A 52,500-nucleotide genomic window follows, 5' to 3' on the forward strand; every position below is an offset into this window, starting at 1 on the left:
ACACACGCACACACACACACACACACGCACGAACACACACGCACACACACACACATGCACGAACACACACACACACACACGCACGAACACACACACACACACACACACACACGCACGCACACATGCACGAACACACACACACACGCACACACACACACGCACGAACACACACACACACACACACACGCACACACACACACACACACACGCACGAACACACACGCACACACACACACATGCACGAACACACACACACACACACGCACGAACACACACACACACACACACACGCACGCACACACGCACGAACACACACACACACACTCTCTCTGGCCACACTGACTTATTTCCTGTTTGTTTTCACAGCTAGAGGCAACAAAAAGCAACCACAGAAAACTCAGAGGTGTTGCGTGAGTTTGTGGTAAATAGATGGTACACTTACACTTGGTTTTAAAAGCATCTCACTGGGACTAACATAATCTCACACCATCTCTTTTTGATGCAAAGTCACTCACTGAAAACTGTCTCTGCAACATTTCATCCTCCCTGCTGAAGGGAAACTTTAGCCTGATCTATAAATGTGGACCACAAACTGGATCTCTGATTGATCTGCACGTTGTTCCTCAGGGTTTTAAACAGGGCTACATTACCTGTCGTCAGTCAGCTGGTTAACTCGAGCTGAACAGAACTGATTTGATCTGAGATTTAATTTGAATGTTCTGGTTTCATAGCTGTCCCTCCTGTCACTATCAGCCACTACAGCGCTGCACTGCATGCTGGGAGTTTGTGGAATTCATCGATCAGTGAAAATCTCTGACACGACGGCCTTTAAATGCTTCAAAACTGGAACGAATCCAATCACTCCTCACACGCACACACACACACACACACACACACACACACACACACACTCCTCATGCCTATGGTACGACAACTCTTCTCCGTGCCCCTGGTACACTGCGCAGAAACACCTTGCCACACACACACAGTGGCCACACTTCCACTCTGACCTATTTCCTGTTTGTTTTCACAGTCTCAGCACAGACTCAGACGTGCCACAGACATACAAACATCTTTATATACAACTAAGACAAAAGACACAGCGCACACAGAGCAGTGTGCAAACAGAGGGTTTAATATGTACAGTGCTGCTGTGTGAACACAAAGTGAATGACGAAGAAGCAGCTCAGGTTTACTGGAGGGAGGATTCGATGTACACGTGACCTTATAAACTTTAAATGTTTTCTAAAAGCAAAAACAAAATGAAATAAAACTATAAACTACCATTTAGAAAACCTGCAGGTATTATATGATAAAAAGCAAAAGCAATAAGGACATAATCTCCTTTCATTTATCCTTCAAACATCCTCTTGGTTCTTTTAAAAGTTTGAATCAGTCTTTCAGACACTGGTCGCTGGCACCACGTCGAGTGTTTGAGGTTAAAAACAAAGAGCAAATCTGAGTGTGTTATAAAAGGCTGAATGTTTCTTCACAGGTCACTGTTAGGCTTGTTGCTGCTGCTCAGCTGCCTCCTCGCTGCTCTCGCTTTCCTTGTTCATTTGTCGGATGTCAGGCCGTTTCCTTCTGGACAGCGTCCTCCGCCTCACCTGGGCCCGGAAAGCCTTAGAAAGGAAAAAGTAAACGAGCGGATCCAGACAGATGTTGAGAACTGACACTATTGTCGTCGCTTCCTTCAGGTTGTATAGCACCTGCTCCACAGAGCAGTTCCACTGAAAAGTATAGAGGAGCCGAACCAGGTGATACGGGACGAAGCAAACACAGAAGATGCTGACCAGCACTAAAATGTTCCTGCGAGACTTCACTAACTTTCTGGAGCCCGAGGAGGCCAGCTGCCTCTGCTGTGCCAGCAACACCCTGCGGGAGGTGCTGTGGTAGAAGAAGACCAGGGATACGAGGACCAACATAAAGATGATGATTGCACTGACGTGGACTATTTTATCCAGCAGGCTGACCTGGAAATCGCAGTGGGTGGAGTTAGAGGTCAGATTCTGGGCGATGATAAAGAGGATGATGTAAACGATCGCAGGGATCAGGAGGAATACCCAGGTGACCCCGGAGATGATGTGGGCGGCTCGTACCGTCTGTAGGACGTGAGTTCCTGAAGGATGAACAATTTTCAGATACCTGAAGAAATGCAATAAAGAATTTCAATAAGCGGTCACAGTGATGCTTGTTGTAAGATGCAGAAGACGTGCATTGGTGTTTACGGCCATTAATCTGGTGACAGAACCGCCGAGACCGACAGTCTGATGTCACTAAAGGTTTACTACCTGTTGGCAGCGATGTACCCCATGAAGAGGATGCTGGCGTACATATTGAGGAAGAGTGCAGAAGCCCCGATGCTGCAGTAGAGCACATGGATGGTGACGGACGCGCTGGCGTAGTTGGTGATGCGGATGGGTAGGCTGAGACAGAGCAGGAAGTCAGCGGCCGTCAGGTTCTTCAGGTAGACCGTCAGGCTGCTGGATACCCGATGATGAGCATGAAGTAAAACTTCATGGTGAAGCTGTTGAGAAGTAAACCCACCTGAGGAGGAGAGAGACCAGGCTCAGGACGAGAGTTTGGTACCCTTACACCATTCATCCACAGAAAAATGAAGATCTCTGACTGAGTTTGATCTGCTGGTCAACGTGCCATCTCTGACTAGGCCGGAGGACATGAAGCACACTGCCCACTCGTGTGGGACTTAGCTCTGCCCTCAACCCCCTCTGCTTGACTCTGATGGGATCTTAAATGACCAAATTAATTATTGCTTATTAAATAAGAAATCAATGAAGTGGCTGAGACTACAAAATCACCATAACAGATAAAGTGAACAGCATGTTACGTAGCGGTAACATGGACACATCATGAGCCGTGATGCCCTGCTCCAATCACAAAAAGACAAGGCCATCAACGACGAACAGCTGAGGATGCTAAGCAGCGCTTTATTGGCTCAAACCGTCTGCATTCGTACCTAATGGAAAACAGCCAACATACACACGCACATATATTGTGAAGGGCGGAGCCAAACATAAAAAGGACATGGATACGTCCCCTGAGCGTTCACCTTACCCCCCTACATCTGGCCTCTCTCCACCTCATCCCCTGACAACACTAAGGCTACGTCCACACGTACACGGGTATGTTTGAAAACTGAGATTTTCCGTTTTCGTTTTAAAAAATAATCCTGTCCACACGTAAACGCAGAAATGAAGGAAAACGCTGCTAGGAACATGCCAAAGCAACAGGTGGCGATATATTCCTAACCGTGTGGAAATGTTGGCCAATCAGAAGTCTAGAAGCCTCGGTGGGAAATAGTAAACAAGGATGGGGCATAGAAGCAGAACTGAGTCGTATGTGTAGAGGGACAATAACTGTGTATATGTAAGCATTTAAACACTGCAGAGAGTAACAGTAACAGCATTGTAGAAATTAATTTCACCGAAACAATAACGTGGCGCACAGTGTGACGTCAAAAAAGGCGCACACCTTTGACGCTGCGTTTTCTCCGTTTTCTCCGTTTTTCTCGTCCACACGTAAACGCAAAAACGGAGTTTTCAAAAATCTCCACCCTGGCAGGAGTTTTTAAAAATCTCCATTTTCAGTGACCGAAAACGCCGTTTACGTGTGGACGAAAGGTGCAAACGCATAGAAAAATCTGCGTTTTCAAAAATACCCGGGTACGTGTGGACGTAGCCTGAGTCTGATTCCCCTTCCACAGTTTGGAGTAAAATCCTTTTTCAAGATGGCGCCGGTGCGTGTGGCTTGCCGTCTGTCACTTCCTGTGTTATGTTTGTTTGTTTTGATTTTATTGACTATTGTAATAAATGCCAACTCTCTCTTGGTGTATGATCGCCTAACCCTACTGGATCTCCGACCTTCTGCCAAAGGCTGGGCAAAGTGGAACCAAGCTGGACATAAAACTTTGCCCCCGCTGATATCCGAGATCCCGGCTCACCTGTGCCGTGTTCCAGATCCAGGCATAAGTGCCGTCGCCGGGGTCTCCTAGTGCAGCGGTCCCCAACCTTTTTTGCGCCACGGACCGGTTTATGCCCGACAATATTTTCACAGACCGGCCTTCAAGGTGTCGCGGATAAACACAACAAAATAAAACTAGTACCGGTACCGAAAAAAGAAGATTTATTCATAACACACGTGAAAAGACCCAGGAAAACCGAGTTAACGATAAAAACGATAACAAAATAACGCTCAAAACCGAAAAAAACCCTGAAAACCATACATTTCACACCTGAGCCTCAACTCTCGCGGCCCGGTACCAAACGACTCACGGACCGGTACCGGTCCGAGGCCCGGGGGTTGGGGACCGCTGTCCTAGTGGGTGTGTGTTGTTAGCGGCAGCCATTCCATGCTGCCCATGTTCTTTTCCCTCAAAAGAAACCTTACTGTTGTGACAAGCTGGCGCCGGCGATACCAATCTCCGTGCATGTATGCACGGACGAGTACAGCTGTGGAGACCTGGCTTATAAGGTGTAATGTTGCTGACAGCGAATAAAGGTCTGTTATTGCATTTAACCGACTGGCTTCGGGTTATTCGGCTAACCCCCACACCACACGCTCGCTGGACCCGCTAGCCGCTCCTTCCTCGCCAGACAGCTGTTACAAGCTGAAAGCTTCTTTAAGGTATTGTCTTAAGCCCTTATCCAGAAAACAAGGAGCGGTGCCAAACTTCTGTTTCTCTCGGCGATCGTTGGAACCTGTCTGTGCCTGGCTGGTACCTGTCATCGGCCTGGATGGGATGTTCCGGTCCCGAAAACCCTGCTCTCCTCGCCCCCGCCGGCGTGGTGTGAACCTGCGGCCTCTGTGTCGGGCTTGTAGGACGGCTAGCGACGGGGATCCGCCGCTTACCGCCAGGATTGGCCTGGTAAATGCTAGGTCCCTAGCAAACAAAACGTTTATCCTGAAGGATTTTTTCACATCCCGAGGACTGGATTTTCTCTGTGTGTGCGAGACGTGGCTGAGCGCCGGTGAGAGCAGCATCTTCTCGGATCTTCTACCTGATGATTGCTGCTATTTTAATTCCCCACGTATGTTGGGCCGAGGAGGAGGAATAGCTACGATCTTTAAAAGTCGTTTTAAATGTTAGCAGCTATCAACCCCGTCGTTCACCAGCTTTGAACTGTCTGTGTTTGAGCTGGGCTGCTCTCACACAGTGTTGTGTGCGGTGGTTTATCGGCCTCCAAAATACAACAAGGACTTTGTGAGTGACTTTGCTGACTTCTTGGCTGAATTCATGCCAAAATATGCCCGTGTTCTTATTGTTGGGGATTTTAATATTCACGTGTGTTGTCCTGATATGCCGATGGCGAAGGGCTTTTTAAACCTTATTGATTTGTTTAATCTGGTGCAATGTGTGACAGGCCCCACACATGAACGTGGACGCACACTTGATCTTGTTTTATCTCATGGCTTTTCTGTTTTTAACATAGAGATTTGTGATGCTGTGTTTTCTGACCACAGTCCTGTGATGTTTGACGTTCCTCTTGCCTGTGCCTCAGTTAAACCTCGCGCTGCTGCTCAGCGCTGTCGTGTTTTTAACTCCTCCACTGCTGAACACTTTTCAACAGTCTTTGACCAGATCTGTAAGATCCCGGATTCTTTATGCAGCCAGACTGAGGAACTGAGCTCGTGGTTTTATTCTACCTGTCGGACTGCTTTGGACACTGTGGCTCCATTAAAAACCAGACTGCCTAAAACTAAATCTGAGCCCCGGCTGAACGACATGACCCGAGCTGTCAGACGCGACTGCCGTCGAGCTGAGCGCAAGTGGAAAAAGGACAAACTGCAAGTGTCATTGCTGAAGGACTGTTGGCGTCAATATCAAAGAACTGTAAAAGATGCCAAAAGAAAACACTTATCTGACATTATTTTGTCAAACTGCCACAACCCGCGTGTTTTATTTAAAACTATTAACTCTGTTCTTAATGCACCACATACTGACTGTATCGAGCCCTCGTCAGAAGTCTGTGAAAATTTTTTACACTTTTTTATTGAGAAGGTCTCCTCCACAAGGGCTCAGATCTCTCCTCGTGCTCACGACCTCTCAGTCTCCGTTTCCTGCTCTGCTGTCTTTGACAGGTTTGAGCCTGTGACTCTGTCCTTTTTAAAGGACACTGTTGGTCATCTTAAGCCTGCAGGGTCTCCAAATGATGCCGTCCCTCCTCGACTTTTAAAAGAGGTGTTACCTACAGTTGGTCCTTTGGTTCTTGAGCTGGTAAACCATAGTCTGATGTCAGGTGTCGTCCCTAAAGATTTTAAACATGCAGTAGTCAAACCCCTGATTAAAAAACCTGCTCTTGATCCTACGGTTCTTGCAAATTACAGGCCTATCTCCAAACTACCTTTACAGCCAAATAATGGCCTTCCTGGAAAAGCAAAATGTGTTAGAGGTTTTCCAATCTGGTTTTAAACCCTTTCATAGCACTGAATCAGCCCTTTTAAAAGTTTTCAATGACATATTTTTAGCGACTGATGCTGGGGACTGTGTTGTTCTGGTGCTTTTAGATTTGACAGCTGCGTTTGATACCGTGGATTATGCCATTTTATTCTCTCGTTTGGAGCACTGGGTGGGCATTAGGGGCACAGCACTGGAGTGGTTCAGGTCCTACTTGTGTCAGCCTCGGTGACTATGTGTCGTCCTCCGCTCCCCTCTTGTGTGGTGTCCCACAGGGCTCAGTTCTAGGCCCCCTCCTCTTCTCTTTATATCTGCTTCCTCTTGGTCCTGTACTGAGAAAGCACGGCATTGCTTTCCACTTTTATGCTGATGACTGTCAAATCTATGTCCCTCTAAAGAAAAAAGGCAGATACCTCACACAGCCATTACTTCAGTGTCTCGATGACATTAAGGCTTGGATGTCTGTTAACTTTTTAAAATTCAATGATAAAAAGACGAGGTGATGGTTTTTGGTAGCCCCACTGAGGCCCCCAATGTGTATGTAGATTCCCTGGCCCAGTATGTTAAGCCAACTGTCACAAACCTGGGGGTCAAAGTGGACTGTGAACTGAAGCTTGATAATCAGATTAAGGCAGCTGCAAAAATAAAGCCAATTCTTTCACGGCAGCACTTTGAGACAGTGATCTTTGTTAGCACTCGGCTGCATTACTGTAATGCACTTTATATTGGGGTCAGCGCATCATATATTAGTCATCTACAGAGGAGGCAAAATGCCGCAGCTCGTCTTTTAACTGGCACTCGAAAGTTTGAGCACATTTCCCCTGTTTTAGCTTCACTGCACTGGCTGCCCATTTCTTTTAGGATTCATTTTAAAATTCTTTTATTTACTTTTAAAGCTCTCCATGGCCTGGCCCCATCGTATCTCTCTGAGCTGCTACAGCCTCATACACCCACCCGCTCTCTCAGGTCAGCTGATCAGTGCTCCTGCATGTACCCAGGACTGGGCGTAAACTTCGCGATCGTGCTTTTGCTGTAGCAGCTCCCAAACTGTGGAACGAGCTTCCTTTAGAGATTAGACAGGCCAGTTCTTTATCTGTTTTTAAGTCTTGAAAACCCGCCTCTTTACCCTGACCTTTGACACCACATGAGATGTTGGTTTTTATTTTTATTTTAGTTGTTTTTGGGTGATTCGATGCTGTTTTATCTTGTTTTTGTTTTAATATAGGGCTGTTTTAATTTTATTTTTTATGTGTTATTGTTATTCTGTTATTCTATTGTTTTAACTTCTTTTCTGTACAGCACTTTGTTCCTGTGCCGGGTATTTTAAAGTGCTTTATAAATAAAATTGGATTATGCCTCATCCTGAAGTATTGACATCAGTTTTAATACTAAGGCCGCTGTCCACTACAAAGAACCCTGAAAAGTTCTGGGAGTGGTACAATTACTATGCACTTCTGAAACCCCAAGCTTTCTATCCCATACCATCCTGCCCCAAACCCCCAAAACACAGTTGCTGGCATTAAGCAAACCAGTTTCTTGCACTGAGAAAAATCTAAATCTTTAAATTGACTTAAGAAGATCTGCAGGTAAAAACAAAAAACAAAAATGTCTTGATGCATGTTCAGTCATCCAGGTGAGTAAATCCCAAAAAGTTGATTCTGCTCATGTGGACGTAGCATTTTCATTTTCAGGTGGAGAAACATTTCGTCACTCATCCAGGTGACGTCTTCAGTCTCAGCTGACTACAGGTTTCAATCTTATAAACAGGACATTTGCATAATGACTGAAACCAGCCCACTGAAAGCGGTAAACCAGGAGGATTGACAGGATTTATACATCGGGGAAACCAAATAACCTCTGGCGAAGCGGATGGACCAACACAGAAGAGCCACCTCGTCAGGCCAGGACTCTGCAGTCTGTTCACACCTACAGGCCAGTGGACACTCTTTCAATGATGAGGATGTAACATCCTGGACAGGGAGGAACGCTGGTTTGAGGGCGGAGTCAAGGAGGCCATTTACGTGAAAAGGGAAAGACCATCTCTGAATGGAGGAGGGGCCTAAGGGCATTTAGTGTCTGTGTATGTTCCTGTTGCGTTGCGTCATCCCTCATACTTGCCTGTGTGTTCAGTCAACACTGGATATTAAGAGACCAGGGTCTGACTTCATTTCCCTTTCTATCTGTGCATTCACGCTATTTCGGTTATTGTTGGTTGTAACACAGTTGTGTCTGCACTGTGCCCGCCCATGCTCGCTGCTCCTGCTGCTCCTGAAGTCTTTTATGTTACACTTGGATCTAAGACTAAGGACTGTGACACCTTTTTGCTGAAATTTGAAGAAATTTCTAAAATGTAAATGACCTTAAGTTGTTGTTGAGAGCAATACGCTGATCTGAGCCACTGAAACTCACCAGAAACACCAAACTAAGGATGGGTATGAAGAAGAGATGGGACACGGTGGTGACTGGATTACAGCTTTCTGTCTCATTGGAAAATGAAGAGCTGTTGTTGAATGAGGTCACTCCACTCATCTTTCTCTGGGTTTGGACAGAGATCATCCACATTAATATTCTTTATTATAATTATATAATAATTAAAAAATCATTTTGACAAAGAGGAGAGTGATTACTATTAATATTAGCTGCATATTTAAAGGAGCTGCTGACTTTCAAGTATCGTATTGAAGAAAACGATGTTAAAAGCTTGATCGTTAGCACAGTGCACTGACACTAACCCAGCTGAACAGCTGCCATCTCTATGCTGAACATTCAAATATGGAAAAGCATGTTTTTCTGCAACAAACACACACAGAGCACACTCACCCTCAACTCTCCTCGATGTCTAACGTGTACCACACTACTTCCCCTCTGCTCTTACACAGAAAGAAGAACTGCTGATAACCACGGATGTGGTTGGCGTGACGATAAAGAGCCGCGTTATTAGTCAGATAAACCACAACACACTCAAAGGACGCTTTAGGCCACGGGCCGAACACGATAAACATTTACTGAACCGACCAAAACTAAACGTCCTTCTAACATAACTATAAATCGAAGCAGTCGGGATGTAGCCGTCTTTTTTGTCTGGACTCACGTTCGTCATGCAGCTCGTGGCTCCTCTGCCACAATAAAACTGTCACGGCTGTGGTGACGCCAGATTCCTCTTCAACCCTCGAGTTTATGATCTGCATTCAAGTTTTTGAACTTGTCCTGATGTTTTGTGTCGTAGTGCCATCTTAGATTATATTCCTAAATTAGAGTCACATTAGCTCCACGTGTAGGACACACAGGTTTCAGTCAGCATGTAATAAACCTCCCGCTGGGTCCGAAAGGCTCTGTTTTCAGAATCAACTTGTCTCGTGGCCACCGCTAACGGCTCGTTCTGACTTGAAATTAAGGTTGAATACATGAATAGACGCGTGACTAATCTGACGTCATTGACGTGGGAATGATGACGGGTGGCCTGTCGTTTGGTAGGGCAGCTAAGGATCTCAGGGGTCAGTTATAACACTGCGCCGGGCCGGATGTGGCCCGCAGGCCTTGAGTTTGACACCTACCTAACAATCTTCTACATTTTCTGCACCACTAATTGAATGCATGTAAACTGAGCTCATTCATGGGATCTTGCCCGAGACATGCTGGAGGAGGACCAGGGATCAAACTACCAACCTTCCCATTAGTAGATGACCTGCTCTGCAGTCACCCTGATGCGCAGTCCTTTTCTTTCCGCTCTTTCATGTGGGATGTTGTTAATTCTGCTAGTTAGAGTAACTAGTCTGATCCAATAAGCCCTCAGCTGCTCAGCTGAAACATTAAATGTTTTATTACTTATTTGGCAGCTGCTGCTGAGCTGATTTGGCACTTATGGACACAAACGTCACAGAAAGAGTTAATTAAACATACAGACAGAAGCTCAAAACGAGAGACGGCGACTAAACAAGGTTTTAGTTTTATTCGTTTCTTCAGTTATTTTGAGACACATCACTTTCAATTGTCTAAAGGTAACTTTGTCAGGAGCTCACTCTGAGAAAACCCTGATGAGGATGCGTCACAGTGCTGGAGGTACGGTGGGGCCTCCTGGATTCTGCACACCTGGAAGTAACAAACTCACCTGCTGGCTGTTACCTGAAGCCTTTCAGTCACCGTCTCATCAAGTTTATTGTAAATAAACTTTCTGAACTTTTTCTCCAAGTCTTCATATTGAACTTGATCTGTACCCAATGTTACGACAGGAGGTGAGGACACACAGCAAAGAAATGACTAAACGCGTGTTAGTTTCTCTGATCTTTAAAAACACCTGCACTGTTTTTGTTACTGTGGTTATTTTTGTATTAAGGGAAACAAAAAAAGTGTCAAAACCTTTTATGAAGAAACAATAATAATATGAAGACACCTTGAATGTCACGAGAGAGGAAGCCGTGCTCTCTTCGAAGCTGTTTTTCTGGCCTTTCTTTTCCTGCCACAGCTTTAATCAGATTTCTTCTTCTTTTTTATTGCTCGCTGTTCTCGTGTGTAAACACTGTAAGAGGAACTAAAGGAGATGAGCTGATGTGCCCCATCTAAGGGTGTGACTTCTGATTCAGACTCCATTTACAGATGTGCATATGTAACTGGATTTACTGATGTCATGGTTTTTGTGGTTACAGGGTCTATGTTAAGGCTTTGATGTTGTTTTAACCAAATCCAGAGTTGTGTTTTCATTTGTGACTGTCTCTGTCACATTATGATGTATTAAGGTAAAGATCTGAATACAAATCTTAGTTTTTAACCTTTTATATGGTGTCCAAATGTTGCAACATTGTCGGACACACACAGGTTATGTGTGACAGAGACAGGAAGGCTGATCGACGTCAGTTCAATCACACTATGTCCTCTCTGATCCAAGTGGGGACAGGATTCATCGTTGTAACGGCTAAACGTGGAGATGTGTACTCAAGTTGTAAAATGTGTTGATTGCGTTATTATTATTATTATTGTTGTTGTTGTTAACTGAGAAGCAGTATTTTAGTTACCACCACTAGGGGGCACAATTCGCCGGGACACAGTGATGTTTCTCTCATGATAGGCTGTGTGGCAGGCAGGCAGGAAAAAGGACCCAAAATGCAGGACTCTCAAAGACGGGACTGGAACTCAAAACGCAGCTTTAAAGCTGGAAAAATCTCCTTATAAATCACTCTCACAAAAACAAAACTCAGAACAGAGGAACTGAAACACTGGAACATGACAAACACAGCATGTAGAAAGTAGGAAACATTAACGACGCGACGAAGGGCAAAGGCAAACACAGGGCTTAAATCAGGGGTGGGCAACTCCAGGCCCCGAGGGCCGGTGTCCTGCAGGTTTTAGATCTCACCCTGGGTCCACACACCTGAATCACATGATTAGTTTGTTACCAGGCCTCTGGAGAACTTCAGGACATGTTGAGGAGCTAATTTAGCCATTTAAATCAGCTGTGTTGGTTCAAGGACACATTTAAAACCTGCAGGACAGCGGCCCTCGAGGCCTGGAGTTGCCCACCCCTGGATTAAATACACAGAGACCTAATCAGCGAATGGGAAACAGGAGGGAGGCACAGCTGGGAGAAATTAGGGCTAACGAGACAGGGGGAAGTAAAACTGAAAACAGTGACATAGGACTGGGACTATCAAAATAAAACAGGAAACAAATCACAAAGATGCAAACTTGACACTGAGAGACAGATTGAAAGAATATAACACATGGAAGACAGCGACTTAACCCTCATAATGTCCTCCTGATTTCCACACAGCTGTGGTCCTCAGGGGTCAAAAATGTCCCCATCTGGTTTGATTGATACTTAATTAATATGAAGTGGATTTTCCCCCACTTTTAATTAGAACTTAATTCGAACATTTTGGCACTATTTCTTTATTCCATTTCAAATGTAAGTCTGATGAAACCTCATTTAAATGTAATGTTTCTTTGTTTTTGGGTAAAAAATAAATTAAATGATCAGTTACTGTGATTATCGTTTCACAACCAGAGTCGGCTGCTTTAACAGATGATCACAGACGGGTTTATGTCAAAGTTCATTTAGGAAGCTGTTTTTAAGCAGTCAGACTGGAATGATTCAGTAGTTTTCTTACCTAAATTAAAATACCTGAATCATAAATATATCAATACATCTCTCAGGATTTTCTGAGCTCCATGCCCAATAAATTCAATTTGATTGAATTTCAGATGCTTTTACTGGATCCACTCTCCCAGTTAAAATCGAGAGGGGACGGGGTTTTCTCCAACGCCGCTCTGAGACCAGTCTTCCCTCTTTTAAAAATTCTTCCTCTTTGGAAATTTGAAGATCAACTGTCGTGTTCAAATTTTTACAGGAAAAATATCTGTTGTTTAAAAAGATTAAATCATGTTCGTATTATCCTACTACTGATTCAAACATCTACTTCAGGACATTTTGTTCAGACTCCCTTTGACCCAGAGATTTTACCATTATAACCATTATAAAGTGTGATATCTGCACTACTTGTATTTACAGTTTTTGCCCGTTGCTTGAACACATTTTGCAAAACTTCGCTCATTGTGCCAAAACTCTAAACACAAGTAAACATGACACAACACTGGGAAATATACCATTCACATCTGTGCCAAATTGAAACTCTACTCTCAAAACCTAAACTCTGCTGTCAAAACCTAACATTCCTCTGTCAAAATGTAACTCTGTTGACAAAATGACACATACTTGCATCATATGCAGATCAGATCAGGGGGAACACACTAGTCTACTTTATATAAAACACTGCAGTCTTTGATTTTCATTGTTTATTCAGAAGGCATATTTTCAGGAGACACATTTTCAAACAACCAAAAAAGCAAATAGGCCTACTCAGTATTGTACATTGCAGTACCATGAATTCAGATAAAGCAAAAAACAAACAAACAAACCATAACCAAAACTGCTGATGTTCAACAAACATCTGGAGGAAGCTGTGTGACTGGGTTTGTGGAGGTCCTGAAGGTGGATCCAGTATCTCAGTTTACAGCCCGTCGTCGCTCAGCTCCGTGCTGCTCCTGTTCAGAGGCTGTTTTGTTTGCCATAAGGCCTCTGATGATAACCTCACCTGTCATGGCCTCTGTTCATTTACAGACCTGCTGGCTCAGCCAAGCATTATTGTCCCCGCCTCCATGGACGGGGTCTCCGAGGCACAGCAGCAGGGGCTTCGGGTGTCCAGGGGCTCTAGCTTGACCATCAGCTGCTCCATCCAGCCACAGTTCCCAGGAGGCTCCTTCCAGCTCACCTTCACTTCCTCCAACACAGCATACAACTACACCCAGCCAGCTGTCAATCACTCTGCCCACTTCCTGTTTCCTGTCACAGAGCCCGCCCACCAAGGAAACTACAGCTGCTTTTATCGTGTTTATGTTTTTTCTCACAACTTCTCCTCTGAGAGCCGCCAGCTGTCTGTGACTGTCTCAGGTGAGCTGAAGCACAGACGCACACATTTTCTGTAAAATCTAACTTTGAAACAGTGAAGAGCAGAGTATGAATGGTTACCACAGCAATGCCGGTTCTCTGAAAACGATTTCATTTACACAGCGACAAATCAAAACATCAGTCATCCCAGGTACACCCTGTTAACATCTGGACTGCTGTTTAAGCCAGAATGTTGTTTCTGGGTGGTTTTCCTGCGCGTGCCACCTGCTTCGTCACACAACACTCCAGCGGGATTCAGCTGAACTGGGCGTTGACTCCTTCCTGTTCTAATTCTTCTTTCTGAGTCACTTATTGGTGAATGTGTTCATGTGTTGAGGATCATTATCCCATCGACTCATCTAGTCCTTGTTCAGTTTTAAGACAGATGTGTCATCATTATGTTGCAGTTCAGAGTGGAATCAGTGGCTGAAGTCTCTCCATCTCTGATGCTGTGAAGCAACAACACACCAGCATAGTTCTGCCTGTTTGATGGTTTGTTTTTTAACATCTGCCATTGGTTTGTTCTAAATGTCTCTACAGTTACTGTAGCCAAACATTTCATCTTTGATTTGTCTATCTGAAGCAAATTATTTCTCTTCGACTGGATGTTGACCGACCAACTGTAGTTTGTAGTTTTTCTTGGGCCATAAAGGATTTTCCTGGTGCGTCTGCTGTGCCGGTTAAATGTGTACAAGCTCAATGTGATTGCATCACTTTGACACTAACAGCTGTAGAGTTACTGGCAGATCCAGGAATGAGGTGTGGGGGGTTTTGGAGACAGCTTTTTGCCTCAAACAGGATTAACCAGAAACAAGCAGCTGCTTGATTTCCACAAAATACATCGATTGATCACTCGTGGTACCTTTAAAATGTAATACCAGACATACCACAAACCCCAGAGAATGTTGTGTAGATAATAGTATGATGAGACAACTTCAACACCAATGATAACAGCAGGTCCTCAGTGTCACAGGCATCACTCCCTAAATACCAATGACCTGATCTGAAACAGCTGATGTTACATGGATGGTTGGAAGAGACGATAAATGAAGGGATATATGTATTTTATCCACATGACTAATCAGCTTTTTATGTCTTTAATTGATGAAAAACATTTTCTGACTTTTAAGTATCACTAAACTCAGTTTAACTTGTGCAGGCTCCAGTCACAGATTATTCTCAGAGGGGTTTAAAGGGGTTTGTCCTCAGAGCAGAGGTTCAGGTCCAGATAAACTCCACAATAAAAGCCTCAGGAGGACCAACACAGCAGATCAGACAGGCAGGAAAAAGACGTCTTTACAGAGAACACAGATGAACCTGTGAAACACAGTCAGCATTCAGTCAGTGAAGGTGAAGAGAGAACAGGATTCAAGCAGCTCCATGTGGAGGTGATGTTCACAGATTTCTCTGCAGTTTGTGTTTAATGGCAGCTGTTTGACTCGTGATGACTGTGAATGTGTTCGATCCCGCAGATCATCCAGATCCCACAGGCTTCATCATCAGAGCGCTCGTCCTGCCACTGATCCTGCTGTTGGAGAACGTTGTCCTGTATTTCTACTGTAAGGTACTGAACACATGTTTGCATCAGAGAACGAAGCCCTGAGAGAGGAGCGATGCAGTCAGTCTGGCCTGCTGGCCTGGAGGGACATAAGCACACATAGATATATGTGCTTATGTCCCTCCAGGCCAGCAGGGGGCAGAAGCTGGGCAGACGGGAGAACAACAAGCTGGTTAACTTTGGTGTTGGTGCAGCTGAAGAAGGGCCGGCTGAAGAGGAAGGAGCTCATCTCATATCCAGATGAAGTTCTCAGCTCATCCATCACCTCAGTCACAGATTTTACTTTCTTTCTATCAAAGATTCCGTTAATCAGTCAGGCTGGAATGATTCTGTTGTTTTCTTACTGCCAGCATGAAAAGACCAAAACCATCAAAGTGTTTCAGGTTTTTAGTCACATTTTTACACAGAAACTGGCCCCTAATGTACCTGCTGTTCAACACTGACTGCAGGGAAGTGTAACCAGAGATGGTCCTCAGTGCGTGAAGCTTGACCTGCAGGATGCAGAGGTGGTCTGCAGGGAGCTTGGCTGTGGGCCTCCTTCGGTCCTCCAGGGGGCGCTCTATGGAGAAGTGGAGGCTCCAGTGTGGAGCAGAGTCTGCTCTCCTGGCAGAACTTTATATAAATAAAGGATATTTGTTCTGCCTTTTATATGTTACGCTGGATAATACAGTTTTGTAATCTGCCCTAGAGCCCCCTCTAGTGGCTGATTTGTAATATTATTTTGATTACTTTGGAAAAAGAAAAATAGAGGAAGCGGAAAATCCAAGATGGCTGAACGTAATGCTGAAGTATTATCGTTCCAAGCTGAAAATGTTGCTTCGGACGAGATTTGTCCGTAAGTATGAGTGATGATTAAATAATAATTGTCTCTTGTTGTGTTTAAAAATGGTTTAAAACTTTGTTTAATTGAGTATGAAAGTTTAATCTTGTTAGCTTGCAGTAAGCTTGTAACAAGCTAGTTTGCAATGTTAGTTAGCTAATACAATATTTTGTATGTTTTCAGTTTTACAATGGTCAAAGAGAAGGTCAGAGGCCATTATTCAATAAATCAGCACAAAAAAGGAAAAAAAGTCTGATTACTGGAGCATTGTTAGCTCGCTGGTGAAAACCAGACACCTGAGGGTGAGGACAGCACACCATTAACTTTCAATAGTGCCTTTTCTAATTGATTGATTTGATCCTCGTCAGCAGTCGTGTTACAGAGAAGGTAAAAGAAACAAGCTTACATTCAAACACTCACATGCTGGGTGGAGCCAAAGCGATCATGCACCCCCACCCGTGCTCCACCTTTCCTTGTAATAACAGAGCAGGACTGTGTGGCTGAGTGTGTTCAGTGTTTATTATATTTCTGCAGCCTGATAGAAAACATTTCTCATTCTTTTCTCTACATTCTCGGGCAATAAAATAAAAGCAGATAAAACTTCAGGTGTTTTTTCCCCCACAGCAGCCACCTGCCACGCAGCCTTGTGATTGGACGAGCACTGACGCCCCCTTCAGGACAGACACAGAGTTTAAAATGAGCAGAGTTTCTTCTACTTCAGCTCTATTGTTGTTTACTGTACACACAGATTATTACACAGCTCTGACTCCTGACACACACACACTTGTCAGTCTATTGTTTCATTGCATCTACCTACACAAGGACCCTTGTAGATGCGATGCACCCCCCCAACTCATAACCTAACCCTGCTTCTAAAGGGTCTCAGGAAATCTGTCCCAAAGTGGAGAACCAACGTTTTTAATCGTCCTTACAACAATAGACATACATGAACACGCAAACGCACCCAGACACATCTTTCGCCGGAGGCAGCTTCTTCTTCTTCTGCAGAACAAAAGACGTCACACACGGGAGCTGCGTCGGATTGGACGGTCATGTCATAGGGGGAGGCGAAGCCGGCACACACTCCAAACGCACACCCACACATGCACAAACACTGACAATACACAGTGTATGGTTATTATCACAACACTGACTTTAACGTGAATATTAAGCTTGTGGTTCAGGTGAGCGGGCCGAGAGCGCCACCTGTCGTCAGAGTCATGTACCTGCACTGGGCGGGAGCTAAAGTTCAGCCATGTTTTAAGGAATCGTTGGTAATGAAGTCTGAGGTACCAAGTCGTCAGTTCTTTAACGAATGAAGGTTTAACGTGTGTTGGATCTTTAACTTCAACAGTCTGTCTCTCATATTTATGTTTACTCTGAGTATTTCTAAAGGTAATCCCACTCCTGGTCCAGCTGTTTACTGCCGAGGTCTGATGATGAACCCATTTATACACCAAAAGTTTCATTTTGAACTTCACGCCACCTTCACATCACATCAGACCTCGAGCTCAGTGAGCAGCCGATTATTTCAAAAAATGAAAGAGTGGGAAAGACCGATGCAGAGCTTCAAGGACAGACTCCTGCTCACTGACTCGTTCAAAGATCAGGCAAATGGTTTGTGACAAGAGAAGCCATTACATCAGCAAGCTTACAGCCAATCACATTCCCCGCGCACCGAATGGCTTAAAACTATAGAAAATCATTTAAATACAGAATAATAAAAAAATCCAAAGGCTACAAACATGACTGCATGTGGCTTGACATCTATACTAGTATATTAGGAGTATGTGGAGCTTCTTAGCTCATTGTGGAGATGATGTTTTAGTTTTATAGTTTCATTGTGACTGGAAATGTTAGCTTCATTATAAAGTGTTCCAGTTTTGTGTTTTCACCGGTTGCACAAACTGTATCTGAAATGCAGTCCTGTGAGCTTTACTTCATTATACTTTTATATATTTATCATTCTTTCTATAACTAGTGTTTGAAACAGCGAACTTGAGTTATTATAAAACATTAGAAACAAATACAACTGGGAAATTTGATTGACTTCCACTACTTCCTGTGTCACTAAGCTCTTAATATCCACCATTTCACCAGCGGACCACACACTCCACACCTCCAGTTTCACCCACCAGTGTATATTTCCCACTTCTTCTGTTTTAAGTTGTTTTGTTGGCAAATGGGTGAAAACTGGTGACGTGGAGCTGCATGTGAACCAGACCGCTGTGGTAGATGTTCAGAGGTTCACCGTTTACCTGATAAAGATGAGTTACCAAAACACTGCAAATAAATCATCTATTTTCGTGAGATAGACCATAGACAGGATTGTGCTTGGAGGGCATTTTATTTTGAAATTTTAATTCCAAACTCAGTTTTAGGATCAGGTTTTGGTTTTAAGCTGTTTCCTCTCTACTCACTGTTTGATTCACTGACACTGGTCTTTACCTGGAAGTGAGGCTGTGTCTCCTGATAACAGTGTGTTACTTAGTGGTTGCAGAGCGCTAACGTCGTGAGTCGGTTAAACTGTGCAAACTGGAAGGTGAGCTATGCTCTGTGTTACCTAAAGATAACGCTGGCTTTAAGGCAATCCTCGACAGACTCATTAAAGGGTTGTAATAAATTACAAAATGATGGAAAACCTTTTAAAATATGTCACGTCTGTCTTAATTTAGCGTAAAACAGTGGTTACAGCGTGGATTCAATTTCGACATTTCTGACAGATTATATACACGAGAAACGGACCGAGGAGATAAATCTGAGAAAAAGTGTTTTAAATGCTTAAAACCTCATAAATAACCCACAAAACCCTCGTTCCTCTCCTTAATCCTAATCCACACCCCTAAAACTGAAAACCTCCCAGCCAATCAGACGACAGCTTCCTCAATAACTGAGTGGCCAATCACACACACACAGCCATGACTGATTATGTAACAGTTCAACTTTGTATGAGGTCATCACAGTGATGTCGTAGGGGGTGGAATAGAGCTCTTTCACACAACGGACAAAACGCGCACGCACGCACGCACGCACGCACGCACGCAAACCAAAGCCCATTAATAACACTATGAATCAATAACGTGATAAAAGCAGGAATCATCGACATCGCCCACGTGGCTTCTTCTTCCTCGTCAGTCCTTCGTGTCTGTGTGACGTTCACCGAGTCCGTTTAGTTTCCAGACAGGAAGTAAGTCTGATCGTCACCAAGTTACAGATTAACTGAAGCTGAAGACTACACCTGCTCCCCCCACCCCATGAAAGAACCTGAACTCTAATTAAGACACTAACGAGCCCGTCAACCCGTCAGCTAACAGACTCCCCCCCCCCCCCCGTTCCTGCACCACCCCGAGCTGGTCCTTTCAGGTCTGACTACCAGACTTCGCAGCGCTTCCCCGTATTCATGGGTGTCCCTTCGGGGCAGTTAAAGTGGCGGCTGAAGTCCGGAGAGTTGGCGAGCGTGCCGATGACTCTGTATCGGGGAGGACTGTGGGGGTCGGTCACGAGGCCCTCGTGAGCGCTCTCTGGTGTCCGAACTGAGCACCACACCTAAAAGAACAGAACAGAAATCTGAGAAGGGACAAATCTCGATGCAGCATTTTCTTTCATTTTTTAAATTAAATGTCTCACAATCATCTACTTCCTTTGAGCAACAGGAAGTAGATGACTATTATAAGAGGTTCGAGGACAGATCCCTGGGGGACACCAGCGGTAACAGGAAACGGATGGCGTTTGACATTTTCTGAGTTGAATGAACTAATCCCATTTAGGTTTGGCGGTCTAGATCTCTAACTGAAAAAAACAAATAGCTGAGCTTCGTTGTTTGTCTGCAGCGTCTCACCTGGGCAAATCCAACGAAGAAAAGCTGGTCATTGGTCAGGTTGACAGCAGGAAGTCTTTTCTCATCTCCGTTTCCCTGGATCCATGACCGATAGGCCTTAGGAGGAAAACATGAACACGCGGGTTAGTGGGAGGTGTTGACCTGTTGCTGCAGCGGTTTGTGTTCCTACTCACGTGATACGCGGCCTTTAGCCCCCCATTGTCGGCGATGTTTTCTCCGAGTGTCTGTTTTCCGTTGATGTGTTCTCCGTTGACGGTGTAGCGGCCGTACTGATCCACCATACACTCGGTCCGCTGACGAAACGCCTCCACGGACGAGTTCTGCCACCACGGCCTCAAGTTTCCTTCTTTATCATACTCACGACCTGATGGACACAAGGACCACATTGCAGCTGTGTTGGTACTTTCCTGAGGTAATCAGGGTTACCGTCTGTGGTTCTCCAATTGTTTAATGTTTCACGCTCCTGCTTTTGTGGCAGTTTGGAGCCTGAGCCTGTTTTAAGCTCCCGTTAAACATGATTTAGTTCCAGCTCATTAGGTTTGTTTAGTTCATTTTGAGGTAAATTATGGAATTACTGGCACACAAACAGGTTCCTTAGTCACCTCAAATGTCTAATCTAATCTAACCCAGATCTATGAGTCCAGCGGTGAGCGTGAGGGTCCGTCCCCACGCCTGCCTGTTTTTAAGACCACGTGGACAAATCTGGATTTACATCACAACACGTCAGCTGCATGTGCGCCCCGGGCAGCCGACTTCAATCAGACTTCAAAGCCGCACAACAGGAACGACAGTCGGCCGCCAGGTCTGCAGCCGTCAGTTAATAATCATCCCAATTCAGAATAAACACACCGTCACGCCCACACCGAGTGCAGTGAATCAAATATGACCTGGAGTGAAACTCACCCTGATCATCAAAGGCATGCGTGAGCTCGTGGCCCATCACCACCCCAATTCCACCAAAGTTCAGTGCCCTGAAAACACAAACACACACACACAGCAGTCAAAACGTTTACCCACACACCGAGTCCAGAAACAGCCAGCTGCGATTTGTCTGGAAGTTCTTTATAAAAAACACGTTTTATAAAGTTTATAATTAGTATTTTTATATATTTACAGTACACACACATACATGGTGCGGATGACCGGATCAGCACTTAATCAGAACTTTATGCCCAAACTCAGTGATGATTTAAGCCACACCCACAAACTGAAAGTCTAAAGTCCTGCCAGCGCCCCCTACAGTCAGCAGAGCTCATTACAACAACAATAAGAGCAAACAGCATCCTGAAGAGTGTGAAAGCTGAAGAAAAGAACATGTAAAGACAGACAGGCAGACGCATGGACAGGTAGATACTGAGGTAAACAGACTTGGGGTGGTCGTGGGCGTAGAAGGGAGCTTGCAGGATCCCAGCAGGGAAGACGATGCCGTTCTTAGTGGGCATGTAGTAGGCATTAACTGTAGGAGGAGTCATACTCCATCTGGAGGAGGACAGGAAACAAGGAAAGGATTGGGAGGAGGAGGAGAGGAAGAGAGAAAGGAAGGGGAGGGAGAGGAGTTAATCTGCGGTCCAGCCATACCGTATAAATGTTCAGGGATCGTATTCGCAAAGTGTCAGCAAAGACGAGTTACTGACCAGCTGTGATGTGAACCAGAGCTGCTCTTCCAGCACAAACACCAGCTAATCTGTTGGTAGATCTATAAAAACCACCATGACTCTGCACATATGCGCAAAACAGTGTGGGCCTTATGATCAGTCCATCTGATGACAGGATTAGCTCTGCGCTAAACTACAAAGATAACTTCTCCCCTTTGCAAAAATCAGCGCCAACAGGAGCAATGTCAGCCTCATGTACATCCATCCTGTTTGGTCCTGGGATATCTCGTCATCAACGACGAATTGTACCAAACACAGATGATACAAATATACTGAATAAGCTGGTATTTTACACAGCCCGCCTACAGCCGCGGTTTAACACATTGACGGAAGCATCAGCGTAGTTCACTACCAGTCAGAGTCAGCTCGGTGTCACCTGGAGGACTGTCCCTGACCGGGAAACCTCATCCGTGTTTATCTTCAGCGCTTCTGTAACACCGTTCATACGAGACTCCGACGGGAGAAATGCATTTGTTTCAGTTTAAAACCTCACATTACAAATAAGTCAGGTTTAAACCACAGGTGTGCTCTCTCTGAGACCTGACCTCTGACCTTTACCGGGGCCGGCCAATTCATTTTCCCAAACGTGCACATGAGAAACTAAACTGTGACTTAAGTCTCATAATCAGCTCCACAGACTGAGTGCACAGTTACCTCTGAGCTCATAAATAAAATAGTGAAAATCCTCCATCAGCCCCTGTTTGTAATGCGAGCTCTTGTCCTGCCATTTTGTTAACTAAAAGTCTTTGATGTGTAGGTTTAAATTGGTAAAATAATATAAAAAATAAATAATATAAATAATGTAAACTGATGGTTACACTGCGTTACACTGTGAGTACGACCCCTGAGGACGTGTGCGCCTGTATATTTGTGTAGCTGCGCCTCCTGATGTCGGCGTGTATTAGTGACCTCTGTGTGCACTGATGCACGTGTGCATTACTGGTCTTTGTTGGGAGTCTTCCTCAGCTGGTCGGCCATCACTCGAGCGGAGAAGTTGTAGAAGTTCAACATGTTCTGGAAGAAGCTGTCATCTGACACTTCATACTGAAACACACAGACCCAAGCTGTTAGAATATATTAAGTTGAACAGCAGGGGGCAGCACAGCACCACCCAAACGTGAATCTAGAGTCTGACATTCAGAGTCTGCAGGAAACATTTATTTGCAAATGTCCTAAATCGGATTTAGGACGGCTTTCACAGTGTTTCAGCCCTCAGTGTGTGCTGTGCAGACGACTGATTACCACCAGTCGTCTTTCTTGGAGCACTTCTTGGTGCTGCCACTTCAAAGCCCTGTGACGTCTCGTGTTTCCTGGTCTGGCTGTTGATTGGCTCTCTGGGAGCAAGGGCGGGATAGCCACCATCACTTACTTGGGTTGGTTTGCAGAGGACCAAGCGATGTTTAGCAGTGTTCACTCACCCCGTCATAAACATCGTCCAACTCCTTGGAGTCCAGGATGAATTCTGGGAAGCCGATCATGTCATAGATTGCATCTGCCTAACGAGGAGCACACAGACAAATCGGTCTTTAACCCTTTTCCTAATTTTCAGCCTTTTTCTGCCTCTTTTCCTGGTGCTGTTGATATTATTTACAGTGAAACTGTTATATTATGGGATATCGGGCACTTTAAGCTCAACTAAGATAGCCTAACCCATCTGTAAACCTAACCACCACCAACATTTTCTTTCTCCTACATTTCAAAACCCCAAGGGTACAAACTTTAAGTTGCGTATGCGCTGTGTTTGTGTGTCTGTGTGGACCTTGTCCTTTGCAGCCTGTCTTGTCTGGTCGTCCATCCAGCTGAGTTGGTCTAGCGCTTCTTTGAACGCTGACCGGATGGCGTTGATCATCTTTTCAGCCTGTAAGAGATGAGCGAGTGAGCTCAAACTAACCAGACCTCAATCAGACCTCATGACGAAGTTTCCGAAGGCAGGGCCGGCTCAGTGACTCACAATCTCTTTGCTTTGTTTGTCAAAAGTTGCCTTGACAAACAGCGCTCCCAACGCAAAGCCCAGGGTGTCGTCAGTGTTCCCAATGCAGGTCTGCCAGCGCGGCGTACAGGACTACGACAAAACACATGCAGTTACAAACTCCTAGGCCCAGTTAGACCAGAGCAGGTGAGTCCACAACCAGTTAGAAGCAGTTAACCTGCTACAGATTGGTATTAGCATAAAGAAGCAGCTGCTTGTTGAAACCAGTCCTGAATGATTGAACCAGTTGGCTCCAACTAAGGTATCACTTCCTTCCTTGGCATAACACATGAAACTAAGTGTAATATTGTGTTCGTGTGTGTCTAAGTTGTAACATTAAAACAATATGAATTTTAAACACGATGCACAGTATTTTATCGTCAGAATGTTTAAACAACACACTGATCGCTGTTTCCAGGTTGTTTTAAGCATTCCTTGAAATAAACGATATTCTAGCTAACTGAGGTCACTCTACTTGAAGGGCACCGACTGGTTGGAACCCAAACACCATATTGCAACTTACAACTCCAGTTATTCTGACACCAGCTGAATGCACCATCAGTTTAAGGAGTTGAAAAAGAAAGCGTTAGTCCCAGTCAGAAACACAATAACCCAAACACACATTGGTCCATTAGCAGGATTACCAGTTGCAGCAGTAGTAACACTAATGTGTGTATCAGCAGCAGTGGCAGTAGTATTTGAAGCTTCTGTACCTTCTTGGTCCCATAAAGACTCTCCAGCAGTTTGTCCTGAGCATTCTCGAAGCGTTGGTCCAGACTGGCGACACTCTTCTGAACCAATGTCCACATCATGTAGTTGTTCAGCAGACTGGAGACACACACACTTCTCATTACACACCAACCAGGCAGATTTAATAAGCAGGGCAATCAGGGAAAGGGCAAGCAGGGCTGGGCAAGCAGGGCAGAGCAGAGCAAGCAGGGCAGGGCTGGGCAAGCAGGGCATGGCAAGCAGGGGCAGGGCAAGCAGGGCAGGGCAAGCAGAGGTAGGATAAGCAGGGCAGGGCAAGCAGAGGTAGGATAAGCAGGGCAGGGCAAGCAGGGGTAGGGCAAGCAGGGCAGGGCAAGCAGAGGTAGGATAAGCAGGGCAGTGCAAGCAGAGGTAGGATAAGCAGGGCAGGGCAAGCAGAGGTAGGATAAGCACATAAACAGACATAAGTGTTTGATTATTTTTTGACGTTCATTCTTTAAAAATGAACTCGAGAACTTATTCCTTTAGAAATCGTACTCATCCTAGTTTCTGTTTCACAGTTATTAAGCTCCGTATCTTTAGCTGGTGTGTGATTTGGCTTTTTTATCTGCGCATATTTCTAAAGTTAACCCTCTCACTTCTCAGGCTGCAGCAGTGAGTCAGTCCCCACAGACACCTGTGCTCAAATGTCCGCCTTCACAGCGGTGGGTATACTTCACACAACTTAACTACTGTTTTGTTGTTCACCTATTTAAGCTTTAGATGGTGAAGGTTTTTAATGCATTTACCTGACAAAAAATTTGGCTGGTTAATGATTAATTGTGTCTGTGATGTGAGTCTCACTTTGAGTGAGAGTCACGGAGCTGCTCAAACCTGCACTTCATTCATGAGAGCAGCACAGTCTGACAATTCATGTCAATAAGACCTGTGTGTTACCTCTGTGGGGGTGGGGCAGTGGATAGCGGCTGACCTGCGGTCTGTCTTGTTGATGAGCTCCGACACCTGCTGCAGGTACTCTTTGGCATACAGGACGACAGGTTCGGTGTCGTTTAGCTCCAGAGGAGACAGAGAGGACGACAGGTAGTCCAACCAGTCGATGGCTGGAGCCAGCAGCTGGAAAGGCAGAGACATCGGGACACATCACAATAAAACTGACCCCAGCAATGAACCAATCAGCGGGGAAAATGAGACAAAGGAGCATCTGAAGAAGGACAAGGAGACGCAGGTGAAGCCAGTCAGGAGGATAACAGTGTTGGGAAAAGAACAAAGGAGGGAAGTAAAACAGAGAATCCCAAAGGAGATGCTAACGTCCAGAAAGAATAAAAAAACATAACCACGAAGATCGAGCAGAGACATCAGAGTGTGTTTAAAGAGTCTGACACTGCAGACCAGCAGGCACATCTGCATTCACACGTATGTACACGTGTGTGTTTGCTTGCACACGGTGTAGACACACTGTCAGTTTGCACTGCATATAAAGGCCTTACACTCGAGCCCTCTGTGTTTGCCGGGGTTAGAGACCAGGTATAACCCAAGCTACCACCCCAAATACCCCAAACAATACCATTTCGATTTACAACTTACTACTTAGTTGCAAAAATAAAATCAAAATAATTAGCAAATATTTTAAATTTGCGCTATGAAAAACAGGCAAATTTTGCACAAATAATTTGGAGTTATGTTCCACAAATACTGACTCGCGAACAGGCAAAGTGGCTCTGACTTCATGCGCATCTCAAACTTAGCAGCTCCTGTTTGTCTGTGAGAAAGAGCAGTGGGGCTTTTAGCAGGGCTGCCTGCCTGTCAGCAGTAATCCTCAGTGTGGGAGCAGACTGCACCACCCGGGGGGGAGATGGGGGGGAGATGCAGAGATGGAAAGCTAATCCCTGCTGTCTGCTTTGCTTCAGCTTCAAACAGTCAGAAAGTCAAAAACTGAAGTGTGGAGACTCTGCGGGGAGGAAACACACCACAGCGAATGAGCGGAGGCTTTTTTAAGACAATGGCACAGAAAGCAGCAGCTCACAGCTTTGACACGTTTTGCTCTCCGATCAGCAAAGCCCACGTAAAGTTTCCACAGCCATGTTCCACAAGCAGAGGGCCCTAAACAACATGACTTCACCATAGGGTTGTGTACAGCGCAGCAGCTGTGCTCACAGCAACAGGGTCCAGGGTCTGAATCCACCAGCCGGCTGAGGTCATTGGGTTTGTCCGTCTTGTATGAGGCTACGTGACATTCCCATACTGGCCGTAGGCGTGGACACCAACGGGTTTCTGCGTTACTGTGCGACGGGCTGAGGACGGGGCCAGGTGTACCCCGCCTTTCACCCTGCTACAGCAGTGGGCCTCTAGACCCCCACAATACTGTAATGCATAGGTGGAACACGGATGCATCTCTGACATAAACAGATCACAAATCAGCAGTTTCACCTTCTTTCCTGTGTTACCTACACGCAGCAGCCAGGCCTGTGCACACTCACTGAGTACACAGAGTCTGTGAAACACAGAGGAGGCTCAGTCGTGGTTTGGGCTGCGTGTCAGTCGGTGGTGTTGGAGATCTTTGTTAAAAACAATGACTTATGAACTCAGAAAAGTGCCATCACGAATACAGGAAAGCTTTTGATTGGCTGCAGCTTCATTTCTATGGGTCAGGGATGGGCCTGCCCAGAGCCGGCATCACTGAAGCAGTGTGGGCTCATCCTGACAGGGAACAGAAGGCAGAAACATCCAAAGAAGAAACCTGGAGAACTGAAGATCATCACAGAGAGCTGCTCACACTGAGCTGCTCACACTGAGCTGCTCACACTGAGCTGCTCACACTGAGCTGCTCACACTGAGCTGCTCACACTGAGCTGAGGATGAAGCTGCTCACACCAAACGTTCAATTTCAGATCATTAGAAATGCACAAACTCTGTTTTTGTCTCATGTGCTATATTTCATGTTTCAATAAATCACTCTGCCTATTTACATTGACTCAAGACTTTTGCACAGTACTGTACAGCCTGCAGAGTTTGTTCTTTTGTTCTGCAGGAAATATATCAGCTTCTTGGGAGTCTCATTTTCACAGAACTATTAAAAAATGTGCAAAAAATATAAATTTAGATGCTTCAATAAGCAAAATCAAAGCATCTGAAACAATAAATAAAAGAATTAAAATGAATGTGGCAAAAAACAGAAAAGAGACGAAGAGGAGGAAGAGTCCAGACTGCTGAGGTCTACTCCATCTTCACATCAACCATGTTTATATAATAACCTGTTATCTAACCTCCCTCCCTCTCTCAGAGGTGCAGTCACATAGCAACGACTCATGGCAACGGTCGCCATGGGGACCCCCGAAGCATCTGCAGCCCTGGAGGACAGAGAGCTGCAGCAGAGAGGCTGCGCCGCCGCGACATCAGAGCCACAACGCCGACGATGAAACACATCTGCTGTATTACTGTGGCCACTGCGAAGATGGCAGGAGGACGCATCAGAGGAACGCGAGGAGAAAACACAAACGCACGGTCTGAGCGCCGCAGAACAAACGCTGTAATCTGACCTGAGATCAGATCTGATCTCAGGTCGGAAATGAACCCAAACCCAGTTAGCAGCAGGAAAGAGGACGCACGCAAGCGTCACACTGATAAAGACCGATGAACATCGGCCGTCCGTTTGTCTCCATCACCCCTGACAGCCGCCACCCGTGACCTCTGACCTTCTGTCCAACTGCTTTCATGTTGATTCTGTCAGGTTGCGTCTGCTCGACGCGTCTCTGAAGCTCTTTGACTTTCTAAACCTGTCGGTGACTTTTTGAATATTTCCAGCAAACATTTTGCTGACAGTGAATTCTGCACATGTGACGCCGTTTCACAACATGACAGCCAATCAAACACAATACAAAGTGAAGAACCGAAGCCTCCGTTCACATCTGCGACTCTACGTAGACTCAGACCTCGTGACTCAAACGACGACAGCTCTCGGCTCAAAACAGAAACGTGACGAGCCAGATGGACACAGGTAAAGATTCACTTCCTGTCCAACCTCAGAGGAAACAACCTAGAATGTGGGAGGAGAGGCTCTGAACCCTCACGTCTTTCAGATGTTTGCCAAACATCACTAGGTTCCTTCAGTAACAGTGGGCCGTGATGTAACCAGACACAGAAACCAATCAGGACGCCAGCCTCACCTGCAGCTCCGCGATGGTGACCTTGTGGTAGATCTTCTCTTCGTCTCGCCGCTGGTCCTGTGGGACGGTGATGTTGGCAAGCCCTGTCTCAAAGTCCATAATCTGCTGCATCTGAGCCTGAGTGGAGCTCCTCTCGCCCCCCAGCAGCATCCCCAGCTCCACCATGTAGTCCAGGTACGCCACCAACACCTGGAAGAAGTCAGGTTTATTCTATTTAAGCTTCAATAAAGTCAACATGTCACTGGAAGAGGTACACCGCTCCAGGTATTCTTACCTTCTCATTGGCTGTCTTGTTAAGGTAATAGTCCCTGGATGGCAGAAAGAGCCCTGATTGGTCCACCTGCAGAAGAGATCGACACGGTGACTCTGTGACAGCACAGAAGTCATTTGAAAGCTTCTCTTTCTGCTGTCGCAGACAAATACAAAAAGCAAACACGTCTGCAGAAGCTTGAAGCATAAATATTCTAGTATGAAACAGTATTAAATAGTTTAAGTTAAAGAGGAAACATTTTACTGAGACAGACGTTCATTCAGTGGATCATCGGCTGAATGTGTCACCAGGTGTTTCTGCTTCACCTGAATGACGTTGCTGTTGGAGTTTTTGGGATCGGCGCTGACTCCGACGCTGAAGAACGGCTGACCCCGGTACGGACCGGAGACCACCTTCAGAACATCCATGAAGTTGTCTTTGTCCCAGGGGCCTGTCATGTTCCAGCCTCCAATCTGCACACAGTTCACATATTTACTGGAATAACAAAGCAGAAACGTGGAAATCCACGGATGCTAAACAGAACACCGTCATCCAAAATCCCATTTCCTGTAAATATATTGATGGCAAACCTAAAGTTCAACGTGCTGTAGATGATAAAGTGATGACAGCAAAGGGAACCCAACTATCAGGTGCTCCCTCTTTGAGCTGGACTCGGTGACAGTGGGAAAAACAAATGAAAGCGTATAAATAAAACGTAACACTGACGTTATCACTTCTCTGTGTTTACAGACTGAATCCTAACCCTGTACGCTGATGATACTTTATTATTGATTTTGCTACATATAAAGTTTCCATCCAGGATTCATTTTACTCCAATTAGGAAACATCCCACAGGAAGGAAGCACAGGATTACTTCAAAATAAAAGCTTAAAAGAAATTATTTTTTTAAAAACTGGAATAAAACCAACTAAAGATTTTAAACAAATATTACAAAGTTTAACACAAAGATGCTGCTACAGTCCTGTGATAAAGGGTCCAGGTGAAACTACTGTAATACTTGCAGTTCTATTATTTTATAATAATACATTTTATTGTAACTGATCAAACAGGAAGTTTGAAGTCGTAGCAGAGCGAGAACGCGCTGATTGGTCCAACAATCGTGTTTATAGTGTTCATTCAGTTTCGATGGAATAACACGTTTGCTTTTCACACACTTTGTGTTGAATCGTGCAGATTTCTGTGTTTCGTTTTGATTTGGGAAGCTTCTGAGCTACAACGATAAATGTGCAATAAATGGAACAACAACGTTCCCGTTCCCGAGTGTGGACTTTGTCGCTCCATGTCCTTTACTTTGGGATCATTTGATTAAGCAGCTTGACTGTGGTCACAACACAAAATTAAACCGTTGTGGTAATTTGTTATGATAACATACAAAATATCCTCAGTATTGTATGAATGAAAAAGGATTTTCACCACCAACCACAAAGATCCTGAGGGTCCAAAAGAAAAAGTCATTTTACAGTAAAGAGATGAAAACAATAATGTCTCTGTTTCCTCGTTAGTCTCTCGTTTCTCCTGCGTTTCATTCTGCAGGACAAAAACCCTCCAAACTCACTCACTTCTGTCTCCAACCTTAAACACTTGGAGCAAATTTGCCTGAGTGATGCGGTTACCATGGTGACCGGCTGTACCTTGGTGATGAGGTCTATGAGAGGCTGAGCTCCGAGCTCTTCGATCCTCTGGGTGTTGAGGCAGGACAGGTAGTAGGACTGAGTCTTCCTCTCTGCTTCGCTGCTGCCGTTAAACGTCCCGTTCTCTAAAGAATGAAAACAAACTTTGTAAACTAAAAAGTCCGAGTCCACGTTTAGAAAGCTGGCCGTGTGCTCGTCTTTAACGGTAAAGTTTCACAGTGTTAACAGGGTGAAGCCAGCAGCGAGACCATTAGCTAGTTAATGGTCTCTGCACACATCTCTCCGCCCGCCGCCGTACCCAGCAGGTGTTTGAGCAGCGCCTGGTTCTGCTCCCAGATGCTGTTGAAGGTGGACCAGCGCGAGCGTCCGTCAGGCAGTGGGTTCTTCCTCATCCAGCCTCCGCAGGCAAACTGGTAGAAGTCCTGGCAGGGGTCGGCGCTGCGGTCCATCGCCTCCACGATCTGACTGGCCACAGTGACACAGGCCTCCGACAGGCACAGGCCACGCCCACTGTCTGCAGAGCATCATGGGTGAGAAAAAAAACTCAAGGTCAAAGACAAGAGTTGTAATTATGAGAGATGGTGAGGAGGCAGCGCGGGGGGGGGACGTCGTAGGGACAGTCAGGAGGACGTCATGAAGGTTATTATGGAGGCAGAAAAGATAAATATACAGAAAGGAAGGATAAAGGAAAAGCAAAGAGATGGAGACAAAGAAACAAAAGAAAGGAGGAGGCATGGGAACGATCCATAACGTGGGTGAGGAGGGAAAGAGAGGAAAGGCGGAGACAGGAAAAAAGGAAAGGCTGAGGTGGACAGAAGGGCATCGGGAAGGAAAGGAGGACACAGAGATGGAAAGGCAAAGGTGTGAAGGTTAAGGAGGAGCAGCAACAGAAGCCAACACCAAGGAAGCAAGAGGCGAAAGAGACGGTCACCGAAAGGGGGAAGGAAAGGAGGCAAGAACTGAAGGGAAAAGGAGGTAGAGGAGTGAAGGAGGGATACATCACCTGAGCTGAAGCCGAGTCCCAGGACCACCAGGCAGGCCAGTAGAGCCAGGAGGGCGGCCAGCAGCAGGACCGAGAGCAGGACCTCCAGCTGAGTCCTCCTCCCCAGGATGTCCACACCACCCTTCCTGAAGCCCACCTGAGACACAAAGACGGTGTCATCCATCCATCCATGATCCAGGTAATGGTCATATTTAAGCTCAAATCCACATTTAGGAAAACTGTCTTCAAATCTCAGTCTGGAAAATCTCTGAATCCTGTTTTGAGATGAGCTGTGGTGAAGTTAGAGCGCCGACCACAAGGTCTGCATGTCACAGTGTCGGGATAATGTCCCACAATGCACGCATCAGGAAAAAGTCTGTTTACCATTTACTGGGATTATACATGGATGTATGTGGACACAGGGATGAGCGACGCCACCTGTAGGATCGTACTGGAGCTGCTATGAAGTTTACTTCAGCACCTTCAACTTCAGAAGCTTCAAGTACTGAATGAGTTTTCTTTGTGCTGCTGTGGAAGCGCAGCACAGTAATCAGAGAGCTGCAGCGTGTCCTAGCGGCTGCTCGAGCACACGAAGCAGGTCAGCCTGACCTCAGGCTGGTTCACATCGTGTAGTTACTCACCTGGATGATTGAGAATGCATCAAGACATTTGTGCAACAAGTTAACAAACCAAGGCTGCAGATCAAATGTCCACAAACGCAGAGTCGTCAGAGTCTGTTTCCCGTTTCATGCCCCAAATAATTATTGTGTAACCTCTTGGTTACATACAATACAACTTTATTTCTATAGCACATTTAAAACCAAGGGTACAGACAAAATAAGAAGTAAAACATTCGTTTAGAAGATAAAATTACAGGGTATTCATAAATATAAGGTAAATACAGTGGGACATTAGTAGAAGATGAGGGTAAAACATGGGGGAAGTGCACTAACTAACTGAAACGCTCAGTCAAACGGGTGAGTTTTTAACTGAGATTTAAATGAATAGATGGAGTCAGAGGCGCGAATAGCAGCAGGAAGATTGTTCCGGAGGCTCGAGGCTGCCGGGCAGAAGCACCTCTGGTCTTTACCAGGATCCAGGCTGAACCGAGAGTAACTGTCCTGATGATCTTAGGGCTCTGCCAGGGGTATATGGACTAAGGAGTTCAGTGAGGTAGCACGGCGCAGTATTGTTTATGATTTTAAAGGTAAGCAACAGAATTTCAAACTCAATTTGGTATTTGACAGGGAGCCAGTGCAGGTGAGCAAGGACTGGGCTGACAGAGGCAAACCTTGTGGTTCCAGTCAGAAGGCGTCCGGCAGTGTTGTGGACAAGCTGCAATCTATAAGAAGGGCGGAGACCAAAGTAAAGGGATTACAGTCGTCTAATCTAGAGGTCACAGAAGCATGGATACGTTTCTCGAGGTCCTTGTGTGGTATGTAGTGCTTGGCCTTGGAGATTTGATGCAGTTGGTAGAAACTAGATTTAACTACAGAGGATACTTGCTGTCAAACTTAAAGCAGCTGTCAAAGAGGACGCCTAAGTTGCTAACAGTGCCAGAAAGAAAGGCGGCAAGAGTGTCAGCAAACTGGCCCCGTGAAGCATGGCTGTCGAACAGCACGATTTCTGTTTTCTTCTCATTCAGTATCAGAGAGTTATCAGAGCCAATCGGTGACAAGCGCTGTAACAGTGTAATGACGACGAAATGTCAGCCGAAAATAAATCCTGATAATGACGAACGATGAGGCCGCACCGTCTCCACCTTCTAATGTTACATATTTTAAACTGATTTATAAATGCTCAGCGTGTGCAAAAGTCTTGAATCATTTTTTTATACTTTGCTTGCCAGTAGTCAGAAACTCCTGTAGGTTCTTCAGCAACATGAACTCTGACCTGTGTGACCTCAGCAGATGAGCCTGGGCTGTGTCTGGTTAGCAGAGGACCAGCTTCATGGTGATGGAAATGCTGTCCAGCACATGATGGTGGACCTCAGCACCACTGAAGCCGTGTGGGATCATCCTGACAGAGCACAGAACAAACGCAGAAACATGCAAAGAACAGCTTTGAATGTCCTTCAGGAAGCCTGGAGAACCGCTCCTGGAGAACCGTTCCTGCAGAACCGTTCCTGGAGATCGTCACAGAGCTGCCAGAGAGCTGCTTCACACTGAGGTTTTCATGTTTGCAGCAGTTCTCCTGCACAGTTCTGTGATTTCAGACATCCTGCTTGTTTAGTGCGTGGTTACGCTGTGACGTAACTGGAAGCCTGCGCGGTTCACCACAGGCCTGATGGATTAAGAGGTTGCAGACGTGGGGCCAGAAGTTTGTGTCTGAACGCTCTGTCCTCCCCTCGCTGCCAAAATGTTCCCCAGCAGCCTTGGTGGCGGAGCTCCAGACCTCCTGCTGCTCCTCTCTTTGTTGGTGGTGGACTCACACGGCGGGGCCCCTGCTGGGTTTTCAGTCTGACCCCGCAAAGGCCTGCATGCAGGGGACTGATGCCACTGGGTCTGGGACTTCACCTGGGACCAGTTAAAAGGCTTAAAGTGGTTTCCACTGTCGCTCAGAGCTGCTCTCTCTCTCTAACGCTGAGAGGTCGCGACCTCGCTGTGACGCGACCGACGCTGCGATCTGAGCTTTACAAATAAAATGAATTTCCTGTAGATGTGACGTGTTTGCCGCGTTCACTGACCTCCACTCTGTCAGGAGACGAGGCCGCCTCAGCCGGCACGTCGGACACCTCCTCCTCCTCCAGGGTTGCTCGCTTATAGCTGGACATCTGTAGAGAGAGAGGCAGGCAGTCAGAGATGTGCACGCTGACGCATACATAAGAAAAACAGCCGAGAAAATTGAATCTGCGGGGCGGAAACACAGAGCAGAGCTTCTGGAAACGCTGCCAAATGATCATCAACCTTTATTAAAACAGAGCCTCTCAGCCTGGCTCAGCTGCTGCAGCGTCTGACAGGGTGGGGTTACAGCTGACCTGCAGTCACGCTGCACACAGACGTGAACCGAGGATAACTGTCACAAACATGTTTGTCCCCTGGAGCCTGTCTTTGGGTTTCAAGGATGGCTTTCATTACAAATGTAAGAACCAACAGGTGCACACACAGAAAACAGGTGGGACTCAGTGAATCACACGCGAGTCCACGCTACACCCACAGGTCAAACCTGTAAACTCAGTTTCTACACCAAGATCACTAAAAGGCTGATTTATTTGACTTAATCTGAACAAAAATAGCTGATGTCCTGATGCACGCTCAATCATCCAGGTAAGGAAATCCCAAAAGTCAAAGGAGCTTGCAAAGAAAAGCGTCTGGACTTCTTTAAGTTGCTTGAAGACGTTTCGCCTCTCATCCGAGAAGCTTCTTCAGTTCAGAACTGAAGAAGCTTCGATCTCCTTTGACTACGATGACCTGGATGACTGAGAACCTTCACAGACATGAATCCCAAAAGGCTGATTCTGTTCATCTGTTCGCCCTGAAACCAGCAGCACTGAGTGAAAGGAGGGAAAGACCATCTCTGAATCGAGGAGGGGGCCTAAGGGTACATCTGTCACCAAATGCTGTGATTGCAGCCTTTCCCAACTCTCTGCGAATGGGACTCATGGTTATTGATCAGTGGGCTTTGATTCAATTCAATTCAATTCAATTTTATTTATACAGCGCCAAATCACAACAAAAGTCGCCTCAAGGCGCTTCATGATACAGAGAGAAACCCAACAATCATATGACCCTCTATGAACAAGCACTTTGGCGACAGTGGGAAGGAAAAACTCCCTTTTAACAGGAAGAAACCTCCAGCAGAACCAGGCTCAGGGAGGGGCGGGGCCATCTGCTGTGATTGGTTGGGGTGAGAGAAGGAAGACAGGATAAAGACATGCTGTGGAAGAGAGACAGAGGTTAATAACAGATATGATTCAATGCAGAGAGGTCTGTTAATACATAGTGAGTGAGGAAGGTGACTGGAAAGGAAAAACTCAATGCATCTTGGGAATCCCCCGGCAGCCTACGTCTATTGCAGCATAACTAAGGGAGGATTCAGGGTCACCTGGTCCAGCCCTAACTATATGCTTTAGCAAAAAGGAAAGTTTGAAGCCTAATCTTAAAAGTAGAGATAGTGTCTGTCTCCTGAATCCAAACTGGAAGCTGGTTCCACAGAAGAGGGGCCTGAAAACTGAAGGCTCTGCCTCCCATTCTACTTTTAAATACTCTAGGAACAACAAGTAGGCCTGCAGAGCGAGAGCGAAGTGCTCTAATAGGGTGATATGGTACTACAAGGTCATTAAGATAAGATGGGGCCTGATTATTTAAGACCTTGTATGTGAGGAGCAGGATTTTGAATTCTGGATTTAACAGTGGTCATGAGAATTTGCATATTAATGATCATGAACTGACCTCCCAGCCCGTTGTTCATCAGTGCTGCTGGTTTCAGTCATTGTTCAAATGTCCTGTTTATAAGGTTGAAACCTGCTGAGACTGAAGACGTCAGCTGACGATGACGTTTTTTTTCTCCTACTGAAACCAGATGAACAGAATCAACCTGATGGACGTGCCGTTCACTGTGTCCACAGTGGTACCAGAGGTGGGGTTCCTCTCCATCACTCTGGTTCCCGGCGTTGTCCTCGCGCCGCTGCTCGCTCTGAAAGCTTCTGACGAGTAATGAAAGGCTGCTGGTGACAGTGTTAACCTGTGCTCTGTATTCACCGTTGTTTCCACTGATCGCCGCACTTCATTTATTATTCATCCGTTGCTGTCTGGACGCCACGCTGGGCCCCGGGGACGTACAAGCTCGGTTCTGCTTCATACGTGCGATATCAGCTTTCAGCACACTCGGACTGCTCGATAAGGAGCCCGCCTTTGTTACCCAGCAAACTCTGCTTTTATTTTCTTCATCATGATTTCATGTAGTTGATTATTGATCTGAAAACATGGTTTTATTTCCTACTTATATACTGAAGTGTTAACAGAGGAGGTTTAAATGCCCTGCAGGATGCAAACAGCCTGGTGATCTGTTTCAGCAACAGCTGGATCTTTGCTCACATGCATTTGCAGCAGATGGTTTCCTTTAAAGTCACTGCAACTCTGTATGTTCTGTATTTCAGTGTGAATCGTCTGTCTGCACCACATGTGTATGTAACTGCACAACTGTCCGAACACACAGGCCGAAGCATCTGTGATGAGCCTGTTTAACAAAGCTCAGCTCCTCTGACAACGTTTGAAATCTGATCCACGTCCTTCCTTCATCTCATTTTTCCATCAAAGTCAAGAATTAAAGAAACAACTTCTCTGATAAACTCTGTTTAAGCCACAGTCGAAAACTGAAACTGAGACGTTTTACTTGATTTATTTATAAGTCCATTTAAAAACCAAAGCGCTGTACAAAGCACAGCAAACACACAAAGAGAACAAAACAAACCTGCGTCACAGGTAACAGCTACGGCGCAATCATGTTTCAGATTTAAAGATGCCGAGTGCTGGAGAGGCAGACTGTTCGAAGTTTACGCACAGCGATCACACAGGCAACGTATCACCTTAGAGTTCTGTTTGGAGTGTTTTTAGTTAAAAGAGGGACGAGGGAAGCAATAAAATCTTAAAATCAATTCTGGAGCGTACGGGAAGCCGGCGTAGACGAGCCGAGCCCGGCGAAATGTGGTGGCGTTTACATGAGCCTGTCAGGAGTCGAGCTGCACAAATAAATATCAGCCCATGTTGAAGCGTCTCAAAGGTGTTGGTGTGGAGGCCAAAACAGGCCGCAGGCGTAGCAGCACTGAAAACAGCTGATGATTTTGAAATGGAGATGGAACAATTTCAGAATAATGGTCCTCAATGAAAACAAAGACTCATCAGAGGATTCAGAGAACCCGGAGGAATCTCTGTGCGCAGGGACATTAAAACATCCACGCTCAGCAGCTCGGCGTCGTCCACACGTGCAGGTTACTGCTCCATCACGGAGAAGGAGCCAGGCGGAGGACCGTGAACCCAGAAACAGGACGAAGCAGAGCCAGCACCGCCGGGCAGCTGCTGTCCTGGGCTCTCAGACCATCACAGACTGGCGTTGGCGATGAACGTGGACTGTCCCTGCGAAGGACTCTGTGTGTTTGTGCTGCGATAAATGAATAAATATGAGAAACGTGCAGCTCGTGCTTCAAACTGAGAGCAGAGCGGGGCTCAGCATGAGGAGACAGTTAACTGTGATCAAATCTGCACTTCCTCTGTTTACCCTCGGCCCCCTTCTCCCTCCTCCCCCACCCCGACTGCACCTCCACCCCCTCGCTCATTGTGTGGCAGAAGCATAAACAGCACGGCGCTCCACCCTGCAGGGAGAAGCGAGCGCTGATCCCGGACCAGGGCAGAGACATAAACTCAAACAGCTGCGCTCCGTTTTCACCACAACACCAGCTCACATACTGCTTATGGGCGCCATGGAAACCACCGTGTGCAGTGCTAACTGTTAGCGTGTTAGCAGTGAAGCTGTGCTGAAGGCGTGAGGAGGATGATGATGATGGTCTGAACCACAGTTTACAGCTGATCTGAACTCTGACCAAAACTATGCAGACGCCCCCCTCGCCCCTCCTCCACCCTCACCCCCCTCGCCCCTCCTCCACCCTCACCCCCCTCCACTTTGTAAGAAATCCCACAAAGTGGAGCTTCATGTTGTTTGTGCTGAGTAAATGTTTCCCTTCAGGCCTGCGGGGGCGCGACCGCCCCTGGGGGGGCTGAAGTTTGAAGGTTTCACTGCACTCTTTCCTTTTTGGGTAGTTTGACTTCATTGAGCTCTTTGGTTTTCGTCACACTCCAGTGAAATATGATATTTTTACAGGGTGTCTTTATTGTTGTGGCAGCTGAATCACAGGAATGTTTCAGGGCCAATGAAGCATATGTTGAGCAGGTTGGTGGGGGCCCTGAGGGCCGACACACCCCAGAGCCGCCGTCCTGTTTCAGCATCAACCGATTGTCACGCTCGTAGAGGGCGACTCCTTTATAGTCTCACTGTACTGACGTCTACGCCAAACCAGGCTCTGCACCAGCTGATCTCTGAGCTCAGTGAACTCTTTGCTGATGACTTTATAGACTCAGCCGCTGGTTTCATGTCTTAATAAATAAAACATGAAGTTCATTTTGAAACGATGTCCCGTTTGAGTCGGGGAAGATTAACGAGCGGTGCTTCGCTGTGACTGCAGTGCGAGCTTGCAGCGTTCCTCAGTGTCTCGGACGGATCAACCGCCCGCTCGCCAAAAGCTCCGACAGCAGAACTGCTCAGTGCGAGGCCTAAAGAGCAGACCTGACAAGGGGGCGTGTCTGCAGCTGCGACCACCCCGAGGGCGTCGCACCTGAATGTGCAGACCTGCTGTCACACACGTCTCGTGGTTTCACACAGACGCTTTTACATGGCCTACGCTTACATCAAAAGCAACTTTTGCAAGTATCCTGAAGGAACAGCCCCCCCAGCCCCCCCTGATACGACCTTTGACCTTTGATGGTTCAATCAGAAACAACACAAAGAGGGACTTTCCTAAAAGCTAGATGTCGGCGAGTGTGATGGCTTCAGACAAGCGTGGGCCCGTGTGAGCCCGAGTGAGTGTAACCATGGAAACACTTATCCGAGTCGACCTCAAACAGCCGACCCCACGCGAGCGTGCGAGCGCCGGCTCAGAGCGGGCGTTTGCCGTGAGGATACGCTCCAGCTGGCAGAAGAATAACAGCTGCCCAGGAACGAGCGGCGAGCTCCAGCAGCTTCTGAGGATGATTTCTCCCACCGCGGGTCACAAAGGAGGCGCGGCAGCGGGTCTGTCTCAGTGTCAGCGGAGGGTGGGAGCGTCTTCCGGTCTGTCCTCGGAGGCTCCGCGGTCTCACGGTCCTGCTGTCCTACAGGAAACCAAAGGTTTCCAACTGTTTCCTTCCTCGGGACCCACACTCGGGGGCTGTCTCTCTCTCTCTCCCTGTCTCACTCTCTGTCAGTGTCTCTCATCCGGCTCTGTTCTCTTTAATTGATGACGCACACAGAGGGGGAGAGAGGGGGGAGTGGGTTGCTAGGAGACAGGAGACAGGAGTGTGTGTTATATCTCTCTGTAGAGGTTGATGTCATTGTGTGTGTGTGTGTGTGTGTGTGTGTGTGTGTGTGTGTGTGTAATTAAATAATGCCAGTGAATCATCTCCATTCAGCTCTGATGGAGTTCACTGCAGCTTATGTAACGCCTGTCTGTCTGTTCTGGATGTGAAGTCTGCTCTTTTGTCCCCTCACAGCCTCCGTACTCAAACACATGACCTGAGGTACAAACACCTGAACACGAGCTTCATCTCGGCACTGCTGACGGGCCTGAAAAACGCCACATCCAAGAGCGACAGTAGCCAGTACATCGCTGCTCGTTACTCAGAACCAAGCAGACGCCCGAGGACACCAGCGAGCCCAAAAGTATTTGGACACTCTTGAAAGGATCTGGATTCACGCGAATCGTCTGAACTGCTGTAAAAAGCAGATGTCTGTGAAAAGCATCTGATCTCTGGTGCAGACACGTTGCCCTGTCTGCTGACGCTCTGCACCGTCCTCCATCACAGACTCCGGGCTTCTCAAGAGCAGCTGGATTTCACCTCATGCAGGAGACGTCTTCACTTTGAAACGTCAGACTTAAAGGAGTCCAGGTGTTTCTTTTTTTAAGTACGTCAGACTTCAGACCATGACTGGGATGACTGGGAACCTACAGAGATGATCCAGCACTCGCTTTGATTTCACAGAAGTCAAAGTTTGCAAAGAAAAGCGTCTGGACTTCTTTAAGTTGCTTGAAGATGTTTCACCTCTCATCCGAGAAGAAGTCCAGACCTGGATGACTGAGAACCTTCACAGACAGAAGTCAAAGTTCTTCTCATTAGTGTAGAAGACAGAGCATCCGGACTCGCAGGCTCAGAGGTTGTGTTTGGACTTCATTATCTGAACATTTCTCAAAATCCCACAGCTTTGCCTGGAATAATTCAGGGAAGCTAGCATCACTCCGGCGCTCCAAACGCGTCTCCTTCCAGGTGAAGCTGCGACTCTTTGAGTCTTTCATACTGTTTTGTTTTCCATGAACTCGGAATCAGTGCACAAAGAACCAGCTGGACTGGTTTTCCACCCGATGATACGCATCATGCTCGATGCAAACAGAATAACCATAATGCATCAGTCCTCCCCGAGGGGGGGGGGGGGGGGGGGGGGGGACAGAGGAGCCAGATTATCCCTCCTCCTCTACCAGCTGGCAATCTTAAGACACTAGTAGAAAGTCCTTTTACTTTTGGAAAATAGAATTTGTATATCCTTTACAAGGTGTTAGTACATGTGGAAAATGTAGTTATCCTATAAAGACTAGACAGAGTCTTGGAAAAACGAAACCAGCCCCATAAAAAGCATCAGTGGTCTCGGGAGTCCGCACTGATCATGCAGATTCGTGTGTTTAGTATTTGCTGTCATGTAAAAGGACGTCTGTGTTCCACAGAAAAAAACACGGTGATGCTGGAGTTCCACAGGGTTCAGTGCTAGGACCAATTCTGTTTACATTATACATGCTTCCCTTAGGCAGCATCATTAGAAGACATAGCATACAGTTACACTGCTATGCAGATGACACCCAGCTCTATCTGTCCATGAAGCCAGATAACACACACCAATGAGTTAAACTGCAGGAATGTCTTAAAGACATAAAGACCTGGATGGCCGCTAACTTTCTGCTTCTTAATTCAGATCAAACTGAGGTTATTGTACTCGGCCCTGAAAATCTTAGAAATATGGTATCTAAGCAGATTCATACTCTGGATGGCATTACCTTGGCCTCCAGTAACGCTGTGAGGAACCTTGGAGTCATTTTTGACCAGGACATGTCCTTCAACGCACATATTAAACAAATATGTAAGACTGCTTTCTTCCATTTGCGCAACATCTCTAAAATTAGAAATATCCTGTCTCAGAGTGACGCTGAAAAACTAGTTCATGCATTTATTACTTCCAGGCTGGACGACTGTAATTCATTATTATCAGGAAGTCCCAAAAACTCACTGAAAAGCCTTCAGCTAATCCAAAATGCTGCAGCAAGAGTACTGACAGGGACTAGAAGGAGAGAGCATATTTCTCCTGTTTTGGCTTCCCTTCATTGGCTTCCTGTTAAGTCCAGAATTGAATTCAAAATCCTGCTCCTCACATACAAGGTCTTAAATAATCAGGCCCCATCTTATCTTAATGACCTTGTAGTACCATATCACCCTATTAGAGCACTTCGCTCTCGCTCTGCAGGCCTACTTGTTGTTCCTAGAGTATTTAAAAGTAGAATGGGAGGCAGAGCCTTCAGTTTTCAGGCCCCTCTTCTGTGGAACCAGCTTCCAGTTTGGATTCAGGAGACAGAAACTATCTCTACTTTCAAGATTAGGCTTAAAACTTTCCTTTTTGCTAAAGCATATAGTTAGGGCTGGACCAGGTGACCCTGAATCCTCCCTTAGTTATGCTGCAATAGACGTAGGCTGCCGGGGGATTCCCATGATGCATTGAGTTTTTCCTTTCCAGTCACCTTTCTCACTCACTATGTATTAATAGACCTCTCTGCATTGAATCATATCTGTTATTAACCTCTGTCTCTCTTCCACAGCATGTCTTTTATCCTGTCTTCCTTCTCTCACCCCAACCGGTCGCAGCAGATGGCCGCCCCTCCCTGAGCCTGGTTCTGCCGGAGGTTTCTTCCTGTTAAAAGGGAGTTTTTCCTTCCCACTGTCGCCAAAGTGCTTGCTCATAGGGGGTCATATGATTGTTGAGTTTTTCTCTGTATCTATGAAGCGCCTTGAGGCGACTTTTGTTGTGATTTGGCGCTATATAAATAAAATTGAATTGAATTGAATTGAATTGGGTAACAGGCATCTCCGAAAACGTCAGAGCACTTGTGCAAATATGTGATGTCTTGATGAATCGAGCAGATATTTGAAGTTTACACAGAAACATTCTCGCATGAAAATATCTTAAAAGTTTATTTTGTGACCCAGAAAGAGTGATATAAATGGTAAATGGCCTGCATTTGTATAGCGCTTTTCTAGTCCATAGGACCCCAAAGCGCTTTACACTACATTCAGTCATCCACCCATTCACACACACATTCACACACTGGCGATAGCAAGCTACATTGTAGCCACAGCTGCCCTGGGGCGCACTGACAGAGGCGAGGCTGCCGGACACAGGCGTCACCGGGCCCTCTGAGTGGAAGCCTGACTTTCGTAAGTCAAAATTCAAAGTCGAAGCACCTTTTTCCATCGCCTTTGAGTGAGGCGATGCTGGCTGAAGACAAAGTTCTTGGTGGGGGAGGCAGTGGCGGAGGCTGAAGAAAGCATACGTATGCTTTCTTCAGCCTCCGCCACTGCCTCGTTAGAGTTTTGGACGAAATGCATTCTGGGATATTGCATTTCGTCATTTCGAGCTGATTGGAGACCAAAACAGCCAATCAGATTTTTTTTGCATCCAAGTCTGCAATAAGGATGTTCAGCTTCAACTGCTGATGCATCTCAGTTTCCCTCGATTCCTGGGGCGGGGCCATCTCTGTCATCGTTGTCACGATCCTGGGTCTTTTGACTCAGCGTTTTGAGTTTTAAATTTATTTTGATGTTTATGGTTTATGTTTAAGTCCATTAGCTTATCTAAGTTCGTTTGCTTGGCAGTTTCCCCTTGTGTTTCCCCTGTGAAGTCTCCCTTGCCCTTCATGTTCTCATGTCTGCGTCTCATTATGTTTCCTGTTTTATTTTGAAGAGGTCCTGTGTTCCTGTGTTTAGTTTTACTCTCCCGTTGTGACGTTGTTATGTTCATGCGTGTCAGCTGTTTGCATTTCCCTCGATATCCTCCTGTGTGGATTTGGTCCGTGTGTTTTCAGTCATTCCTTGTCAGGTCGTCTGTGTTTTCACGTCTCCAGGTATCCACGCCAGTTTAAGGTTTTTTCACGTTTTAGTTTTAGTTCACCCAGTTTCGGTTATTGTTTAGTTTCACCCATGCCCTTTGTTTGTATTTATTTTGCCAGCCTTAATAAACTGCTCGTTTTCTGTTCATCCACGTGGCGTTTCACATTGTTTCGGTCTGCATTTGAGTCCTGTTTTCACAACACATACAGTCTGCCTCTGCCAGACTGTGACACACGTGTATTTAATCTTTATTCTGAACCTGACCAACGAATTTTTAGTGTCTCAATAAAGATAAACTTAATTACGGTCCTTTTGCTAAAGCCCTCCCCGACAGCTTGACGCTTTTTACCCGTCTAAGTGTTGCAGCACATTCATCCGTCGTCTTGATGACGCAGTGCAACGGTCAACTTGGCAAAATTAAGCAGCTGTTGCTTTCCAAACCTCACAGGAGAGCATGACTGATGCTACACTGCCTACATTCTGCTGTTACAGCGCCGATGCTTCTCATCAATCCTGGGAAAAGCGTGAGTGTAGGAATGGTTGGAGTCTTTGTTGGTTCTAAGACAACATTCATCAGTGTTCGTCAGTGTCGACCAGCACATCAATGCAACATCTCAGTGTCAGCAGATCGAAGCTCAGCTCATCACACAAAGCTGCTAGAGGCCATCAAAGAGCCTGTGAAGGTCACACTCGGGGACTTTGATCCAATCTGTTCAGACACTGGCAGAAGTTTCAAAAAAAAGAAAAAAACCTGGCTGGCGTCAGAAGCGACGTTCGAATTCCCGGCCTGGTGGGGACGCCCATTCGCCGCCACTTTCACTCCTCGTCTTCGGAGTAAAAGCAGAGCTATCAGCTTAACGCTGACTCAGGCCCGCAGCCTTTGTTTGTGCCGTGAATCGTGTTCGGAGTGTAACCACAGAAACCGGCAACAGTCGCTGAATTACTGATGGGTGAAGAAAACATGATTACGGTGAGTCTGTGCAGAGCCTTTCACAGGCTCTCTAATTGGATTTTGCGTTCCTTTAAGCGGCGCTCAGGAAGAGCTCGGCGAAAAAAAAAACTGTTCCTGAAGGGGAGCGGGCGCCAACACCCCCTCCCGTGGAAATAACACCGGCTGCTTTAAAGCGGGACTTTCAGCAGGTCTGCCGAGTCAGAAGAAAACAGCATTTTAAAAACTGCAGCTTCGCTCAGATGGGATTAAAACCGCAGGGGACGTCAGCACTCCCTGTAGTCCCGGATCAGCTCGCTGCTCGGGACGCTGAGCAGGAAAATCACGGAAACCTTCACGCTGCAATCTTCTTCTTGGTTTGGGTCACGGCGTCTACCATGAAGGGCAAGAAAACAAATAGAGAACAGAACAAATCAGGCCTGAAGACCGCTGCACCAACATCCCAGGAAAAGGAGCGAAAACATTCCCCTTACATCAGGTAGCAGCTGCTCATCGTGACCTCCAGTTCTTCTGCTGCAAGCTTTCCTTCAGGGAACAACTACAAAGACCTGAGCAAGTGTCGTTTTGTCTGATTTACCAACAGATGGATGAACTTGTCTGTATGTTTCCCTTTGGTTTTAAAGGTGACACCCTCCGAGGAACAAGCCTCGCCATCATCGGCCATCCCGGTAAAGTTTCCAGACAGTAATCTGAATTCCCGAGCGAAATAAACGAGAAATAGCCCAACTTTGATTTAAGGGTCACCGAACAGTCGCTGACTGAGATTTTGTTCTGAATTAGGCTTATAATCCCACTTACACACACATCACAAAGCACAGCCCAGGCACGTGCATGTCAGCTCACCTGGGCTGCAGGTGTGTCTGTGAGTGTGAATGGCTGCCTCACTGACGGCCCAGGGTGAGCCCGAGTTCATTACTCCGTCACGTCGGTGCTCTCAGACCTAAAATAGCAGCACCATGGGGGATATGCTGCCCTCGGTCTCCCTGTAGGAAAGACATGAACTCCCTGACCTGATGATGGCTCACAGACACACATACAGCACTAATACTCAGCTGTAATACCCTGAGCCTAACTCACCCTGAGCCTAACTCACCCTGAGCCTAACTAACTCACCCGGAGCCTAACTCACCCTGAACCTAACTCACCCTGAGCCTAACTAACTCACCCTGAGCCTAACTCACCCTGAACCTAACTCACCCTGAGACTAACTCACCCTGAGCCTAACTCCCCCTGAGCCTAACTCACCCTGAACCTAACTCACCCTGAGCCTAACTCACCCTGAACCTAACTCACCCTGAGCCTAACTCACCCTGAGACTAACTCACCCTGAGCCTAACTAACACTGAACCTAACTCACCCTGAGCCTAACTAACTCACCCTGAGCCTAACTCACCCTGAACCTAACTCACCCTGAGACTAACTCACCCTGAGCCTAACTCCCCCTGAGCCTAACTCACCCTGAACCTAACTCACCCTGAGCCTAACTCACCCTGAACCTAACTCACCCTGAGCCTAACTCACCCTGAGACTAACTCACCCTGAACCTAACTCACCCTGAACCTAACTCACCCTGAGCCTAACTCACCCTGAACCTAACTAACTCACCCTGAGCCTAACTCACCCTGAACCTAACTCACCCTGAGCCTAACTCACCCTGAGCCTAACTAACTCACCCTGAGCCTAACTCACCCTGAACCTAACTCACCCTGAACCTAACTCACCCTGAGCCTAACTCACCCTGAACCTAACTCACCCTGAGACTAACTTACCGTGAGCCTAACTCACCCTGAGCCTAACTCACCCTGAGAATAACTCACCCTGAGCCTAACTCACCCTGAGCCTAACTCACCCTGAGACTAACTCACCCTGAACCTAACTCACCCTGAGCCTAACTCACCCTGAGCCTAACTCACCCTGAGACTAACTCACCCTGAGCCTAACTCACCCTGAGACTAACTCACCCTGAACCTAACTCACCCTGAGACTAACTCACCCTGAGACTAACTCACCCTGAACCCTAACTCACCCTGAGACTAACTCACCCTGAGACTAACTCACCCTGAGCCTAACTAACTCACCCTGAGCCTAACTAACTCACCCTGAGCCTAACTCACCCTGAGACTAACTCACCCTGAGCCTAACTCACCCTGAACCTAACTCACCCTGAGCCTAACTCACCCTGAGCCTAACTCACCCTGAACCTAACTAACTCACCCTGAGCCTAACTCACCCTGAACCTAACTCACCCTGAGCCTAACTCACCCTGAGCCTAACTAACTCACCCTGAGCCTAACTCACCCTGAGCCTAACTCACCCTGAACCTAACTCACCCTGAAACTAACTCACCCTGAGCCTAACTCACCCTGAACCTAACTCACCCTGAGCCTAACTCACCCTGAGACTAACTCACCCTGAGCCTAACTCACCCTGAGACTAACTCACCCTGAACCTAACTCACCCTGAGACTAACTCACCGTGAGCCTAACTCACCCTGAGCCTAACTCACCCTGAGAATAACTCACCCTGAGCCTAACTCACCCTGAGCCTAACTCACCCTGAACCTAACTCACCCTGAGACTAACTCACCCTGAGCCTAACTCACCCTGAACCTAACTCACCCTGAGCCTAACTCACCCTGAGACTAACTCACCCTGAGACTAACTCACCCTGAGCCTAACTCACCCTGAGATTAACTCACCCTGAACCTAACTCACCCTGAGCCTAACTCACCCTGAGACTAACTCACCCTGAGCTAAACCAAGTCTCACTTTAACTCTAACACCAAGTTTTCATCTTCAAAAGTTCAACTGACAGAGGTCAGAAACACCAATCTGCTCTCTGCACAGACACACACACACACGTACACACGCACGCACGCACACACACACATGCACACACACGCATGCACACACACACACACGCACACACACGCATGCACACACACGCACACACACACACGCACACACACACGCACGCACACACACACACACACACGCACACACATGCATACACACACACACACACACACGCACACACACGCACACACACACACGCACACACACACACACATGCACACACACGCACACACACACACGCACACACACGCACGCACACACACACACACATGCACACACACACACGCACACACACACTCGTTCGCATCAAACTGGCGTGACTTTATAAACTGAACACTAAAGCTGCCTCGTGACCTTTACCACCTGCAGGTCATCACTACGGCAACCACCTCCCATCCCAGAGGGCACATCATCACTCACAGTGACTCCTCATTGACCCCTGACCTTCCTCCACCCTCCGTCAAACCTCCACCCAGTTCCAAGCCTGTATCTCTGCCCAGTAAACTCCACCTGCTCTGCAAAACTCAGATTTAAGAAACTGTGACGGAGCATTCAGGATCCATCAGTTAATGGAGAAGAAGTCTCAGCTCCAGTCATTAGGCTGATGAAGACGAGGGTGGGGAGGACGATAGAGACCGGTTATTAGAAGAAATGGACGGGAAATATTCTGCTGCCAGCTGGAAATGATGATGATGGAAATCTGATTTTCAGGGTTTCACAGCTGAGGAACAGGAGCAGGCGGCGGCTCTACCAACACACAAGAGGCCGAGGAAAAAAAAGATGATGATGATGACGTAAGCGATGAAGGTCAGAGGTCACACTCGCACACGTCTTCGTTTGTTTTGTTGCTCAGATGGAAACTGTGGGTGTCTTAAGACAGGAAGTCACAGAGCTGCAGACAGGAAACAGTAAACCCTGCCCAGCCCACACACACACACACACACACACACACACACACACACACACACACACCAAACAACCAAAGAAAGTGGATAAAAACTCTCTCCGTGTCAGTTAGAGTGGAATGAAGGTTTAATGGTGCTGATGTGTGTTTGTGCAGCTGCACTGTGAGAATGACACACGTGGATCTTATTTTATTAGACGGCGCTTCAGCCTTTGCTTCTCCAGACACCGATTTTTGGGGCAACACAGAGTAAACGGGGACAAAAGGTCCCACAGATCAGAAACATTTACAAATAGTAACCACAGAACGAGGGCGGAGCGAACCAAACCTGGAAACGCCCTCGGTAAATACAGAGGCTGATTACACCGGGCGGGACCCCGACACAGAGCAGTCTTAAACATCTGTACCTTAATGCAGCGACACACGGACACACACATACACACACACACACACACAGAGGTCATGACCTCTGACATCACATGTCTGAGGTCCACTACAACGTTCCCTGACGTCCAATCACCTGCTCTGTAGGTATAATTGTGGGGTCTGCACAGACCTGTATTTAGTTGCTATCATCTCTTCATGAACTTTTCCACTCCAAGTGAATCTGCAGTGGAAAAATGACCTCAATAAAAACCACCGAGGGCTTTCTTCCCCTGAGCTCGCCCCTCAGCCAGTCTGTGCATCAGCCTATTTCAGTCTGAGATCCTTGCAGTCGCCAAACCGGACGGCCAACAAGCGATGCTTTGTTTTCCAGACTTTCCACAACTTCCTCTAAACTTTGTTAAACACTTCCGGGAGAGATTTTTCTTCCAGGAACTCGCCCATTTAAACTCAATTAAGCTGAATAATAATATTTTAATTCCAGGAAACTATTGATACGTTGCATTCATGACTGCAGACACAGCTCACGTGTTCATTCTCTGTGAGACAAACTGCAGAGTGCAAACTCGCGGAGCTGCAAAACAAAGTGTTCCTGTTTGCGTCACACTGCAGGGAGTCACTTTCAGGGGGCTCGGCTTGTTTGGTGCTCGGCTCTCTCGGCTCAGGTCTCTCTGTTCTCCTCAGCGGAAACCTCAGCGTGTCACTCTTCGACCAGTGTATCGGTTACTGTCTGAAGCAGTCAGCATCAGAATGGCTGCTGCTCGTACCTGTGCAGGGCTCAGCTATCATCACAGCACTCCTGGGTATTTAAGGTCCAGCCCAAAACTTCCTGTTCTGCGAGTCCTGCGAGCCCGTCGTGGGTCACACTCCCACTATGCAGACACATTGTTAAATAGCTAATAAGAAGCTAAATCACTGTCACACAGCAGCTGCTGGTTTTACACACAGACCTACACACAGTTAAAGCACAACACCTCAAACAGACTCACACCTCAGATATCCTCACATTCGCACACGTGTGTCTGCGTTCCTGACAAATCACATCACTGCAAAGGTGAGTATCAGATCTGGAGTACCACAAGGCACCCGATGAGGACCTCTGACTCTTAGCTGTTTTATTTATGTGCAGCTGCTCCCACTTCCACCCACACCCTGATGACACTGACTTATCTTTGCATCCTGCCAGCAGACCCCAGTCATCCACGCAAACCCAGCAGCACAGATAACAGAGCAGTGTCCTCTGGGAGCAGGCGGCCTGCTGTACACTCGCTTCACTTTATTTCAGAGAAAACTGATTTTGGTCTGTACAATTAATGCTTCGTAACACCTGTACAGGGTGAAGTTAATGTTTAAACTTTACATTAAGAAGGGCGTGGCCTCTTTGACAGCTGATTGGTGATACAGGTAGCTGCTGGGCTTCACCCTGGGTAACAGGAGTCCCTGAAATACTGTGTGCTACTGAGTTACAGGTATCGATGTGTGTGTGTGTGTGTGTGTGTGTGTGAGATGCTCCAATACGGTCTTATCCAAACATGGTCACTTCTGGCACCATAAAAACCAACACAGCCATGGCCAAAACACCAGAAACCAGTGGGTGGTGTCATGTAGCTCCATCTTTACTACCAAAGTGTGCAGGAGCAGATTTACCTGCAGCCACAAGCTAACTGTCCACCTCAGCTCAACAAGGTGAGGAGAAGAAGAAGAGTGTTTTTGTCTGTTCTTCTTCTGTGGTTATAAACAAACCTAAACCAGAGGGGTCAGTGTGTGTGTGTGTTTACAAACCTGTTGCGTCACACTCATTTCTGATCAGGCTGTTTGATCCGTGACGTCACTGTCAGGTCAGCCCTGATTTCAGGCCTGCCAGTGTTCCTGCTCACGCGCACGCGTGCACACACACCGACGACAGTGACTGACAGGTGATCAGCATCACAGAGAACGCGCGTGGGCTGCGAGTGTCACGCGTCCGGGCGCGGTGTGTGTGTGTGTGTGCGCGCGTACTCACGGTGTTCCGGAGGTCCTGCAGCGCTACGCTCATCCTGGAGCTCCGTCCCCGAAATCAGAGCGCTACCGACGACCGCTCCGCCGGCCCATCCTCCCGGGTGTCCGTCCGTCTGTGCCGCGCTCTGGCCGTCTGTGTGTGTGAGTGCGAGTCTGTGTGTCTGTGCGCGTGTGTCGTCCCGGTCTCCTTTTGTCTGTGTGCAGCAGGAGCAGCAGGAGGAGGATCGGGAGGTTTTTCGGTTTTCTCCGCTACCCTCTCTCGCTCTCCCTCTCTCCCCTCAGACCCCGCCCAACATCCAACCAGCCTCTTCCTCTCACAAACAAACACACCCCGAGACACACAGGGACTGACGTCACTCACACGGCCCTACGTCACCTCCTCCAGCTCCTCGTCGCTCTGTGGCTGCGGTAAGTTTTCCTCAGTTCCGCACTGAGTTTTTTGTGAATTCCCCACGCGTGGCCTCATTCACCCCCTGTGGGGCGAAAATCCGCCGCTGTTAGCCCTCCTCCTCCCTTAATATTACACTTTCATTTCTTCCTCCAACTCCCAGAATCCACGGCGGCAGTGACTCCTGTGACCGCAGAGCTTCAGCCTCCACGAACCTGAAGGTTTAACGTTACCGCGCGCACATCACGGCACGGTCATCCGTGATGACGTTACTCAGATCAAACCGAACAAAGTAGAAACTCTAAATAAAATATGTTCAGTTTTATTTGTTACAAACACAGAAGCAGCTGACCTGCACATCTGTGCACATCTGTGCACATCTGTTCACAGAGCACACGTGCTCTCTGCTCATGTTGTCTTCATGCTCAATCATTTTTTAAGAACTTATTTCAACACTGCACTCAACAAACAACCCTCCCAAACTTCAAGGACCAGACTGCAGTGTGTTTCATCACATCAATATACGGCCGCAAGTGGCCCGCGGGCCGCGAGTTTGAGACCCTGATGGGTGTATAATGTAAACAGAACTGGTCCCAGCACTGAACCCTGTGGAACTCCACAATTAACCTCAGCGTGTGAAGAGGACTCTCCATTTATATAGACAAACACACACACACACACACACTGAGACATATACTAAGTGTATTTTTAGGAGTATTCTGTATAATATTTTAAGTCTTTATTCTGATCATTTACAAAAGTCAACGATGCTCATAAAACCGAAACATTTTTAAACTGAACTGAAAAAACACTTGTTTAAAATGTAAACACGCTGAAAACGAACACATCGTAACTTCACGGCGTTCGCTGGTTCTGATCTTCTCTGCTGCTCTCAGCTCAGTTTATCCTTCACACCGCGAACTGGACACACGTGAAACCGCGAGTGTGATCCATCGTTTTCCAGGAAGGGAAGTGTTCTTTATCACCTCAGGGCCGCCACCCTACACCACCCTTAAACCACTTTCTGTATCTCTATGATTAGATGTGTAGTTAATGGTCAGTGTGAGAGCTGAACGCTGGCGTGAGAGGCCGAGGACTCCATCAGCCCCACAGGACAGGCTAGAAACCGCCTCTGTCAGAGCGCCCCAGGGCGGCTGTGGCTACACCGTAGCTGCTAATGGGTGGATGATTGTGTATAGTGTAAAGCGCTTTGGGGTCCTTAGGACCAAGTAAAAGCGCTTTACAAATACAGACCATTTACAGACAGACCAAATCAATAAACTGTTTATTGCTCTTCCTGCTCTTAACGGCCCTTTGGGGGACGCTCACATGTACGAACCACGAGTCAGTGAGAGCTTTCATAACGGTCTGAATTTATCTGTCCAGCAAACTTCAATCCAGGGGATTTTCCTCTGAGGACGCTCCAGCACGCTTCACTGCTTTGTGTCCAGGAACACAAACCTGCAGAAATCTCCAAAGCTCAGACAGTACAGCTCGTGGGCACTGAGTGCTGCCCCTCTGCAGGCTTCCAGAAGCTGGCCAACCAGAAAGGACAGTGGCCTTTTTGGAGCGAGGGCTTCAAAACAACGTGTTTGAGACAGAGGATGGAGGGAGGGGCTGCACGAGGGCCAGCATAAGACAAAGAAGGATTATTCTGAGCAGTGAATCATGCAAAGCTGCTCC

The 52,500-nt window shown here is 46.8% G+C and overlaps 2 protein-coding genes across 2 annotated transcripts; both read right to left on the reverse strand.

Moving 5' to 3' along the window:
- Positions 1-1,132: 1,132 nt before the first annotated feature.
- Positions 1,133-5,745, reverse strand: LOC146372795 (P2Y purinoceptor 14-like). The gene is made up of 4 exons (XM_084951580.1): positions 5,665-5,745; positions 4,740-4,900; positions 2,292-2,483; positions 1,133-2,145 (listed from the first exon to the last, which is right to left on the reverse strand). Exons 1-4 carry the CDS (start codon positions 5,743-5,745, stop codon positions 1,503-1,505), a joined length of 1,077 nt encoding a protein of 358 aa, XP_084807706.1. The 3' UTR covers positions 1,133-1,502.
- Positions 5,746-16,732: 10,987 nt separating this feature from the next.
- ece2b (endothelin converting enzyme 2b) lies at positions 16,733-50,792 on the reverse strand. Its single transcript, XM_084949853.1, has 19 exons — positions 50,434-50,792; positions 34,135-34,221; positions 31,470-31,605; positions 30,765-30,980; positions 30,467-30,591; positions 29,141-29,287; positions 28,839-28,904; positions 28,565-28,753; positions 25,372-25,514; positions 24,407-24,521; positions 23,676-23,786; positions 23,484-23,582; positions 23,143-23,220; positions 22,665-22,768; positions 21,438-21,548; positions 20,973-21,040; positions 20,243-20,433; positions 20,070-20,165; positions 16,733-19,777 (listed from the first exon to the last, which is right to left on the reverse strand). The coding sequence occupies exons 1-19, from the start codon at positions 50,464-50,466 to the stop codon at positions 19,601-19,603; spliced, it is 2,292 nt and encodes a 763-aa protein (XP_084805979.1). The 5' UTR covers positions 50,467-50,792; the 3' UTR covers positions 16,733-19,600.
- Between the last annotated feature and the right edge of the window lie 1,708 nt (positions 50,793-52,500).

Source organism: Perissodus microlepis, chromosome 14 (genome assembly GCF_051167445.1).
Source record: "Perissodus microlepis isolate ML-2025 ecotype Zambia chromosome 14, ASM5116744v1, whole genome shotgun sequence".
Taxonomy (NCBI): Eukaryota; Metazoa; Chordata; class Actinopteri; order Cichliformes; family Cichlidae; genus Perissodus; species Perissodus microlepis.

Excerpts from the sequence above, each read along its gene's own strand:
- LOC146372795 (XM_084951580.1), bottom strand. The coding sequence starts at position 5,745 with ATGTCGTTCAGCCGGGGCTCAGATTTAGTTTTAGGCAGTCTGGTTTTT. Across the intron at positions 4,901-5,664 it reads TGTCCAAAGCAGTCCGACAG|GGACCTAGCATTTACCAGGC; the intron begins GTAGAATAAAAC and ends TTTGTTTGCTAG. Across the intron at positions 2,484-4,739 it reads CCCATCCAGGCCGATGACAG|CAGCCTGACGGTCTACCTGA; the intron begins GTACCAGCCAGG and ends TCGGGTATCCAG.
- ece2b (XM_084949853.1), bottom strand. The coding sequence starts at position 50,466 with ATGAGCGTAGCGCTGCAGGACCTCCGGAACACC. Across the intron at positions 30,592-30,764 it reads GCTGCTCAAACACCTGCTGG|AGAACGGGACGTTTAACGGC; the intron begins GTACGGCGGCGG and ends TTCATTCTTTAG. Across the intron at positions 20,166-20,242 it reads GGCTAAAGGCCGCGTATCAC|GCCTATCGGTCATGGATCCA; the intron begins GTGAGTAGGAAC and ends TTTCCTCCTAAG.